Genomic DNA, 70290 nt, shown 5'->3' with positions numbered 1-70290 from the left:
GAGTTTTACCTTTTATGCATTCTTCCGTTGATTTGAGATTTGCATTCACTCATTGTGCTGACGACTTCATCAATTGCACTTACTTCATCGTTGAAGACCTGATACGCTGTTTGTTTGAGTATTTACACACTTAATGGGGAGTGTTGCAATCATATTAGATTATGAATGTGATTGTGTAAATCCTATCATATATTGGATATCCTTGTGGGATTCTACCATATCTCTTAAACTAGATATTATCCTATTAGAGTTGTAATTCTATTAGGGTAAGAATTTAATCTTCCCTACTACTATAAATAAAGACACAATGGGGTGAGATAATACACACCTCACAATTACACATCTATATCTTTCTCTATGTTGTGTCGCAGCCCCTCTCTATGTGTCCTTTATATGATTAAGTAAATTAGGCCTAAAAAAAATAGACATATTTTGAAAAAAAAATAATCATGCTTTCTTGACCTAACCAAGAAAAACAAAGAAAATTCAATTTTTTTTAGACAACAAAACTAAATAGCTACATGATTTGGACAAATTCACAAATATTGTAAAATTAAGTTTTCGAATAACATCATGTATAATTTTGAAAATTTCAATTGCATTCTCATTTTTATTTACATTTTTAATCCGAGAATACATCTAGGATTAATTTGAAAAAAAAAATTGAGCTTAAAAAAGGTGAGGTGCTAAAATGTGCATTAGTAGTAAGTCACATAAATAATAACATTCATCGTTATAGAAGGTTTACTCATATTTGTGGTCATTATAGTCGTTACTTTAATGTTTTTTGTCATTTTTTTAACAAACGATATTATCTACATTAAAGGAGTGCGAAAAAGGTTAAGCCTCATAATAAACTAGCAATAAGGTGCTTCAAATCTGCCTTTGGCGAGAATCGAACCTAAGACCTCTCACGTACAAGTGAAGAGGAATACTAATCTGCCTTGTCATTGAATTAATGAAATATTTATTTTTCAAATTGTATTATTTTGAGGGTTGTAATTATTTTTGTTTCAATTATTATATATCACTCTCACTCATTTAAAAAAAAAAGTAATGATGGTCAATTTAGAAAACAATTATTTTTACTAATTTATATTACAAATAGTTTACTTAAAAAAAAGTAAATTAATTTTTGTCTCAATTTTATCTGTCTCTGTAGTCTCTTTGATATATATATATATATATATATAAAAAACAAACCGGCCATGCACATTCCGTACACCCTATGCACAAAAGCGAAATGACAAAAATACCCACATATAAATTGTAAAAACTCATAGCTCATTGTTTTTTATTTTGAAGTTGGGGATGTCGAGAAAGAGAGATGTGAGTTGTGGCCTTTTGGGTTGAGCTCATATGTGTGAGCTTTGATTTCAAAGAGAAGGAAGTGGAGAGAGAGGTAAGAAGAGTAAGCTGTGTTTTAGGTTGAGCTCATAGTTCTGGTTTCAAATATAAGGATGTCGAGAGAGATGTGAGAAGAGTGAGGTTGGGGTTTTTGGGTTTGAGCTCATATCTGTGAGCTATGTGTGTTATTATTCCATACCCAAACACAACAAATTCTTCCATCCTTAAAGATGGGATGTTTGTACCATATTTTTCTGTTTTGGTAGGAAAGTTTCATTTTTTCGGGCGACAGAAGCTTCGGCAGTCATAGTAAGGTAGGGTGTTTAATTCCAAGTTCCTATATCAATGATTTATGGAATATATGGGCTATTTATAAGATGAATTAATATTTAGAAGTTCAATTAGGGTATGTGTTTCATGTTGGAGGCTATGGGTTGTGGAAAAAACTTTATTTTTTATGTGATAGAATACTGGGTGTGTTCTAATTTCTATTTCAAGTGATTCAATTGCAGAAATTTGTAAAAAAAAATTTCCGCTATGTGCATATGGTATGCAAGGCTATAACTTAATATGAGAAGCGGGAATGTTCATTAGTTATGATGCATGTATGTTGTGCTCCAGAATTTAGCTAGTATGACCACAACCTAGTTGTTGCCCAACCTCGGCAACAAACAAAATTAAAAAAGAAGGTTAGAGGACGTTAAGGGTCATGTGCGACCATAAAATAAGCGACAACGAGTTTCATGTTTTCCACGTGCATGGTTAAGAAATGGTTACGTAAGAAGACTTGCAAACTGTCATTGTAACCTTATTTATGTGATCATTGTGGATTCCAAGCCAATTGTATCCACTATATGTCAATGTAACGTTATATATGTGATCTTTATGGATTATATTTTAATTGTATCCACTATACCAACAGCATGTCATTAAAGTGTCTTATAAATGCGAAAAGCAACTGGCTACCCGATCTCCAATTTTGTGCATAACATGTGCATGTAATGTACATATCATGTACTTATAGTGTACATACTGCGTATTTATATATTTGATACTCTTCGCATTAAGGTAGTTTAGGACATGGTAGGCGCTGAAGATAACAAGGATAAATAGTCCTCATGTTTATTATCATATAATAGTTAGCAAATACATTGCACAACTATATTACATTACTTAACAAATAATTAAACATTACAAGTCAACCACAGGCTAGAGTACACCTTCAAATTTATTCTACTATAGTTATTAAGCATAACCCTCACCGAACATGATTCAACCTCCTTCACTGTTATAGAATCCTATTGTGGTTGATGTGGTTCATTTCCCTTCGATACCTAATGAAAATCCTCAAATGCCTTGTTCGTTCCTCCTTAATTTTGGCATTTCCCTCCTAAAATGCTCGTACAACTCAATATGGTCATGACACTTCTACGGCAATTCAAACTTTAAGAATGAGATCCTTTCTTGAGAAATGTTAGCCTTCTTTTTCTATTTGCTTGCACGGTATAACGCTTCATTAGATTTATCGTTGAGGTCCACAAGCTTTTTTTCTGCCTTCATGGATTGTGGTTTCAAGACTCGGCGACACTCATTTCATAATCGAGTCTCCCACAGACTTGATTTATATTTCCCAGTGGTGTCTCCGAGTCAACATAGCTTGGGTGACCCTGAAAATAGAGGAGGTTCTATGTTGTACCACCCGTGGAACTCAGCATTAAAACCCTAAGTTTCATGTCTGAACTTGGACATGTTTGTGTTGTGAATTGTTTTGGCTATTTGAGAAGTGGAATGCCTTTTCTCTATGGGGTTAATGGTTATTGCAAATAAGTGCGAGAAGCCTATTTATTCAAGTGTAGCATGATGTGGATGAAAACTCGTTGGGTAAAGGAGGGATTGTACTAAAAGGGTTTATGTGGTGAGGATTTTATGCATGTGACTTACAAAAGTTGTAGGAATCCCCACCAATTCTTTTTTTGTTACTCCTGCTACTTCATTTCCAACATATAGGCTAGTGTGTTGTTAAATCTCACACCCCCTACTTCATTTCCAACATATAGCTTATCAACTCATGCTACTTCATTTCCAACATATAGCTTATCAATCTTATATATGAGATCAGTGGCAGAGCCACATGGAGGCCAGAGTTGGTCCAGGCCTATCCTTGAATTTTTCTAATATATATCAGTTGTGTGCAAGTTTAAACAATATTAAGCATCATGTCAGTTGGTGAGTATAGTTTGATAGTTTCAACAAGGCATGAGTTCGAAACTTACTGGTTTTTACCTTATAGTTTGATAGTTTTAACAAGACATGGATTCGAACAATAATGAGTGTCAATTCCTTTTTTGTTCTATACAATTTAGAGGAAGATCTAATTTGTTAATTTTTGTTCAATGTTCTTGGTATATTAGCGTTTAAATTCCAACACAACCTTTTCTTTTCCTTTAGTTTTATCATGTGCTTTTTTCTTTCTAATTATATGGCCTTTCTATTTTCTATTTTTGTAAAAAAACCGTCAAGGACCCTAAAAAAAGGAGCCATCAAAGAGCCTAAAAATTTAGTCATAATTGCCGGCGCCCAATGTGTCATCATTGCCATGCAATCAAACTATTAATAGCCTACATCTACATTGTCTTATCACTAAATCCTATATCTACCTTGTCTCATCACTAAGTCTTATGGAGTTTGTTGATGCACAAAATCAGTAAGACTTTGGAACAACATGAAGTGTCGAGTTTGTGACCTTCACTCGGTTGCTCCGGTCACCTGGTGAGGATAATATGTAAATAGATAAAGATAAGGAAGCAAACACAAGATGTACATGGTTCACCCTAAGTCTGGCTACGTCCACGGAGTAGAGGAGTTCTCATTAATAGTGAAGGGTTTACACAATACATAGGTTCAAGCATAATCATCATTAGTTAGTTCTAATGACTAGTTTAAGTACAATAATGACATTAGGGATTCATTGTAGGGGAATGGTGTCTTTTTATAGTTAAGGAGAGTCTTCAACTTCTGTCTGCAGTCGATGTGGGACTCTATGAGCTTTATTCTAACGTTGACATATGTCGTGCTGTGATTGGCCTCTTAGTTTGAGGGAAACTTTTGTGCTTCGGTAGGGGTGCCTCATCATGAACTCCTCAATGGGTCCTTAAAGGTATAATGTTGACTGGTGCTCGGTAGTTTGGAGATTGGTCAAGTTTTTCAGTCACTTTTTTTCTAAATTTCTTGGTCTGATTCTTTCAATATTATGTAAATCAATTAGTTTTTGTTTTGGGCATGAAGTGATTTCAGTTGATATGTTGAGTATTAAAAGCATGAAGTCATCCTTCTTGTGAGTTTTTCCGGCTTCTTCAAGTTCTGTCTGATATTTGGGTTCAAGATTGTTACTCTGGATTGCTACTAAAATTCTGCTTAGTCTTTTTATTGGATTTGATTTTTTCTGCAAATCTAGATATGTTTGGAGAAATGGGTATGGATTCTTGGGTTCAAGATAGTTCTCTATTCTCTCTGGGTTATGCATCTTTGATGTTTTGCTGCTTATTTTCTTTCTTGGTTTTCACTTCGTTGAAATGGGTTTTTCTTGGCAAAGTGGTGACATATTTCTTACTTATGTTAATTAGAGTTTGGCACAAAGTTGTTCTATTTAAAGTTGGGCATGCACCATTTTCAAACTAGTTGTGGAATGAGAAAGAGTACAGTAAAGACATGAAGCCATTTTTTGTGATTAGGAGTTATGGTATATACTATTGTTCTTCTTGTTCTTCAATTTCTTGGGCAAGTGGTCATTTTCTTGATTAATGTTGGAAAGGAGTTGAAATTGGGATTAAGGCATGATGCCAATAGTTAAGGAGCATTGATTTAGATGGAAAAGTAGCTTTGACATGGAACGAACTAAAATTACAGTTAAAGAATGGAATGCATTGCCTTGCAATGTTGGTTATTTTCTTGTCCATAGCAAATAACTTGGCCCCAATTTCAGTTAAAGTGGTTGTTGCAAAGTAGCGAAGGCATCGATTATCATACATTGACAGATATTGCAACACTATTTGAGTTCTTTGCCTCAACCTATAATGTCGAGTCTAACCAGCTCAGTCGTTAACATGTATCTACAGTAAGTCCGGTTATACGTGTCTTAGAAAAAGATAAAGTTTGAAGAAGTTGTTGATGGTAAATCCCACGAAGGGTAATCCCATGTTAGAGTAAGTAAATCCCACGAAGGGTAATCCTACATAAATGTTGATTTTCTGTTGTTGAAATTTGTGAAGGCCGATGCCATTGTTAAGACAAGTTGATTTTGGTAAAATCCATAAAGGGCGATCTTGTGGTACTATAGTTAAGGCCGATGCCAACTATAGTTTGTTAATTTTCTATTTTTGTAAATATTAAAGGCCAAAGCCAATGTTGAATGAAATTGTTGACGGTAAATCCCATGAAGGGTAATCCTGTAAGAAATTGTTATAACTGGCATGAGGGTGTGCTATGACTTCTTCAAAGAAAGCTGTTATTTGATTGAAACTCATGTGAAAGGCAGTGAAATATTGGGTGGCATGACTTTTGGATATGTGCAACATAGTTCTTTTCAAAGATCTTGGTATGTATGTTGCAGTGATGAAATGAATATATATATATTTGGAGAAAAAAGGGAATCATATTTGGAGTGGAACACATCATTTCCACATGTTACTATACGATATTGGAGAACATTCTGTCTTTAGGAAGATTAATGTGTGATAACAATTGGATGAGTAACATGTTTTGGTTTTGGCAAGTTTGAAAAGATGATATAGGTTTTGTTTTGCAGTAGTTGGATTTGTACATTTATGTGGTTTAAGATTTTTTCAAGCTAATTGTGCAAATTTCCTTGTCTTCATCAATCTGATGTAGTGAATATCTTGTTAATGTGCATCATAATTGTTGGGAAGCATTTAGTTTTGGAAATTGAGAACCAAAGCCTGGGGAGATGTAAGGATAAGACAAAAACATTGCACTTTGATGATAAGGGATCATTCTGATGGACGGTGTTCTTATGAGGGGTTTGCTTCTTGTTGAGTTTTGTTTCTGATATGGTAAGGTATAATGGTATAGATATGGATGTGGACGGGACCTTTTCAACTCTATTCTCTTCTTCACGTGGGTTTAGTTTGAGCATTGGGGTATCCGCATTCTTTGCCATTTCTGAAGGAAATTAATTCCACTGAAAATGAAGAACGGATGAGAGGTTTACTATCTGAACTCAGATGGGAATGATTTTCATATGGAATAAAGTGATATAAATGATGATATTATGACATGGAATGCATCTGAGGTGGATGAAGAAAGATTGCAAGATTGCAGATGGTTCAACTATGTTCTGTTTTCTGGTTTCATAATGGTGATTGCAGATGTTCTTCCAATCTTAAATTGGGTTTCCCCAGTTGAGATTGAGGGAGAGTATTAAGGGTTCCACACCATTAGGTAGATGATTAGTTAAAATGAATGTACAAGTCAGTAATTTGTTAGTATTTGGTTAGAGTTGTTAGGATTTATGTTATAAAAACAGAGTTATGTAATCTTTCTCTTTAGTTAATATAAGTCTTATATTTCTTTCTCTAAACTCTCTATGTTCATCATTCTTGTGTTCATCTTTCTTCTGATTTTCTTTTGATTCTCTAATATTTCAATGTAGTTAACAGGGTTAACACCTAAAATGGTCACGTGGGTCGTCTGCTTCTTTAAGTAAGACACCCGACCAACGACCCAATGGCTAGTAGCCCTAGGCAATTTGTAAGTCGAGACTTACGCCTACTATGGCTATGTGAAACCATCTGCTTATTTAAAAACAGCACTTCCGGTCAACGGTCTATGGTTTAAGTTTTGCAAGACCCAAAGCCCAAATGTACAACTATAGTAGCTATACAGGCTCATCTGTTTTCTACAAAAGCCACGTGTCCGGCAGATGGCTTTATAAGTTAAAATTTTCGCAATCTGCCCTTAAGGGCCCAGGCTCGTGAAGCCACTAAAGCCGAAATGTACAACTATAGTAGCTACGCAGACTCGTCTGCTTTCTACTAAAGCCATGTGTCCAGCCAATAGCTCTATAAGTTTAAAGTTTCACAATTTGCCTATGGAGGGCCAAGGCTCATGAAGCCGTCAAAGTCGAAGTTCACGATTATAGCTGTTATGAGGACTTGTCTGCTTTCTATGAAAGCTAGAAGTCCGGCCGCTAGCTCTATAAGTTAGAAATTTCACATATTTCCTCATGCAGGTAAAGCTCATTAAGCATCAAAGGCAAGACTAAAGCCTAAAGTGACGACGTGGAATCGACTGCTTCATCGAAGTAGCCAACCCAGTTGCTCGTCCAACGGCAAAGTTTTGCAAGTCACCTCAAGCAGGCAAGGCTCCCGAAGCCCCGAAAACAAAACTAAAACCTAAGTGACGATGTAGGATCGATTGCTTCATCGAAATAGTTCACCCAGCTGCCCGTTCTACAATAAAGTTTTGCAAAAGACATGGCGAAATAGCAAGGAAAGTTGTTTATTAAATTTCTAGCAAATTGATAAACTCGCTCGAAGTCCGACAAAGTTCAGATAAAGCAGAATAAAAAGGAAAGGAAGAAAATTTCTAAGTCAAAGCAAAAATACAACTCATCGACAGCCTGTGCAACAACTGGTTCCTTAACTGCCACATCTTCAGCAGCCACACCGCTCTCAGCAGCCAAAGTTTCCATCAGCTCATCCTCAGCTGCCATTGCCTAGACAAAATGACCCTCAACGGCTCCACCAAAGGTAGCCTCAAACGAGAAATCAAGCAGATAAACTGGAGAAATGAAGTAAGTCTCGAAGTCCTTATTGGAAAACTCATAATCCGACGGCCTACCATGGAGATGGTTTACATAGCCAAGCTTGTAGAAATTGGCCTGACAAGAAGCAAGCGCCACTTCATGACCGACCCTCTCATTATTCAGCTGCACATTCTCCTTAACAAGCCAGTGTGTGTGAAATCCCGTTCCTGGATTTCACTATTATAATCTACGTATTTGTACTATTGAGATTTTATATTATTTTTCTAGAATTTATTTTAAATTGTTTAGATTTAGATTTTAATTAAACTAGTTACGAAGAGTGAAGTTTGGAAAATAATTATTTAAAATTCGTTGACCTTTTGAGGTCACAAGTAACATTTTCGAATAGGTCTCGAAGCCACAAGCGCATAGGCGAAAGCCGTTTGTGAATCCGAGTTATAACGGTATAGTTACGGACGTTTGAAGTTGTGAGCTATAGATTGTGGGAATTATTTAATTCCCACATGTGGGTTAAAGGTTAAGTGAGTTTAATAAAGAGGGAGACACCAATTAGAGAGGGGGAGGTTTCTGAAGAAAAAAAAAAAAAAAGCGGAATGGCTGATTTCAGCCCCTTTTTGGGCGATTTCGACCCATTAACCCGCCATGTTGACCCGCTCATATCTCCTTCATCCAAACTCCGTTTTGGGTGATCTTGGTGTCCATGGAAAGCTCTTGGCGAGCCCTACATCTCTGTATTTGTAGATTTACCATATTCTTATCCATTTTTCCAGTTCGAAGCAGCAAAGTTCCGTGGGTTTCCGGCGGTTTTATCATTTTTCCGGCGAATCTGGCAATCATTTCCTTCGAGTGAGGTATGAAACTTCATCTACTCTTCATAATCTTCAAGTTGGTATGCTTGGTTTGTGCTTTCGCATTCATTTTAGAGTTGGGTGTTTAGAACCCTAGAAACCCGGTTTTCTCCGGTGAATTTGGACGACTTCTGGTTAGAATTGGTCGCCGGCTTATTTGTGAAAAGTGTTTCCCTTGTTGAGCTCTAACTACCACGTAAATTTGAGCTCATCTAGTTAATGTTGAAAGTTTGGGTTTTCAAACTCTTCACCATGGCTAGCATCATGTGTGGCGGTGCGTGGGACCGTCCGCGAGTATTGTCTAAGTACCAAATACCTTTTAGTGACCCTATGAACCTATGTCTAGCTCAGTTTCCCGAAATTCAATTGTTTGGTGTGGTGATCAAATTGGACCACCACTTGTTTGCATGATTGATGACAATCCGATTGTTGGATCGTCGTACAATTTTGTGAGCATGATAAGATTAAAAGCACACCATAAAGTAGCACACAAATGTCCTATTGATTTTCCTTATTAACAATAAGATTTGTCAATTGTAGCATATGAAAATAAGGGTCTTTCCCGCAGAAGATTGTTTTATCTAACTACTTAAAATGTCACAAAAACTGGTTGCTGTCCCTACTGACCAGCCACCGAAAAATAATTATTAGACCGACTTACACTTATCTAAATTCTACGAAATTTTATATGCAGATACTAGACACAAAGAGCTACACTCACACAAAGTTTTGGGATTTTTGGAGTTGATTGCTATTTAAATTAAATCGAACAAAAACAGGATAGAAACAGATATTAAGTAGTTCACAAATTAAGAAAAACGAGTTAGGGTAAGAAAAATGAGTTAGGGGTATTGCTATCCACCACCAAATAATCATGCAAACATGTTATGTTTCATTCAAATTTCTTTTATTTCCGGATGAAGATGCTCAAGTTGGCTCAATGTTAGAACTCAACCTATTACTCTTTCTTACGTAGTATGTTAAGAGAATGGCGTTTTCAACTTAACTTAGTTCCTAGCATGCAATCTAGAATGGCGTGTTCATAGATTTAACAAGAAGAAATCATTAAGAACGAAAAGAGTTTGAGTCATCACAAGGCATCGTAAGTACTAGCGTTGTCTTACTTATCCTAGAAATTGGTTCACATGTTAATCGCAATTAACAAGTACTACTCTAGAACATATGTAGGTCCTCATTCGACAAGGGCAGGCACACACATATTCATAGCATTAGAATCCTAGATATGCTTACTAAGTATGCATCCATAGAAAACAAATAAAGAATTCATCAATGAGACAAGTAGTGAACCAATTTTCATCCATTCATAAAAGTAATTCAAACAAAATGTCATAACAAACTTGCAATCATATTCGGGGCTTCAAAACAGCCCCTAACTTCTAAAAATTTAGTTACACATAGTTCTCAAATTAAACCAAAAGAAAGACATGAGTTTGAGAAGATAAAACCGAAAGAAGAGAATGCCAAGATTTCCTCCTTTCTTTCCTTCCTTCCCCAACGCAGCTGTCTTGTCCTCTTTCTCCTTCCTTTCCTTCTTTTTTTTTTCTATCTATTTTTCCTCTAAAAAAAACCTCTTTTGCCGCTGTAACCTACAACCTTTATGCCCATGCTTGCTGCCCCATTTTTTCTCCATAACTCACCCCACTAACAGCCATTTAGTAATGACAATAAGTGAGATGAAATGGTAAAACAATTGTAACTCTTTGGGCAACCTTTATGCCAATTACTCCCACTTAATCCTCATCTTTAATTCCATTTCATCTGATATTTGAATAGGTGTCAGTTGGCTTGTTCTTGGCTGCATCAGTTTTGGCTGCTAGTTTTATTGGATTTATTGCCTTCGATGCAGTTACAAACTGCTCAGCGTCTTGGAAACCTTTCAGTGTTAAAACGGCCATAACTTCTTCTACAAAAATAATATTAACAATCTGCGAAATGCTCCAGAAAATAGACATCCGTAGGTTTCCAAGCATATAAGGTTCATTCTCTAATTCATTCTGAGCTATTCGCAACTTGCTTCCAAAGTCAGCTGATCTGCACAGGCAGTTTTGATGAATTTGTTACTTAAAATCACACTTGTGCTATTTTTCTTTTATTTGCTTGACAAATCCTACAAAACACAAAAACAAAGTAAATAGCTCAAAAATATAAGGAACTAACTAAGAAAAACAAGTGAATTTGATGTAAAATATATATAAATATGAGCTTATCAGAGCACCCTAGTTATCAGTTGTTGGACCTTAGGAACTTACTAGTGAAAATCTAGTGGTTGGATCTTACGGAGCAAGTGATGTAAGATCATAGACCATACATTTGATCGACGATTTGATTCTCATTAAATATTGTTATGGGAGACTTATGAGAGTTTTGGGTATGTGAATTTATTGAGAGAAATGTAAATGTGGACTTGTGCTTTGTTTTTGGCAGTGATAGAGCTTGATGCCTTGAATTCCATGCTAAAGTGCGTTAGTGTGGACCTCAGGTGAGTGACTTTAATATATGTGATATTGGTGATTACCCTGTTTTCGTAATTGTTATCCTATGTGGATATGACTTGGTTTTATAAATATGTTTTCTATTGAATTGTTATTTTTAATGTTTAGCCATTGATTTAAGTTTATGAAATGAGATTTGACATGTATATATTGAAATATGGTTTGATTGACATGTTGTGATGAAATGTGAGGACTAGTGGTAGACCGGTAACCCGTGGTGATGGAGATTTGTTGCTTCGATATGGTTTCATCTCTCGCTTCGTTGATTCATTCTAAATTTAGTATTTGTGCCTTATTTCCCTTGGTTGAGCTTTTGTAAATTAAGTAACTTGTGCTTGTCTCATTTCTTGGAGCCGTTGTATATATGGTTTTTGGCCTTCTGTGATTCCGTTAAGTGATAGTCCAGAATCGTATCTACTCGGATTCCGTTGAGAGATGGTCCGGAATCCTTCTTACTTCGCGATTCCGTTGAGTGATGGTCCGAAATCGTTTCCACTCGGATTCCGTTGAGAGATGGTCCGGAATCCTTCCTACTTCACGATTCCATTGAGTGATGGTCCGAGATCATATCCACCTCGGGTTTCATTGAGTTGGATTGGGATAGCTTCAAAATGTAGGCTTCGGCCGAACTGCGTCCCTCTAGCCCTAGTTTTTTAATGTACATATGAACGATGGATTTTGAGAATCTTGTGCTTTGAATTAGAAAAGTAGTTGGATGTATGGGTGACTCCTTCGAAGTTGTCAGTGACTTGATTATAATTTCATAAAGCATGATTATATACTTGATGTTTATGGATTGTGATCGATGACACTAATTTTACATGCGAGAAACCGATTGATAATTTTGGTTCTGTTAAGTGATCCGGAACCCGAGGTGATTTGGATTCCGTTAAGTGGTCCGGAATCCCTACTCTTGCTCATTTCCATAAGTTAGACTTGTTCCCTGGATTTGAGTGAATGAGATTTACCCACAATAGATCTTATGAATATAAATTAGAATTATCAAGTTATTACTTGAAATCCAGGCAGGGAATTATGTAGAAGTCCTTTATTAATTTTATGCATTGAGGGTGATCTGATTAACTGATTAACATAATTAAATGTTAATATCGTGCCTCCTTGATATCATGGAATGGGTTACTTGAGATGATTGTGGAAGGATGTTGAATATGATTGTTATTAACATGATTAGATCAGTGATCATGCGACTAGAGGATACTATTATGCTGTGTTGATTCTTTGATATATTACATGATATGAATAGCGATTTTATGTTGAAACATAATGATTTATATGATGGATGAAATAGAAACATTGATTGTCATGCGGGTGGTTATGTAGTTTGAATTATAATAATTCATGTTTGTCAAGTCCAAATGTTTGATTAAGGAATGTTATGCATTTTGGCTTGAACAGACTGTGTTATATGTCGAGTTATATCGAAGTTGAACTACGAATGGCTTGATCCCTATTGAGGGTACGTAGACAGTATAATGAAGAGGTTAGATGCAGCCATGAAGTGTACGAAAAATTATTATACATCTAGATCTTGAATTATACTTTGTACATATTCTGGAGGCGGGGTACGTTGAGTTACGGGTATTTGATGACGTTACGTGTCGAACCTGGAAGTATGTCGGGATCGGGGCGTGACAGTGTGAGCATCATGCAACTTATCCAATTCCTTTTACAAGTTCTTGCTAGCAGACAGTGCACTTTGCATATCCACTTCCTTAGACTCAAGCATACTGGCAACATCCTTAAGACGAGACATTTCACCATCCACGAAGACAAAATCATCATCCTTGGCAAAACAAACAAATCGTAACTCTGAATTGACATGTTCAAGGTCCTGGACCACTGGTGCAACACAACCGACTTCCTTTTCTGCAGCTTCCAACATCGTCTGAGTCGCACTAAGCTTAGTTTTCAAACCGACTACCTTTTGATGAATGGTCTCCAGCTGCATAGAAGAGAAGTTGAGGTATAGACATTAGACCCCTTCAAAACGGCAAGTTCAAATTTGAGCTTATCGATCCTAAGATCAAAGTTTTCTGCATTGTAGCAAGCAATAAGGACCTCTTCGAGTAGGCAGAACGCTTCGCAAAAGAATCAGAGCGGATGACCTTCCTGATACTATTAATGAACTTGGCGTATGCATCGACGTCCTCAAGCAGGCCAGCCTTCAACATCGCACAAACCCTAGGAAACTCCTCAGAACTAGACTCGGTGAACTTCTCACAACTGCCTAGGGGCCAATTTAGCAGCAGAATCCACCTTCCTGCTTTTCATATCGACAAGTCTCTCAAAAGCCGAACTAGACTTAGCTCAGACGCGCGCTTTAATACAAACCCAGACACTAGGGGCATCACTGAACCTTTTCGCTAAGCAATCTTCTCAGCAATGGTTGTGGCCATTTTCGGAGCAGCATGTTTCACAGGCTCAAATTTTCTTCCCCTTGGGAAAAGTCAGATCAACGACAAGCTTTTCAGCAGCATACGCTAGACTCTGTGACCTGATCTCTTTTTATCTTTAACTGACGCCTGACCCATACGGGCCTCAGCCTACATCTCTCCCTCTAGGCTCGGCATGTGCCTGAGCTTAGCCTACTAAGCATAGAAAGCCTAGCCCACGGCCTAAGTCACAAGCAAGAGAGATGGCACCCTACAACTCTTTCTCTCTCTTCCTCCACATTATAGCAGGCCTGAGCCCAGCATGTTATTCGCCTCTTCCACTCATAATCACCTTTGCTTGAGGCGTTGAGCAACCTATGATAAGATCTCAGCTGCTTCATACCATCTTATATACCTGACTAACCCATATTAGATTCAGGCATCCAGAATGAGCTCGAGCCCCATGGTTCCCTCCGCACTACACCCTAGCGCCTTAAGCCGATGACCCAGCTATGCAGCCGCCTTTTGCTTCAATCAAGCCGAGTAGCCTAAGTTGTGCCTCTGCCATGCTTCCTCATCGGCTTACACCGAGCCAACTCTTGGCCCCTGCCAGCCGATGTGCCACACCACCTCGACAACTGCCCCGTAGTAGCACCACCCGAGACGAATGAGAAGAAAAAATAAATTTCTTTTTACTTTGGTGCGGCACGAAGAAAAGAACGACAACGAGAAACGACTATTTGTAAAGGCAAAAAAAGAAGAGAGCTAAGGGAGGGGGAACAAATTTCATCTATTATCTCTCTTCATTGTTGGAATGAAGATTGTTCTCCAAATTTATTTAATTCTCTGCTTAAGGCAGGATTAAATAGGTGTTGGGGCAATTGGTTTCCTTTTCCTATAAGAGTCTATCTCCAAGTCAAAGAGCGAGATCTACATCAAATTAGGAAATAACTCTACACACCTATATAGCTTGGGACTTTTACACCTACTGCCTTTTTCCTACATGCAGCCCAACAGGTGTGGGGGCATTTGTGAAGCCTAAAATAATCCCAAAAATCCTAGAGGCGACACGTGGACTTTGCTTAAGAAAGACAAGATTTAGCTACTCCTAAAAGCCCTAAACACTTACTCTTTTTCAGAGAAACTAATTTAGGCATCAGAGATCCATTAGTCTAACCCCTCCCCAACCTTGTGGGCGCGTGAGGCTTAGGTCTTTAATCAAATGTGTTGATTGTTTTGCAGGTGCATTTTTGTAAAAGCTAGAGACATCGGAAAATTGCATCGACAACACTGATGCTGCACAAAATGCTAATAAAAAGTTAATAAAAACTGATGCTGCACAAAATGCTAATAAAAAGTATTTTGCACAAATGATAATCAAAAGTATTCTGCACATAAGGTTTATAGAGCTGAAATTCTTTAACACTATGTTTGGATGAAGAAATTTAAAATTACTAAGGAATTTTAAAATGACGGAAATTGAAATGACTAGATTTGTTTTCCAGAATTTGTGAATTTTTTTGTTTGGTTAACACTAGAACAAGAATGGCCTTTGGGCATAAAATTATGGACACAATTGAGGGATTTGTGTGTCTTTCAACACAAAAAGATTAAAATAGTGCCCATTCAATAAAGGACACTACATATTGTGCCCAATATAAAAAAAATGGACACAAACACATTTTCTGACAACTTTGTTTAAAAAAATGAACTCAAATATATTATTGTGCCTATATTTTACATCTAAGGGCACAATTATTTGTTTTTTATTATTTGTCATAAACTTATGGCCCCCACACCCCATTTTCTCTCTTTCCCCTTAACCCACCCACACCGCACCCCCTCCTTCCCGTTCTCTCATCTCTCTCTGCCTCCCTTAGACTCTCTCTCTCTCCAACCCCCTACTACCTTCTCTAGATCAAATCGTGGAGGCTATTGAGTTCCATCGTCACCAGAAAACCTTGGTAGGAACCCTCCGCACACGATCTCCACAAGAAATGATCTCGGAGCGGCGGGGGGTTGGGATAGGCGAAGAGTTTGGAATTGGAATCAGAGGAGGTAATCGCAGTTTTGGTAACTGCAGGGTCATCGAGGGGCAATTTCTAGGGTTGGAGTGGGAGGCATTCGAACTCATCTTCATCCCAATACACGAAGCTGGTAAAGGAAGGTTTGGGAAGATGGATGCATGGTGAGTCCGAATCAGGAATCGAGTTGGGAATCGGGTCCGGTAGAGAGAGATCAGAAGGTGAGTCGGGTTGGGAGGCGGTGGTGAGGAAAAGGCAGGTGCGAGTCAGAAGAGGGAGTGAGGAGTAGTTGTCGTTGTCCTCATTTATTTCGTCGTCGTAGTCTTCGAATTGGGAGTCGGTGACTTGGAGGGAGAAAGGGAGAGAATGAGAGGTAAGAGAAGAGGAAGAGGATGATTAGTGCTTTCATCTTTATCTCCTTTCATTTTTTAAAGTACGATTGTATACTTGTAAACGTGTGTTGGTTGTTCAGGTGCCATGGATATATAATATTATTTCTTTTAGTAATCGCGTGTTTTTAAGAGAAGCTGTTTTCTCATAGGATTTGATGTTATTTTGAATTGTTTTGATTAGTTCTGAAAGCTTTTAAATATCTGTGGAGTTGTAGATTAGATATCCCTTCATTTGTGGAGTTCTACGATCAAGGTCCTACATGGTGTATACAACTAGACAATCTGTAATCAAGTTTAATTTTCCATGGGTGCAAAATTTCTTTGTAAAAGCAGACTTTAGTGTAATTTAATTGGCCAATTTAATCTCGCTTTCTATTCTTTTTCAGCTTCGAAAAAGTAAATGATGAACAGAAGAATGGAATTCGAAAAATTGAACATGATTTTCAAGTTGCAGAGGTTTGTTGTCCGTTTATTTGCTACCAGAAACTATCAATTGATATATGGTATTAATTTTTTTGATATCTCAGGAAGAAATGGTGAAGGAGAAGTTTGGGATTTCTTCGATATTTGAAGATTTGATTGAGGTAAGGAAATGGTAATGCTATAATTTTCTAATGCCTGATGTTGTTGTTATCACTTTAGGTTTAATTCGTGTGTCTTTACCTCTTTTAGTGAGACTAGTCAATTAGTAAATTTATCAATTGCCTAAAAGTGGATTCTGTTATAGCCCCATCTCTTATTAATCATATGCAAACTTTTAAGCTTGAATAACACTGAAGTGTATCATGTTCTTATTACCATTTTACAAGTACTTTAAAATTAAGTTCACCATACTGCCAATAGTTAAATCCTGCTGTGACCCATGATCAAGTCCATGGAGGATGGCTTCCACATACATTTGGAGTTCATGTAGACTATTTTCAGGTAAATCCACGCAGATTAGTTGGATAACAATGTCAGTCTAATTTCATGACAAAGTATTTATGTGCAGACGTACATTATGACTTACTGGAATGAGCTTGGAAGACCAGCCTTCAATCTGGGAATTGAAAATGTGTGTCTGTGATATTCCAAACTTTATTCGTTAAACTTCTCCAATAAAGATGTTCACTTGCCAGGTGAATAAACTGGAATAGCCAAGTATTCATTTATTTGTCTGTCCTCAGGCCTTAAAAATGAAAGCTCGTGGTGAGGGTTGGACTGGGATCATCGTTGAAAGAATTACAACAATATGTTATCCCCAACTCTTCTTCATATAATACAAAATACACAGTGAGACACGAGTTGCGTTTTATGGGATTAAGTGGCAAAATTTGAGTTTCAAAACTCGAGTTCTGAAGAGGAGCATAAAACAGCAAGAGCCTATCTTACTAATAAATTCTGAAGTCATTAGACTCAGCTTTGGTGTTTGACATCTTCCTCTTTTCTGAACAATTAGTGTACATTCAACTTTTCTATTTGAGATATTGAACCAAGTTGGCAGCCTTTCTAATTCTTCCTCTTTTAATTTGAAGAACTGGATCCCAATGTTGAAAAAACAGTCTTTGGAATTTAAAGCCTATCTTGAACCAAACATTTGATTAGTTACTACAAAAACTGTTGATGTATATCGTTCATCAAAGAGTTCTATATGACCACTTGTTTTCAAGGCACAAAATATGGCAAATCCTTACATTCAGGTGAGCCCCTCAAGAGAACTTTTTAAATATATGGATTTGGTGGATGGAATTCTTTCTTATGGCATTTCTGTGTTATGGTAGGAAGCTAAGATATATATTAAGCCATACATTGATCGGGTTGCAATGGTGACAAAAACACATTTAGATAAATTACAACAAAGAAAATGCCAATGCAGTTTTCCTTGTTGCAAGCCAGGTGAGACATATGTACATCTATCCTCTCAAAACCTTGCACATTTCTTTTTTCTTTCTGAAGTTTACTTTCTCTGACTATGAAATATGTTTGCCCTCCAACTCATGAACTTCCCATCCTTGGTGAAAATGTGACTTGGTCTACGATCTCTTGTAGGCCAAAATGACATTATTTAGGATAATTATCAACTTTTGTTGTTGTAAGTAGCAACTTACTACAAAGAAGTATCAACTTTTGTCTTGCTTATCCACTTATTGATGTCCAGAATTTCAAGGTACGGTGATGTTCTTATAGTGGAAAAACTTATATTTCAATTGCATATTGTTGGAGGTTCTATTCTTATGTATTAAGATTATCTTGTTTTACATTACTATAATCATTAAATTATTGAGTTTATTAATGTTGTTGTGTAGGATGATAGGGAAAAACTATTTGAATGAATACTTAAACAGAAATGGAAGATCTTCTCTTGATGATCATCAACATTAATTCGTTTATGGAGCAGCAGAGATTCGATGAGGTGCAAGGCTTACTGGGGAAGATGCATCTGTCCAAAAATGTCTGCTTTCAAGTTCTTTTTGCATTAAAGATGAAATGTGTAACATTACAATATATGTTTGTGAGATTGAGAATGTATTGTAGGCTTTCTACATTTTATGAAAAAAAAAAAAAAAAAAACCTCAATTTCAATTTCAATTTTTCAAATTGTGATTTTTTTTAATATTTAATTCATGCAGGCACAATTACATTTTAAGTGCCAACATGGCTGGAATGGTAGTCTGACAACTTTGTCAGAACGTAGGCACAAAACACCCTTTATTTGTGCTGACATCATGAGCACAGAACTCAGTATTATGCCCTCTGAGCAATGGTGACGCCCATAGAGGGCACAAACACAAAGATAGTAGCTGCACTGTTGCTATTGATCTATGAGCACAATTGTTGGTGCTTTTTGGCCTTAAAGGGCACAAATAATTTATTGTGTGCAGTGCTCATTTTTTTTGTAGTGTAACCTAAATGAACAATGGAATTGAATATGAAATTTGTTATTTTTAAACTCTCAATCATAAAAATTGAGAAATGACACTTATTTACATAAAATTTAAATTTGGAAATTTGAGGTTCCAAATTCTTTTTCCACGCGGAAATTCTAAAATTTCTATGTTTATGAATCCAAACAAGGGAATTGATGCAAGTCAATTTATATATTCTAACTTTAATCCAAATTCCAAGTTTATCTCCCTCATCCAAACATAGTGTAAAGATTCTATAAAACTGATGTTGCACAAATGCCAAGTGATTAATAATCCATTAACTAATTGCTAATCCATTATCCTTTTAATAAACTCATGCCAAGTGATTCTGCATGATTGTGTAAAATTGATGATGCACAAATTTTAATCAAACGTTAAAAATTATTAAATGTTTATAGCGGGTTCCCCCATCCCCCAAACTTATGTCAACTGATTCTCCATGATTTTATAAACTGATGTTGCACAAATTTTAATCAAATGTTCAAAATTATTAAACGTTTGTAGGGAGAGTTCCCTCCAATCCTCCCAAATCTTATGTCAACTGATTCTGCATGATTTTAGAAACTGATGTTGCACAAATATTAATAAAAAAAAAGTTTACATTCTAAATAAAACTAATTCATAATCCATTATCATTCTAACAAATATACATGACAACAATACTGCAAAAAAACAAAAGGAACTCAATGAAAACAAAGCGGCACAATGAAAAATGACCTTTGCCAACACTCGATCACAAAAACTGAATCAAAATCTTCAAAAACTAAAAAGCATGCCTGCAAAAGGCAAAATCAATAAAAAGAAACTCAATGCGTACAATAAAAAACTGAAAAATCAGATACTCGTTTCAAAATCTAAATTGAAATAAATTAAAAAACACACAACTCGTTCAAAAATCTAAATCGGATCAAAAACTTGAGAAAAGAAAAATTAAATATAAAACCAGAAGAACAACTTATCTTCCAATAAACTTCAGAGATAAACTTTAGAGATGAAGAAAAATAGCAGAGAAACGAAAAAGAAATTGAATGATTCGAATAGAAGAGAGTAAATCTGAAGCTATATTTCCGTCAATCTCAGCCGACCACGTTTTAACAAGAAATGAAGAGTAAATATGTAAATTTGTTTTTAACGCAAGAACAAGACATGATGTCATCTTACACAGGTTTAAAAATATCCCTCCTTAAAATGTTTAAAAAATGTAATTTCAATCTATAATTAAGTATTGAAAGTATACGTGTAATTTTTCCTAAAAATAAGATTTTCAAATTTCATGTAATAGAACTTCCTAAAGCACAACAAATATCGTAAAATATTGTTTGAAAAAATTGTAAATATTTACTTTTTATGAAACCAAAAATCCAGAAATAAGAAAAAAACCACGAGGCGAGACCTTGAGAGCGAGAGCAACCAAGAAAGAAAAGAACGAGGAGAGAGAAAAAAGAAAGAAAAGAAGAGAGAGAGAGAGAGACACAGAGAGTATTAGCAGAAGCGATCGAGCTACACAGAGCGGAAGTTCGAATATAAATCAGCAAACACCCAAAAAAAAGAAAGCAGTCAAGAAATTTCAAAAAATAAAATTACAGAAAAAAAGCCCCGGAGAGAGAGAAAGCGAAAGGCAAAGCTCCGAAGTCACTGAGGTTCGATTTTTCTCTGCAATTCGTCGAAACTCGATAAGGTCAGAGTCCAATCAATCTCCCAAAAGCCCTCTCTCATACACATTCTCCGAGCTTGTCACTATTTAATTTCTCTGTGTTTTTTTTGGCGCTTCATCGCGCTTTATTGTTTCCGTTCGAATTCGATTTTCCTGCAATTCGAGCTCCGTTTCTTCGACTTCAATCCGCCCAAGTTACTGATCTCGTTCCCCCGACTTCAAATTTCGCGTCTTGAAGTTGAAGCTTGCGAATTGGGGGAAATTAAATTCTGGGTTCGGATTGGCGGGGTGGTGTAATTCAAGTTTGCGAGGAGTTCGAACCGCTTTTTTTGGTGATTCGAAGTTAGGGTTTTTTATTTGTGATGGTTTTTGATTAATTAAGCTTGATTGTGTATAGTTTTGTTGGGATTTAGAGAGCTTTGGTACTTGGTTTGATCTCTAGGGTTTTGGGATTGAGAAGATGGGATTTGGGTTTGCATTGTATTGTTTGTGGGCTGGGCAATTTGGGGTCGTTTGGAAACAGGGTTAACCGAATTTGGATTCGAGTTTGGGGGTTTTGGGTTTTTTTGACTTGGTGGATGGTTTGCCTTTGTTTGTCGGGATATGCAGAGTTTGGAGGATTGATTTGCAATGAATGATATGAAGGAATGCAAATTCTGGGTTTTCTGGAAACAGTAATAACGGTAATTTGTCTTCTGGTGCAGTTTCGGGGGGATTACTTGTTTGTTGTGGATGGTGTATGAATCTGTTTGTTGAGAAATGCAACCTCAGCAGTTCTCTAGAATTGATTTGGGTGATCTGAAAGCACAGATAGTGAAGAGAATTGGGGCCGATAGGTCAAAGCGGTATTTTTATTACTTGAATAGGTTGTTGAGTCAGAAGCTGAGCAAGAAAGAATTTGACAAGTTGTGTCACCGGGTGCTCGGGAGTGAGAACTTGCCACTGCATAATCATTTTATACGGTCAGTCTTGAAGAATGCATGCCACGCAAAGACCCCACCACCAGTCTTTTCATCGGTTCCTGCAAAACCTGGGATACAAGCTGCAAACAGTTCTCCAAGTAGAGAAGATGGGCAGGAACAAAGCCTCTTTCCGCATCAAAATCAAAATGTACCTGGTTGGTCGAATGGGGTATTGCCGGTGTCCCCACGAAAGGGTAGGTCCGGGATACGCGAACGGAAGCTAAGGGATAGGCCAAGCCCACTTGGACCAAATGGGAAGGTAGATAGTGCATCACATCATTCCACGGGTTTAGAGGATAATGGTGGTAAGGTTATTGTGGAAAACGGGGATGTGCATCCATTTGATTATCAGAGACCAATGCGACATCTTCAACCTGTTGCTGAGCTACCTGAGAGTGAAAGAGATGGTGCAGTTGGGGAAAGACCACGGATACACAGCAAAGACCAGGCTGACTTAGCTGTTATTGATCACGAGGAAGAGGGAGAACAATCAAACTGCTTGAGTTTCCCAAGAAGTCCTCTACTTGCGCCACTGGGGATCCCGCTCTACCCAGCCAGCGTAGGTGGGGCCCACAAAGCTTTTCCAGTTGGTAGCAGCTGTGATATTGTTAGCTATTATGACAGTGGGGGATTGTCCGATACGGAAACACTTAGAAAACGCATGGAGCAGATTGCTGCAGCACAGGGTCTTGGTGGAGTTTCTACAGAATGTGCCAATATGCTGAATAATGTGTTGGATATATACTTAAAGCGATTGATTAGATCCTGCGTTGAGTTGGTGGGAGCAAGGTCTACACCAGAGCCAAAAAAGAATGCTGCACCAAAGCAGCAGCAGATTCAAGGAAAGATTATCAATGGCATGTGGCCAAGCAATCACATGCATATGCAGAGCAGCAGTGGGCCTGTGGAAGAGCAAAGACCTCAGTGTTCAATATCTTTCCTTGATTTTAAGGTTGCAATGGAGCTAAATCCACAGCAACTTGGAGAGGATTGGCCATTGCTGCTGGAGAAGATTTGTATGCAAGCATTCGAGGAATGAAAGATCCTTGTGAAGATAAATTTATCCCAAAGTTGTGGTTGGGTCGGTCTGTTCTGGTTCAAAGGTCCTGAGATCACCAGTTATTGGAGATTATGGGTTCAAATAATTGTAATCTCATTGCCAGGACGCACCAGATGGTTCCTATGTGGGTAAAGTTCCGGGTATTGCATGGGGAAATCATCTGTTTGAGCATCAAATGTCTGTAATTGCTGGCTGCGGAGCCAGGACTGATCCACAATTATCTAACTGCAACCGTTCAAGGGCGTTTCAAACTGAATCCCCATGTTTGGTTGTTCTGTTGTATGTGTAACATAGATGCTGCTGTATTTGCTACCGCTCCAGACCTCACGCTTTTGTGTAATTGCAGCCAGTGGAGAAAATATAAGAAAATTTTGCAGGGGTACTGTTCTGTTGCTCGGTGAGAGGTATAATTGCTTGTGTAAGAGCTGCAGTATCCTCTGTATGTACTTTAGAATCTTAAAATTGATTTAAATTTCAATATCAATAACACATCGACATCAATTGAGTTGTCCTTGATTGCATGAGTTTAACTTTAGTGTTCATAAATGACACTCAAAGTAATTATCTGCCAAATTATCGTTCTCTGCTCATCTGTTCTAGTTGACATCTGCATGCACACACCGAAACACAATATTTCTAATTACTGTAATTTTTTTAGGTAAGCAGCTTAATTTTTTTTTCCTGTTAATTCTGATGTCTGATTCAAATTTGACAATATAAGTGGAAGCTTGTTAAATTTAAAGTGGAAGCTTGAGCTTCATCATGAGGAATATAAGCAAAAAATTAGAAGTACAAGGAGAAACAAAATGAGTGAAATCTATATAAATATAACTAAATCAAATGAAAAGAGGAACAGTTGTTAATATGCAAATCTTTGGCATGATTCAAAACTTATCTGATTCGGGTTGTTTCGAGTAAACCCGCTAGTATATTGATTTACGTTGCAGTATCATGCTGCAGATGAAAATAATTCTATGAAATGTATGAGATATGTAATATAGCATCGGGCGTGTACTCAATGATGAAGAAATGGCACATATTTGGATACATTTTTGGTATGAATTCTGGAATTATGCACTCCTCTCACAGGTATGGAAATTGATTCCTGGATTATTGCTTTGTATGTCCCATGCGTTCTCATTCTTTTCCATTTTATCAGTCATATAATCCTTGCTTGTCAACATGCATTTGTCTCATCACCATTTCTGCCTTCTTTTCTCGTACTATTTTTGGACCAGGTTTCTTAAGCACTGTTGTTTTCCAAGCCTGAATTTGAAATTCCGATCCATCGTTGTAAATTAATTTTGGTATTTCCAGTTCTGGTGGGTCAGTTCAGATTTGTATTTTCTGGCGAAACGGATTACAAATTTGATGAGTCAGTTTCACAAATTGCTTGAATCTGAGGGTTACTTTTCTGCATCTTTCTTATTTTTTGGTAAACTAGTTTTCCGCATCTTCATTAAACAACTGTTCTGCTATTCCTCGGAAGCTTCAGATTCATACGAAGCAGAACCTAGTTCTTGGTTATTAACCGTCTATCTTGGTTATCGTATCTTTGACCTCTGTTCTAATGGCTAAAACACACGGAGTATAATTCGTCAGTTATAAACAATGAAAATCCAATCATTTGTGCTTTTGGGAAAATGGAGCAAAAGCAGAATCCCTAGGTTTCTTCAACAGATTTGATGTGGCTGTTGGGATCATGTTCATAGGTCACTTGTCTTCCGAACTGTTGTCGTTGGTTGTTTTTTATGGGCCCCGACACATCCTCGGACTTACGTCACAACAGCTGCTAGGTTTTCAGTGGAATGGAAAAAACCAGTGTGAGATATTTGTGGCTTCATTTGACATAACCGGATCCCCTCCGGATCCAAAGGAACTTAGCCCACTCATCAAATGATCTAGACTATTGAAATTTAATCCAACGGTTACAAACGGGGAGTTCTCTAAAAGTTATAATAATTGTAACCGTTGGATCAAATTTCAATGGTCCGAATCATTTTATCTTTGGACTTAGTTCCTTTAGATCCGGAGGGGATTGGGTTCCTCATTTGACGTCAGAGACCATGGTTATCTGGGAACTTGGAAGCTCATGGAAACCTTCAGTTATTGCATTTCCACAGTGGATAAAAAGGTTGTGGAAATTTTTTTCTGAAATGGCATCATTTGATTTGCATACTCCTTTTGACTTTTGGGCTGTTTCCTGGTTTTGCATTATTCATCTTATGTTGTTTTTTCTTATGTAACGTGTCGCACACCTCTCTATTTGTTTCTCTCTTCGCATGACTGCAAACGTTTTAAGGTGCTTGGGATACTTTGAGATTTTTAACTATAGGTGTTAATTTTTGTATTTTTGATCAAAGTTTTAACCGTTAAAACTTTCCGAGTATGCAATACTATGGAGTATCATAGAAAATCACCACATGACTAACCATGCGATGAAAGAGAGAGAGAAGAGGGTATACAACATGGGATAGGTAAGTCGGGTCTCCATTACTGCGACTTAGGTTTTCTTCTCCGTTTAATTTATTGGTTATGAGTAATTTATGTGGATCTATTCTAATAAAGAATTAAAAAATTCTAGAGTACAATAATTTCGAGTTATATTAAATTTAGCTAGTGGACATGCACTTAAGAATTTGAGAGAATTTAACGGGTCGACCCGAGTCACATAAAAGGACAAGCATGAGCATGTACTTAAACATACAAACAAGTACAATATGGGACCAGTGAAGTGCCGGCAGCAGTTTGGATTTTGGAACATCAAATGTTGGCTTTATTTACATGCGACATTTCTGGGCAGTACCAAAGTCGACTGATCCTTCCCATGCTTGCAGCTGTGTCATCCCTAATTTTGGGAACAACGGAAACCGAATTTTAGGATCCAACTCTTTCCCATGTCACTTGAGCAAACACTCGACAGTACCAAAATTGTTCTGTCGGACAAATACCGTAATTTAACTGTTTGGTCGAAATCGGAGTTTTATAGCCCTGTTTTTGCAGCCTCAATTTCAAAATTTTGTTCAAGATCAATTTCCGACGACGCTCGAAGGCCACGAGGCATCAGTGTATTTGAAGCAAGTTCGAAAACCGATCATTGCCAGAAACAGTTGGGAAAACTAAAAATTCCAACACTTCGAGCATCGAAATGATGGCAACTAAACTGAAAACCGAAAAAGAAACACGTTTGTAGAAACAGCACCACTTTGTATGTATTCACAGTTCCACAAGTGAATGCGGATTCTAAGACCAACAGCTTGGATTTATTCGTTGAATGGGACAAGATGAAAGAGAATCGATATGTACATCGAAACAGTAAAATTCAAAAAGAAGAAAGATGAGGAAGTTTCTCCTCCAAATGATTTAATGACTGAATTATGTGGAGGGTGGCGAGGGAGAGGGCGAGGGTGCTGGAGCTGCTGCTGCTGCTGCTCCTTTGCATATAGGGCACCAATTCTTAAGCCGCAGCCACTGGTTTACGCAGACAACGTGAAATCTATGCTCGCACCGCAATCTTCCAACTTCATCTCCAGCCACGTACTCTTCCTGTAAAAAAGATAGACCGATAAGCATTACTCTGCATCTATAGAGAGTTAGATTCAACTAGTATTTCCCGAAAACAAGTTTTAAGTATATCTGATTAGATCCACTATGAGCTTTATGATATGTGAAACAACATTTGGAAGCAAGCTGAGCTAGTTCTAACTTCCAACTTAACCAAGGAACTGACTTGCCCTAGTGCAGGTTCAGGCTGAAAACTTCCCAGGGGCAACCCCTCTACGGTAGCGTTAAATAGTCATCGGGTGCTCAATTATCTTAAACTCAGAGGTGCTGGTACACATATTACACTCGGATTTAAAAGAGCAAAAGAAGATCAGAGCTATTCGACAAGGACCTGGCAGATACTGCATTTGTCATCCGCCTTCTTCCCATCACAGCTTACGGATGCATCTTCTTGGGGTGTAAACTGATAGATGCTTTTCTTAAGGCAATCGGACAATGCTTCTTCTGGCAATGCTGTGCTGACGGTACCCATCCTCTCTTCTAGAGCTAATAATTCCTGACATCCAAGCAGGCAAAAAGCGTAAATGAAACAGATGAAGGTAAAAAGTTGCACCAATTATAGTATTTTAAACCGAGCATTAGTTGATTATTCGAATTGATTCATTACAGAGGCCCTGATGATAAAAAAAGGTTCAGATGCACCCTGACCAGGCGGAATATTGTTCAAACATAAAGGAACAACAAGAGATACTACGGATTATATCTATGAGAAATGAATAGCAGTGCTAGCAAACCTCATATGTCATGTTGTCGATATCCAGTCTCATGTCTCTGTGCTGATCGTAGAAGTTTAGGCCATTCAGGAACAAATTGGTCTCAAGAACAAGTATTTGCTGAAATATGGAAAAAGAACAGTTAAAGAACAAAAATTTAAAAATGCGAACACAAAAGTCTATAATAAGCTAATAACAACCTCAAATGTTAACTCTTCATCGTGTTCAATTCTCTCAAGTGCTAGCAATACCTGCAAAATTGTTTGAAATAAACAGATTAAGAATGACGGCACAACTATGTCAATTCTTTTGTGCTCTCTCAGATACAAGGCAACATGTTGTAAGACCACACAAATGTTCATCAAAATTTCATACAATACCTCTGCTATCCCATCCATGTTGTAGCGTCGCAGTCCATCCTGGTTCCTTAGAGAGCGGGAAAACCCAACATCTGAAGCACCAGCTCGCAGAATGCCATGTAAAGTCCCACTGCTACTGCCTGGCCGGCTATAAGAATTCGGCCGAATTAAAGGAACTTCATCAGATGACTGTTGTGATGAACTAGAAGCATTCGAGTTGATAGACATTTCAGGTTCAGACGTATGTGGACCTGCAGAAGATCCACTGGATGACGAATTGTTTCCACTTCCTTGATTAGGAAGCAGCTTTCCCCTCGAGTGACCAGTGACAGTTCTCCGAGTCCTAACTGATGCAACACCATTGTTATCCCTGTTAGAAGGCATATTTCTAGCTCTTCTTGAATCAGAAGTTGAGATGCCATGGCTAGAACTGGGATTTTGTGCTGACGATGACCCATTCATTTTCTTCCCCTTAGCAGCAGAACTACTTTCTCCTTCAAAAGTTCTTCGCTTTATGGTCTCTCTCTGACCAAGGCTTGAATCTGATGATGAACAACCGGAAGGGACAACGTCAGATACTGAATTACATCTTAGATTTCTTAAACCATTCCTGGCCGTGCTAGCCCGTGTCTGGATGATGTTTTTAGATCCTGTAGAAACATTAGAACCCACGATGGAATCTTGGCTGCGCAATCCAGATCTCTGATTGAAACTCCTTCGAGATCTTGTATTTGATGCGACACCAGAGCTTCCAACTTCCATCAAAGTGACTTCACTAGACACAGAATTTTGAAATTCAGGGTGAAGCCCTCTTTGAATCTTTCCAGGTGGCGGAGCGATTTCTGAAACTTCTGGATCATCCTGAACACTACTGGTTTCAGATGAATCAGTTTCCAAATTAGAACATAGCTTTTTGCAAGGTTCTGCAATGGACTTGCTTGTGTTGCCAACACCAACGCAAGACCTCGAGGAACTTCCAATTATCTCTTTCCCACTTGACGAAGAGCGAAATATTGGCCTTGAAGGTTTGGCCTTTTCAATTTGAGCACTTTTTACAGAGTTCAATCTTCCACTACATCCCAACCGGCTACAGAGCTGAGCATTGCGGTCTCTATTGGGGGTTTCCCTTAAAACAAGACCAGATCCCTTTTTAGAGACGAGCCCATCAACAGCTCTTTTACCAAAATACTCATCCATGTATGTCGATCGCATGTTTCAATTCTGTAAGAACAGTAACAAAAAAAAATTTAAGATCTTTGATGCCATTTTCAAAGTAAAATGACAAAAATTTCCAAGTTCCATGAAGAATGTTAGTGAGAGACAATCTAGATCTAGAAGGTGAAGTATCATATAAGAGTCAAAGAATCCTTGGTACTCATAATTGGCAATTTCTTCGGAAGGGGGAAAAACAAGGAAACAAGAGTGCAGACATTGCATAACTAATAGTCCTGAGAACAACTGCAACGGACAGGTTTAAACAAAACAAAATATGTTTCCTATGCAGACAGTATGTTTCATGCAAGCACTATGTCTCATATGTAGGTAAAGCTAAACACAAAAATGTTCACAGAGAAATGAGTCACTAGTTTGTCATCGCTCATGGAAAATAACAAGAATCCAATGTAAAACAAAAAGCTACAAATAATCCGCCAAAAACTCATCGCATAAATGAGCAAAACTTGGAATCTGATTGAGGTTGTAATTTCAACAATCTTACTAAGGTCAGATTTCAAGATTTTTTCATGACAACAAAAATTGGAGGCCAGATATATTGATGCATTTCCTCTGCTGGAAGTAATAGCCCCCCCCCCCCCACAAACAAGTTTCCTAGCCAGAGACATGGAATCCTTATTCAACTATAATCTGCTGCGATGAAACATTATAAGAGAATTTTGTTACTTTACCATAGCCACTTGTTGATCATTCCATCATACACGATTAACTGCACTCGATAACTATTTCGAAATTCATCATCTGTACTAATGTCCACACTACAAGTATGTCCATTATCAACAATTTTGTATCGTAAGTCAAAACCATATCACACAAATTCCAGAACTCAGAGCACTAGCAATACGCGAAACATCGAAACGAGCATAATTTCTATGCAGAAGACAACATAATAATTAAGAAAAAACACAAAACATGCACACAAAAAAAAAAGATGATTAGAGGCTCAAAAATGCAGGATTAAGCACTAAAAAACAAGAATTAGCAAATTAAGACCTCTGTCGGCATTAGTTGAGTCATTGATGATACAAAGAGAAACCCAACAACCCAAAATTTTAATTGTGTCAAAACATAAAAAGGAAGAAAAGCAAGGGTTAAAAAAAGGACTCCAGATGGCCACATGCCCCATAAAATCATCCCAAAAAAGTGGCCACAAACCCCTTTTTTCTTGAATTATTCTCCACACAATGATCCTATTTTCTATTTTCACCAAAGACTCTCTCCCCGTGATTTAAGGACTTGAAAGAAAGAAAGAAAGAAAAAGCTGAATTTCCTGAAAAATAAAAACCAGTGAAAAGGAGGGAAACAAATGTTTATCATGATTTCTCCTCCATATATTCCCACAAACCAAACAGAAATCTTCGCTTTTGGACTTGAAAAGTGCTTATTTTTATTGATAAGGAAGAAAACCAAGCTGGAAAAATTGATCAGAATTCCTCACCAAAAATTATAATTTTGAAAAAAAAATTAAAAAGTTTGGAGGCAGAAGGAAGCAGATGATGATGAAGCAAACCCAGCAGCTATCCAATACCAAAAACGATAATCAGAGATAAAACCCAGATGGAGAAATTTGAAAAATTTAGAAGAAAACCCAATACAAAACGATAATCATTGAATTTAGATCAGAGTTAAAGAAGTAAACTTGATCATCCGATGTTCTAATTCTACCTATTTCTTCCTCCTCTTCCTTCTTCTTCTTCCTTTGAATACCCAGAAGCCGAAAGTTTAAGCTTTTTAAGGATCTAGAGAGAGAAAGGAAAAGGCTTTTCCTTTTAGAGAGAGAAGGAGGTAAAAACGCCTGTGTGAAGAGAGAAGTCCCTTGTAATATTGGACTTCCATTTTTTTTTATATATATAATTTTTAATTTTTTGGAGTTAATTTCTTTCCAGCTTTGGAAGGTTAACTGGAACAAACAAGTTACAACAGCCAAAGTGTAGTGCCGTCCGGATGAGAAAGTGAGTTCGGAGATATGTGAGTCGTTGGATCATATAAAAGGTCAACGATCGACGGCTGCAGGGGATCAGCTGCCGGCCAACCTCATACTATTTTTTCTTCTGTGGCCATTTTTTAATTGTTGTGATTAAGATTGTTTTATTTCTTTAATTATTTTTCAGGTCCAAGTAAATTAGAATCCACCTTGAGGTTGAAGACTTGAAATGGGTCTCTGTCACTTTGCTTATCAGATTGATTGTTTTTTATGTATGTGTGAATAAGTGAGTCGACTTATGTGGATGAAAACTACATATTCGTATAAAAATACACTATCTATCCATATAATAATTTTACTAACTCGTTACCGTGTTAATGTACATATAACTTTATGTTATGTCAAATTAAATACAAAAATTATGTTGAAAGGAATTTGAAAATCTAACATATTCTTTTACATGAAAAATATTCTTACGAGTCAAAGCAATAGCGCAACTAAAAATAAGTATAAGCGATTTAGATTAAAATTTGCACAAAAAATAGTAGGAGTACCATAAACTAACAATTGAGAGAAAAGTTGAGGTCTTAGTTGATCACGAGGTTTGTAATAGGTTGGACATTTTAGAAAAAAAAAAAAAAAACCAAATGAAGCTATTTGGTTTGGTTTGGTTTTTTTTTTTTTTTAATTTTTGATGGTTAAGCCGAATCGCACCGATCTTAATTGGTTTGGCAATCGATTTCCAAAATTCTTAAGGTACGGTTAACCAAACCAATATGCATATATTTAATTTTATTTCTTATCACAATTATTATGTGTAGTAATATAAATGGTTATTTATTTGCAAGTTACCGTGTTTCCATCACCTAAAAACAAAACATGATTAGTTTGAGAGTCCGTAGAATAGGGGGACCATTTGGAGAAGGCAGCAATTGCTGCTTTGGTTTCTTCTTGGGCTGCTTCTTTTGAGCAATCACTCATATTAGTGCTACGTTCTGTAGCTTTTCTAAGAGAAATTTGTTATGTATTTTCTTCTTCACACAAACCGAGAACCGACTCAAACCAAACAACCACCGTCAGTTAATCGACCTGATCGGTTTTAGACCCAGCTTGGTCAATTTTGATTTGCAATTTTGGCCCAACCAACCAAATCGGTTTGGTTTCGATTTTGACCAAAACAGACCCAAACCAACTCACGCACACCCCAAATTTTTGTATAGAATTCTACTAGAAATTGAAAATCCTAATTGGCTAAGAAGACATAGAGATAAATATTAATCCGATAGGAAAAACGAACTTGAAACCTTATTGGACAAGAAAACACGTAATTATCAAAAAAATTAAACCCTTTTTTTAAAGCAACATGGGAGAAAAACTTGAAATGTCTTTGACAACGAATTGTGTTCAACATCTACCATTATTCTTATTAGGAGGGTTAATAACGATAGTAGTACCTTTCCTCTTTTTTGGTTGTTTCATGTATATCTAAAATATATTTTCCTTTTACATAAGAGTAGGTCTTCAATACTAATTTGACTTTATATTCATTAGACTAAAAAGTGAGTAAAAATCTTGAAAAAAAAATTAGTAAAAATAGTATTTTCTCAAATCAGTTCTGATTGTTTATCACGCGTAATGCTGAGTAGTTTGGACTCTTGAAGAAAAATTGTTAAATCAGACAAGTCAAAGCCTCCGTACCAATTACCATACCAAATGTTTGTTTTGACAAAATCCATTATCATTACCGTGCCAAACTTTCAGTATGCAAAATACTTTGGTTAGCATGGTATGGTAATGGTAATTGTCACTTTGTTAAACATATATATGTATAGCACATTAAACTTAGTTATGGCATGGTAAGTGACAAAATCATCTTGTTTGAAGACATGGTTATGGCGCTTGGCAATGGTGAACCCAACTATTTTTTACTTACAACATCCAGATCGCACCTACTCCTTCCGTATTACAAGAAGGTTCATAAACCCAATTAATCTTAAAACAAAACCAATTACAAAATCAATTAACAGAGATGGATGAGTGTGGAGTCGACGGTAGAATGGGAAAGTGTTCAAAGAGAAAGAACCTGAGTTACTGAAGGGTTTCTTTTCTTTGCCTTTTTCTTTTGTCATTAGTTAGGTCAGGCGGGGGATCGAACCAAACAAATATTATAGATAATATTATACGCATATATGTTATATAAGTTATAAATCTACATTATTATATTTTTCGATACGGTACGATAATCCTTTGGTAATGGTATTGAATACCAAAACTGTACCATAAATTTTGGTTCGGTCCAATACCATGCCATTACCAATTGACACAAAATTGGTATTGTACAATTGGTAATTCAGTTAGCATGGTAATTTGGTAATAAAATATGTTGGTACCATATATTGGGCCTTGTCCTTAGACCTCATTACTAAGCACATAACCCATGTAAGAGGGAAAAAACCCTTATTCTATAAAAGGATCATCTTCACCTTCACAAAGGAGAGCCTCACAACAATAGAGGGCAATACCCTCTCAGCCAAACAGAGAGCAAAATGGCAAGGGCTGCATCCATAGAGAGCTCAATTGCCGATCTATTGTAATCCATACATTCATACAGTGAAATGGAATCAACATCAGTTGGGATGAACCACGATACATCTTTATGTTCTTGTTCGTTTGTGTGATTCACGATCGGATTTACGTTGGTCCAAGATCCTCCGGATTTTGTGCATCAACAAAATCCATCCCTAATTTTTCCTAGTAACTAAATTATTTTAACCCAAAATATTTAATAAACAAGTTTTTTTTTTATTAAATACGATACTACTACTTTAAGCTACAATTAATAAGCCATTTAGTAAGTGTGAGGCTGTGCTCGAATCAAGCTTGATTCTCGTTAACGGTTTGTACTATATCAAATTAATATAGGATGCTCATTGTAAAGATGAGCTCAAACCATCACATTTTACTAAAATATATCGTTATATATAATCTACATTAAAAAGAGAAAAATTATTGGAACACAAACACAGTGACTTGAAGCGAAAAACTCTAACCACTAATTTATTCACAAAATTTATTCACAAGTTAATTGGATTGGAAGTGTTGTGCATTTTATTTGCGACTCACTCATTCATTAGATAATTGTTTTTTATAAGGAGATGAGGATAATCGAACTGATCCCCAGATTCCAGGGTCAGAGATTTGCTTGGTAAGGACAAAATAGACGTCCATTTAAAATTTTAAATTGAGTTTAATGAATCAAAATTCATCAAAAAGAAAAAATAAATAAAAAGAAAAGAGAATTTGAGTACGCAAGTTTTTTATCTACAAAAACAAAACCCGTGAATTTGTCAAGGATCGAATCCACAGAGTCTTGAAACTTGAAAGGATAATTTGGTGAGCACGACGTTCTTTATATTTGTGGATCCACACACTCATCACTTTTATTACCCCCAATAATATATTTGTTTTACTTTTTTTTTACTACATTTTAAAGGATATCTGCCATTTCCACGAAAATACTTTTTTATGGGGTAAAAACGAAAATACTTTTTCAAAGAAACTATTTTCATGTAATTTTGGATTTTTCTTTTGACAAATGATAAGATAATTGGCCAATGAGGGTTGACTTAGTTAGTAAGGTCTCTGCCATGTGATCCCCATCAAGGTTCAAGTCTCGCCATTTGTAGTTCTCATTGATACATGATTTGTAAATTCCTAAGCATATCAGTGGGGCAATGGCACATTCTTACGTAAATCTATACTAGTGACACATATTGTAAGTCATTCCGGCTTAAGGTTGTAGGTGTATCCAACGGCTAGTGGTCAAAGTAAATAATCTCCTCATAAACTTTTTGTTACAAACAAATGTAAACTAAATTCATCTGAACAGTGATAGGAATTCAAACTTGACAACTTGGCTAAGCTTCGAATGCAATTTCAAATTTTGATTCAAGTCTTTTAGTTATTTTGGAGAGATTTTTCAAACCTGACATGTGTCCTAATTTAGGTGAAATAGTAACATTATATGGTCGTGTTCTTAGTATATTGAAAAATTACTTTTAAAAATATAACATATCAATCATATTATTCATCCACATTATAATACGTGATAAATTCATGTTGTTACACTTAAGAATTTCTCCCAATATCGGTACTAAATCTATGACATCACTCCATGCAATTATTTTGAAAAATCACAGCACATAAATTGAAGCAACTTGTTTGTATATGATTTTGACGTTTTGCTTGCACATCTTTCATGCGTTCAATTTCTATTTGCATCTTTCCCTCATCCATCGTAATAATAACAATAATAAAATACACAATGAAAAAGATGAAGGTAGCTTGCCCTAAATAAATACACGTACTGTCTCTCCACCTTAATTTTTTATTTTAGCAGATCTGTTCTTTTAACTTACGTCTTTGCTGCAACATTACGCTTGTAACTTGTTCATGGATAATTTTATGCAGGGCCATGAAATGAGTTAAATTAACAGACCTTTTTTTTTAAATTTATTTTAAAAGAAGAATTTAAATAAAGGTAAATTTACGTGACATTGCAGTCATTAACTTTAAAAATGTGTTTACTTGTTATTAAATCTGAAGTTTTCTTCTTTATTTTATTTATAAAAAAAATTAATTTACTTTTGAGTTAGGAGACGAAACGATAATTATTTTATTGTTAATTTTTATTTTATGTTTTATATTAAGATTATATTGTATTTGGTATTAGTAGACAACTTTTTTTCATTAGTGTCTCAACAATTTTGGTAACTTCAAAGACGATGTTATATGCTTTTGGAACAAGGTATGTTCGTAAGTAGTTTCCACATGCTCAGTTTCCTTCTAAAAATATGTTAATAAACATCAATTTTATCAATACAAAAATATTGGTTAAATTCTAATTAAATCACTACTTAATCATTAGTTGGTGGTCTAGTGGTAAAAAACGGATTGCAAGACTTTCTTTAAATTAAAAATTGAAGGTCTTGGTTTCGAAACCTGATGTTGGTGTAAATGCCAGACTTGTGGCCATGAAGAGGTTGAAATGCCCTTATGAGTCTTTCCAGCCCCTGAAATGGATGAATAACCTTGACGTATCACCGGTTGTCCCTCTTTTTTAAAAAGAAATTAAATTAAATTACTACTTGTGTCTTTAGTTTAGTGGTAAGAATTCCACGTTGTGGTCGTGGAGAGATTTTTCAATGTTCATTTCACACAAAGTGGTACACCACGTGTCCCTATATAAATGGTGGATTATGTGTGTTAAAAAGTTAATAACTTAAAATTAAAAATTTCCACCACTTGCATAAAAACACGTGGTGTACCATCCGTATTCCTGTCACAACTAAAAGTTAGACTTGAGGCTCGAATCCCAGCAGCCACATCCACATTATTTTTTAAATTTTATTTCTTGGTCCTTATAAGAAATCATAAATAATAATAAATTATTATTATTAGTTTATATACCAAACGAACCTCAAATTCTGGTAGTTATTTATTTATTAAATTGCCATGTGTAGCATGGAAAGGTAAACATCATCTCCTACCACACCACTACTTTGTGTTCCTCTTCTTAGTTAAATTAATTAAATTAAAAATGCTTAAAACCATAACATTACGAGTTAATGAAATTTCTTTTTCTTGTCGGAACGAGTTGATTAATTATTTATTTAGTTAATTTTAGTAATTGACTGCAGAATGAGAAGCAGGATGTGCCACAAATGGACTACATAAGAGCAATTGCACTATATTATATTTAAAGTAATAAGAAGGCTTATTTATACTTATGCCCCGTAAAACTCAATATGAGTCTCTTCATGTAACTCAAAATGCATAACTTAACCCCGTAAAATTCAACTTAATTCTCACTTTGGCCCATGCCGTCAAAATCCGGTAACGATGGTTCTAAAGGAGAGGGAGAGGGGGTAAGGGGATTTATTCTTATTTTAAATAATTAAAACTTGAGTTTTAAATTAATTGTTATTATTTTTAACTTTCTTTTTCCAAATGGCACCCACATAGTATACTGTTCTGCAAAAAGTGAGTCTCATTTATGCCACATCACCAATTTTAACGGAATAGACATTACACTATGGACAAAGTGAAAATAAGTTGAGTTTATAGAAAATTAAGTGACATAACACGAGTTATATTAAGAAAAATAAGACTCGTATTGAGTTTAAGAGCGTAGACATAAGTAGGCCTAATACGAAAAAGCATTAGGGTTTAAACTTTAAGTTTAAAACATAATGAACACAGCAGGGATTAAAGCTTTATTCCACAACATATATAGGGCCACATCGATATTTTTTATATGATATGTTATTGGCAAAATCTCCCAGTTGAGAAAATTATGTTGCTTTTTTCTTGTTGGGGTTTTATTTTTAATTTATTAACATTTTGCTAGGTGGTGATCTGATTAATTATTTAATTAATTGCTGGCGTATGGACCTAATATTCTTTGGTTAAATTTTTTGAATACTTGTGCACGTACGTAATCAACTTTTAATTAGGTTTGGAACCAATAATGATCCACCAGCACACTATTGTCCAAACCATAAGTAGATCAAATTACATTTAAGGAAACCACTTTTCTACGTTCAAACTACTTTCGACTTCTCATCCAAACCCACACACAAACAAACGATATAAAAAGAAACTGCTATCAACTCACGCAATTATATAATGGTAATGATCATGGGAAGGTAAGTAATTTTGTAGTGAAAAATAGATAAAAATTGCTCCTAGGATAATGTATTGTAGGGACGGATCGTGACATCACTTTTTTACACAACTTTTGACATATGTTTTTGTAGAGCTCACTTCGTAATGTATTCAACGATCTGAACCGTTTATCTTTTAGGTCTTCCCTAAAAAATTATGTCTACCAAAAATCATCAACTCTAAAACCATATGATCATTGGATTAAGATGTATGGTTTCTTTGTAGAACCGTATTCGTCAATTTTTTTCACTACATATAAATGTCTTAATGATATTGGATTTGTCTAACTTTTTGTAAGGACGATCTATTAATGATGTTCTAAAAAATAATCAGTTCAGATCATTAAAATACAATACAGAGTGGACCTCATAAAAATGTGTGTCAAAAGTTATATAAAAAAGTGGTGAACGGATTCTTCCCCATATATCATATGATGAGGTTTACGGTTTTCTCCAACGAAATAGATTTTGTGGGATTAGGTGCATGGTTTAAATGACCGGTTAATGATCACAATATAGTCAGTTAACTGGACATTCGCATCCCACAACTACACGCAAGATTTGTCTATATTGAAAAACTCTTACTGATAGATCAGTTTAATATAAATTGATTTTATAGAACGATAATCAAAATTGAACTCTAACTAACTTCTAATTTACTTGCAAATTTTTTTCTAATGTTATAAAGAACTTGGATGTTAGAGAAATCTCAAGTTCGATTTTCCATCCTCAGTTTAGAAAACCATTGAAAGGATGATCCAAATATAAAAAAAATGTTGTTGTATTGAGTTTGTTGTCATCCACTGATGATGAAGGTGGCCTTTACACATGTTTTATAAACGATGAGTTTGGTGGAGATATCATCACGTTTAGATTCCGGTTGATCAAGTCCTTATAGCATCCACTCATTATTTCAGATTATGTCAGATTATGAGCAAAATAATGTGGGCACACAGATCGTTCAGACATTGTTTTATTTTTCCCTGTGATTCTTACATCACAATATATGTAATTGCTTTTAAGGATTTTTTGGTGTTTAAATTATATTTGACTCTTTAATTTTAAATTAATACTCGATGAAATTTAAGAAGCTGATTGATTGTAAATTAAAATTATTTTGATTGATTTTGACCAAGATTTGTAAACTTAATTTGACCTGATACTGACTCTGAGTGTTTTATATCTTTGACAGTACTGTGTTGTATACATATTTCTCATTTAAAATTATGAAGGATTATGATTCTCTCTTATCCTCTTTTCATTCATTTTCATCTTCTCCTCTCACATTTTCTATACTGTGCATATAATGGATACATATTTCTCATTTAAAATTATGAAGGACTAAGATTCTCTCTCATCCTCTTTTTATTCATTTCCATTTCCTCTTCTCACATTTTATATTTTGTCTTTCTCTTTCTATAAAAAATTAATATAAGATGTGGACGTGACTTAATCGTGACCATTCAAATAGGAGGGGAGGGATGGAGAGGAAAAAAAAAGAGGGGAGAGAATCATACTCCAATTATGAAAGTCCTAACTCTTGATCAATCCAACATCACGATCAAGCTAGTTAGCTATTAGAATATGAGCATCGAACACAATATTAATGTTGATATCAATGCCAATGCACATTCAATTTTGTGTTTAAGAACTGTTGGCTTGATTCATAGTCGAGAATTTAGATAACGAACATGATTTGGATCCTCTATCTTTTTTCTTTATTATTATTATTATTATTATTATTATCATCATCATCATCAATAGAGAAAGTTTAGAGAGAAATTTGAACCCGAAACTTCTTTCTTGACCAAGAGCTAGCTAGTAAATCAACATGACCATGTACTAACATCTAAAGATCATCACATATAAGAGAGAGATTTTGTTGTTTGAAACAACACAAGAATCTTCCACCGACAAAAGTTGAACTCATGACCTTCACTAACAAAACAAAAACTAAACGCTTTTAAAACGAAATGATCGTTGATAAAGCGAGGTTTTGTTTTGCCGGACACTTTTATTTTCAGCTAGAACCCTTGTATAAGTGTTTTTAGAGACACTAAACTAATGTCCACAATTAATTAACGTCTTCTGTTAAAGTTAATACAAATATCAGTTTGCAATTAAATTATTAATTATGAAACAAAGAATGGGTCAACCTTTGCCACATGTCTCGAATAATATTGTTCCATACTAATTAAACAAAATAAATTAGAATTATTAGATGATTTGATTTCATGGCCTCCAACTAAGCTTGATTACCACACCATCACCACCACCCACACCCAGTTTTGGGCGCACGTAATTTTCGCTTGTTTTTATTTATCTTCCAACCAATCTCTTTCTCTTCCTTCATATATTCATCACCTTCCACACCATTCTCTCTTGTTCTATGAATGATTTTCTTATAACTCTTCCTTCAACTTTGGCTTCAATCAAGGTACGTTTTTCTTTTTGTTCCTACAAATTTACTCTTTCTTACGCCATATGCTTTTGCTTTTGTTTTTGCTTGCAATTTGGGTTTTTAGATTGTGGAAGAAACTTTGTGAATGTTGACTCTATAATATGTTTTCAATTATCGATATTGTATTTGTTTGGTAACTAGGGTTGAGCAAGATGAATCAAAAGTCGCACCTGTTTTATAAACAAGCTAATTTGTTTGGTTTTAGGAACGGACCCAGAATTTCGAAGTCGACTGAGCTAAATTTATCTTACCGACATTGTCGTGGGTTAGAATTTAGAAGGGCTTAGTTGATTAGGGTGAGACCGGCTATTTTCAATTGATGACTGGGCTATTAGAAGATGGGATCATGATTTGGTTCTTAGAACTTAGAAGCCCCTACTTGCTAATTTTAGAAGGAAAAAAAAAAAAAACCTCGTCGGGGTTATAGCCCATATAAGTTTCTAATGGATCCGTGCATGTTTGGTAGTCAGAGTTGATCATTATTTTGATAGATCTCATGTGTTTGTATTAGTGTTTGGGGCAATATTTTCAATTAGTTTACCATTTATAAGATCCAAGGTCCTAAAACAAACCAACCAAAACCCACTTAGGATTTGCTTAGGTAACCGAATTAGGTATGGTTTCTACATGAAATGATAATACATGTGCCGGATACACAAGACATGTGATTGCTTTAACAAACAAAAGAAGGAAAAGAAGTCATTTATAAGAAAAGAATATGGACCTAAGAAAAATGGATGACAAACAAGAATGGAAGAATCTAGAAAGACTCGTTAGCCCCCTCACTTAGCCCGTTCTCTCTTAACAAATGAATACATTATTATTGTGATATCTTATGTTAAGGATGCATCATCATCGTAATTTCTTATATCGTGCTAATAATATAACGTTATATAATCATCAATATTGAACACGGTGACAATGTACTAGTGCAAATAATTGCTCTCCAGTAGAAGATGGGAGTGGGACCCACCTAAATTTATCCCATTGGTAAGGTTTACATATGGACCCGGCCTTAGTCAAGCCTTCCTCCCCATGAAAGGTCAAGTGCTTAGATTCGTATTGCTGCATTAGGATTTGGTGCAGACTTAGGTGAGCCTGAATTGCAGGTTTATTTGCTGTGTGGATCACAACAATAAATCACATTAAACTTGGAAGGGGGTGATGGGCCACTCAGGCCCACTTCTATCTTGATTTTATTCGTATGTTTTAATTCAATCTGACATACCTAGTCTGTATCTGGTTTACGATTTTTTTTATAGAAAAACTACCGAAAACTTCATATAAATAAATAATAATAATAATAATTTTAATGAAAAAATGACAAATAAATGTGTAGTGAATAGTACTAAAAAAAAGGTAAAATATGATTTTTCGTTAAAAATGAACCGTATAAAAAATGTTCGGTCAAAAACTTCCTCTCTTTTTTTCCTGTTATTTCTGGACCGTGATTTGATATGAATGGTTTTAGGATCCGACGTGTATCTTCTTTGTAATGTTTATCGTCTTAATACTCATTTCTAACTTGTGTTTTCTTTAGATGATGCAGGGATATAGTAGGCATCTGAAACTTCTCATCTCTTTCGATATATCTGTAAATTGAACTGTCGATCTTTAAATTCTTGTATATATGGCAACAAGATCTAAAGATAGCAGCCCTGCTCCAGGGAGGGAGAATAAGATTACATCACCATCATCAACCACCAAAAGGCTCACCAAGTCCCAAACGACAATCACTGAAAAATTCTCTTCAACCTCATCAGCAAAACAAGTCCCAAACTATCTCAGGCCGACGTTAAGCGCCTCGAGGCACGAAAACTCGCTGAGGTCATTGTCCGCTGGAGCCAAAAAACATGGCTCTGAAGATCATGCAGCGTCTCAAAAACCTACATTGAATAGAAGAAGATCTTTTGACAAGCCAGCATCACCTTCTAGGCTTCGGAAGGCATTGGTCTCCCCGGGAAGGGAAGCGTCACTGCGATCGTCGTCAATTTCAGCAAAAACCTCATCTAATGCTCCGAGGCCAAGAATAGAGAGGACAAAATCGAGCACTTCTGGGGCTGGAAGGCCGCAGCTTTTGCATGCAAAGAGTGTGAAGAAGAGCAGCGGAAGCAGTTCGGTTAAGAAGGAGAGTTCATCAGGTTCAACAAGAGCTCCGAAAAGTGAGGACATAAAACATACAATTAATCTCGAAGCTCATTTAGATGCTATAGAGTCTTTCGAACATCATGAGGTTGAAGAGGTATGTAAGATCTCGAGTGAGGAGCATGATAAAGTGATTCTTCCGGATCCGAAAGGCGAGGAGATTGAACACGCTGGTGATCACGACGCTGGCGTTTCTGATGCTGAAGGGAATAGCGGCGAGGATGAGAAGGTGAAGGCTAGTGAGGGTGTAAATTCTAATGCGGAGGAATTGAAGGAAAATGTGGAGGAAAGAAGCGAAGAAAGCAGAAGTGTATTGACCGAAAAAGAGGAGAAGCAGGCAGATAATGACCAACAAGATGGGGAAGAGAAGGAGAAAAAAATTGATGAAAGCGGCGAGGCAAAGGCGGAAGAGGGTTTGAGAAGTGAAGATCAGGAAACAAAAGTTGAGGTGAAAGAAGAAAAGGAGAAGGAGAGTGAAAGTAAAGAAGAAAATACAAGGGAGGAAAGCAAAAATGTTGAGGAAAAGGCATTGGATGAGAAGGAAAGGGGAGAAGTTGTGGACGGCGGAGTTGAAGAAGCAAAGCCGCAAAAGGCTGCTGAGGTGGAGTCAGAGGAAGCGCCGAAGCAGCGGCAAGCGAGCGAGGGATCATCACAAGGAGGAGGGAGGAAGGACACAGTTCCTGCATACAATGATGTGATTGAGGAGACTACAAACAAGTTGATGGAGAAAAGGAAGAACAAGGTGAAGGCATTAGTTGGGGCATTTGAGACTGTCATAGATTACGAATCCAAATGATAAACCCTAATTCATAAATTTTGTGCTGTAAAAATCTGTGTATATTTGGCACATACATTGACATATTCTGTGGTGAAGTGAGCCTAAAAGATTTGAGAGAAAAAAAAAAGTTGGATTGGACTGAAACGCAGAAAGATGGGGAGGGTGTAATTGGGACATTTTTATTTTCCCTGCAGGAATTTGTTCATATTACCAGTGTAAGATGTACCATACATTTGTAAATAAATTATGCTCTATTTTTAGTCGTTTACCTGATTTTTCTGTGTCCGTTTTCACTCCCCTAAATATTGGTGTAACGTTACGCTTCTTCTGAAAGCATATTTAAAAGTGTAACTATGATTAGAATCTATGCATTTTAATATCTACACCTTTGATGTAAAACTTATTTCATTTCCAAAATTGTTGCACAAAACACTTTGAATAACTAGTGAGTGCCGGCAAGGTGTCGTTCGGAAAATGGAATGTATACATCGATCATGATTAATATGAAATGATCAACAAAATTGTAAGAAAGAATGTGCAAATTATTCACAGATAAGTAATTGTATATATGATTTGTAAATATATGATATCAACAACGTCAATATTCAAATTAAGAACAAAAAAAATCCCAACAAGAACAAATAAATGAATGAATGAGAAAAGAATTTTTCTATATATAAATATATTTTCTTGGTGCCTAATATAGGCCAGGTCACCCTTCTGTCTCAAACTAGCTAATACCCTCTAAAAACTCTCTTCTCTGCAGTACCTTAGCTGCAAAGAAACCTGCCTCTCAAACATCAGCTGCCGGCGAAAATTTGCTATAAAAACATCAGCCCTGCGATTGACATCATCGTCATCGTGATCATCCGAATCCTGATCCCTCGGACGATCATGGGTCCTCGTGCTTTGAACCCTTCTCAAACCGCGCTGATTCCCATGAGTATTTTCGTCTTCAATGTAGCTGTAAAGCCCCAACCGGTCATTGAAGCTCAAACAATGCCGAGTAGAAGCTCGAGAAGCGCAACCAAGGATCGAAGCTAACCGCAATCGGTTTAATTTGAAGCTGAGTAAAATCAGGTTGATTTTCTTCACCGCCCTCTTGAGGTGGTGGCTTACGAGTGACAAGGTTTCCCTAGCCATTGCTAGCTAATGCTGTTGAAGTGAGAAACTGAAGAGAAATGCGAGCTTGGTTTTATAGGCAAGTGAGGGAATATTCTTGAGCAAGCTAACTGCTAAGGTGGTCACTTTAAAGCGTGTTGGGAAACTTCTTCGGCGCGTTTAAACGAGCTTACAGCTATTTTTTTATTTATTTATTTTTTGTTTGAATTTTCAGTGGGGAATTACAGCTATGTAATTTGTGCGTGAGTTACGTGGGAAGTGTGACAGAGCTTGTGTTGTTCTTTTTGGTTGCTTGCTAATTAAGCAGAAGAAAATGATTGTCGTGGGGCCCACAACTTTGCTAATTAGGTCTTGCACTACAAGAAATCGAAGGTTTATGTTGGCTAAAGCCCAACTCGCCATCACTTAACGGCTCTTATTCTGAAGCTTTTAATACAAAAATATATTTACATTGAGGTGGTAATGGAATAAGTTGGCATTGAATTTGCTATATACATGATTCGAATTTAAAACTTATAAGCTCTTATTTTAACGTTAAAACAAGAAGATTGAATTGCACTTGAAATCTGAAATAATTAACTCTTCAAATTGGGGACTAAGAGTGGTATAGAGTTAATAAACAAAATAGCCAGGTTAGATGAGTCTGTTTTTGCTCACCCCTTTAATCTACTGTGGCTTTGAGTTTTTCACTCACAATAACGTTTTACACTAGCAATAACATTTTTTTTTTAACAAAACAATAACGTTATTTATACACACTTTTTGATATACTCCCTAATACAAATGTATTTCAAATACAATGCACTTGCATTAGAGTGTCAATTTTGTGTCAAAATAACGTTGGTCCGTCTCGAAATCAATTCATATCTTCTCTAGGTTTTTAAAGTTTAAATGAGCCCCTTACTCCACCTCTACCAAGTTTTGTGCAAATCCCCTTTTAACTTTGCAAGACTCGTGCTTTTCAGGTTTGTTAAAAAGGCATTCGTGTCCTGTTTTTCTTTTAGTCATGTTTCCTTTTGTTTTCGCGTTTCTTGTGTTTACCAAAAAAAAGATAAAAACCAAACACGAGCACTTCCTTGAGCTGAAAGAAACACGAAAACATGAAGACATAAAAACAGAGCAGAAGAAAGACAAGTTCTAAGGTGCATCATAACTCAAGTTAATTGAATTGTACTTTAATGACAGAAACATTGCTACCGATTCTGGGGGCAATCTACAGCAGATTACGGAAATTATTCAGTACAAAACTGTATTGAAACCAAAGTGAATGTCATATGAATTTCCGTGATGAGTAAAGATGAACAAACTTCTGCTTATCAGGCTTTGCTACTACTGCTACAATTTCTCTCTAAAAAACCTGAAGAGAAACAAAACTCTGAAACACGGGGAGTAGCTGACCAAAACCGAGAACATCCCACGAGCTGGTTTAAGAGTTCTAAACTCAGGAGTTTGCGACCAATTGCTCGGGAACATCAACATGAGAGCTTCCTGCATCGACCTTTGCATCTACGACATCAGCTACTTGTTTGTCAGTTCCTTCCTCGATCTGTTTTAGTTTCTTCGACCAACCATACATCTGTCTCTTGACTTCCCTTTCGTCTATTTTTAGGCTTTTGAATCCTTGTTCCAAGTTGGCTTCGGCTTCAGCTTCAGGTTTATTAAAAGCAACCTGCTTGTGCCCAACATCTTCATATAATTTTTCAATTCTGGCTTTCCAGACAAATCCCATTTCCGTATCCATCTTCTGGTAAGGTGTTTTCAGAAAATACTCATCAATCCCACCTGCCTTGTCTATGCAACGGAGAGCATGGGTGGTGACTTTGACACGTATGTGGCGGTCTAGGATGTAACTGAAGAGCCGCTTCTCCTGCACATTTGGCTTCCATGTCCTCCTTGATCTGTCACCACCAACAAGAGAAAGTTCCCGTGGTTAATATAACCCATTCCCACAACTTGTTAAAAGAACCAAATCATTCAAAACTGCAGTCACATAAGTAAACCCTGTTCTCTAAATTGCAAAAATACACTTGGTTATGGTGGTTAATATAACCCATTCCCACAAATTATTAAAAGATTACACAACCAAATCGTTCAAAACTACATTGATCTACGTCAGTCCTGTTCTAATAACTCGAATACACTCAAAGAACCTGTATAGTAGGAAATGCTATGGCAAAATTCTTAAAGAAAACCCATGTAGACCCGGTGACAGCTGACCAATACGAAACTTTTACACTACTAATACTTGTCTGTCACTTGTCCAAATTATGCAAAATCCTTTATGAGAATGCACGATTTGCTCTTTCAACGGTCGAGCCAGATTGATCTCTAGCTACAATAGCTTTGAGAATACAACTTACGCAGCGAAAATGGTAACACAAACCCGCAAGTTCCATACTTTCAGCTTGATTATATATAATACCCACCTCAACCATTCTTTACTTCAAAGAAAATGTTTGAAACAACCCAGCTAAGAAAAATGAAATAAAATCAAAGTCACTGATCAAATCCAAAATTATAATTAACCAAACTTCATATAATTTTTACCATTTTATTTGTCATTGTAAAAAATTAGGGCATAATTTCAACATCAGAGCTAAAGCTTTAAATCTTTGGCATCAAAATTTTAAAAAATGAAAGAGATACTGAGGGAAAAAATATACGAACTTGTTGCCGCCGTCTTCGCTGATTTGGTTGCCGAACTGGATGTGGCGGCCGGCGTAGATGCCGCGCTTGGCCCGACCCATGATGATATTCGAATCGGGCATGCCTTTCTTCTTGAGCTCCTCTCTCAATCGGGTGGGTAGGGTTTTCCCTCCCATGGTGCCCTTCTTCTTCAGCTCCTCCTTCAGCCGCGGCGTTAGGGTTTTGTCGCCGAACTTCTTCATCACGCTCTTGATTGTCTCCTTCCCCCTCACCATCGCCATTTCTGATCTCACTGTGTCTTCGATTCCTAATTCCTAGGGTTTTGCAGTGACGATTGAGGGTTCAGTTCATCAACTTCATTTCCTATGTTTTCTGATATATCCAATGCGCTGCGTTTTGTGAAGATGGTTTCCAACTTTCCATCAACGGCTCTGATTATTTGTTTATTCCTTATTTATTAATTGAGAACGAATTACACGTGGCTCCACAACAATTTCTTCTCGAAACTTTTCGGGACAAATTCAAAACTTTATGCTTATGATCTGATGAGTTCATATTAAGAGACAAACAGTTTCGATTATAAGCATAAGATTATTTCATAATTTTGTGGAGCCAAGTATTGTCATTATACACAACGAGATTTGGAGACGTTCCTCGAAATGGGCCAAGATCTTTTCAATTCTGTCATTTTTCACTCTAAAATTTTATAATTGCATAAATTTAAACCATGCGCTATTTGAGGATCAAGTCATTTGTTAAATTAGTGATGTGGCTGTTATGAGATTCATTGGTGGTGATGTATAAAATCCGACCACCAAGTTTATGCCTAGTCTGATTCGCTTAATTCTTCATTTTCCACCCGATGTCGATTAGCTCCAGTTTTTTTTCCTCATCCTTACATATTTACTCATTTGAATGAATGCTACATTGATCACTACGATCATATATATATAACAAAAATTGAATTTACAAGGAGGAGGATACATATAGTTTCATGGTCTAACAGATTGTTACATGAGATTTCTACGTAAAGAAAGTCGACTCAGACCTGGCGTTTCGGATTCCGGTGACACTAGTTTACACAGTTGTTCGGCTGTAAAAACACCAGCAGCTCTCAAACTGGAAGCACTACCACCATATACTGAGCTATGGTTTATTACAATCACCATTTTATATCTATACTTCATGATCAGATCCACCACATGCCCGATTGACGTTCGAGTAGCAACACAAGGAGGCGGGCTTCTCATCATTGACGATAGAGGGGCGTTCATCTACACGATAGTATGCAAACTTGGATTAGCTCATAAAACATACAGCATGCAAACTTCGATACCAACCACCACGAGTTGATCTTGAAAATTTGGCAATTTAGCAGAACATAATCTATCAGATAATGGATTGTACGCTGCAGTATAGGATAGAAAACACTTTGGTTTTACCATCAATAAATACCTCTCGACAGTCTTCACGGTGCAATACACCAATGCAGCTACCCCAGTCATCTATGATGGGCACCACTGAATCCTTAAAGAAACGCATCACCACTTTGTTCAAGTCCAGGGTCCCATTAAGTGGCTGAGCTGCTTCAAAGGGCATCATGACACTTTCAATTGGTTCACTTGCCAATACCTAAATAGGAAAGGTGTAGGAAGATCAATCAGAAGTGACCAAAGATGTTGAACATAGACTACTAATAAGTCAGCCATTTGTTTCGATCAAGTTACACAAAATCCTCGTTCAGTAAGTCAACTAGCAATTCTTTGTCAGTCCAATCAAAAATTAAAAAAAGTATTGAATAAATAAATGATTATATCCAGTCACACTTCTTTCTACATAATTTGATCTTATACATTAAAGCCACTAACCATAGGTCCACTATCAAGCATCTTACAGCACTGATACCATACCCGACCATACATTTATGAAGGCATTAGGTTAGTACCTGAAGCGGTTATTTTTTTTACTATTTGAAAGGCCATAAGTATGTATGAAAACCTGAGGAAGTAGATAAGGACTCAATATCGATTTGGTGAATCCCAGCAAGGCCTCTATGCGGAGAGCCACCTGCAGTACAAAGGCATATTAAGGGGCTTTGACTCAGAACCAGAAAAATCAGAATGTAGTGGTAAGTATTGAAACCTAATACATGGCCTACTTAGCCATCTCACTTCAAACTGAAGTTTGTGAAATTAAAAGAAAGAAGTCCAAACAATCAAAATGACAATGTAGAGTATCCATCACAAATGAATGTCCATGTTAAACTTTTTTACTTCAGAAGTATTAATAGTTGTAGAAGTAAAGGGATTACCATGCCTCCTCGACTTGTCCATGATATCCTCTTCCACCTTGTAATAGTACTTGCGAGGTATTTTACAGCCAAATCTACCTGACAAAACAAAAGGATAGTTTATAACATTAAAATTGTCAAGACTAGTCAGTTTCCTTTGGCAAATCAAATGAAAAAGAATAGAGTTACATAGAAATTGAACTAGCGCATTACTTGATAAGTGTCATTCAGAGGGAAATAACTAAATGCAATTCTAATATCTCTGTGCAGTACCTGGATACTGAAGACAGCATCCAAATGCATCAAACACTATGAAGGTATATATTAATCAGCGATGGAAAGAGATGTATGCAGTAACACACCCCGTGCAGATGCCTGGAATGAGTTGATATAGTACCTGACCATCATTTAAAGCTGCCTCCATGAGTAGATGATCAGCTTCCTCTTGAACCATTGGGGAGATAGTTCCAGAAGTATCTCGCCACATGTGCTCATTTAGATTTTCAACGGTACTGTAATCTCCACTAACAGAAAATGCGCGCATGAAGGAAAGATAGAGGTGAGGTTTTGGTCGTAAATTTGGCTTTCCCCCAGCCCGCTTTAATATTTCTCCCAATATGCATAAAGCACCTAATTATCACAAACAAGAAATTAATCAGTAAAAGAGTGAGAATTGGTTTCAATTCCTAGCCCTTCAAACTCCAGCATCCTTCCAAAGTGGATAAACAAAAGGAACGTCCAGGCAATATGCAGCATACGTGGTGCAGTTGACTTATAATGAGAGTTCTACAACAACAACAACAACAAAGCCTTTTCCCACTAAGTGGGGTCGGCTATATAATGAGAGTTCTAATAGAGAAAATACAATGCAGTTACTTTCATGTCAACATAAGCATGCAAATATACAACTCAATTCAAACGGTATCTTTGGCACATTTTTTTTGTCACCATGATACCTTGTAGCCTTGACATTTGGCAGAAGGAAGGCATAATTTTTAGTTCGTGCTCATTTTTTTTGGTCAATTTTTCGTGCTTGTTATATGATTGAAAATTATGCAGCTTTTCTATGTGCAAGTGCGATTGAACTTTAAAATCATTAGGAAAATGCATAGATATGAACATCAACAATTTCGGATAACTGAAACTCCTTGTATTGCAAACTATTTTTCATGCACAACATACCTTTTATTGAGCCACAATTTAGCAAAGCATCAGCTGCTGCAGTGTATGCTGTTCGATCAATGAACAAACCAATATATGTTTTCATTTCCAATATGATCTTCTGAACTGAATTGATATCTTTGGAATCCCCAAATCCCTGCCAAAGGAAGACACAACAGACAAAACAAAGATCAAAATCTAAGGAGCAGACACGTTTAGACTTTAGAGGATATAGATGATATAAAAGAAAGTTTGGATTCATTGTGGCAGTAAAAATGCGAATACTTTAAACATGTCCTTAAATTCCATTAAAAAGTTACTGAAACAAAAATAACGGACCTTAAGTAATGTAGTGTAAGTGACCACATCTGGGAAAAGGTCACCATGGCTAAATTTCTGTGCTCCATCCTGAAAAAAGAACAGCATTTAGAACCTTAATATAGGCAACCAGCTAATACAATTAAAAATAATATACAGGCTCTAAACTAGCCTTTCATATAGCTTGGGACCTTCATTTCCTCAAAAAACTGCATTGCAATGTCCAACTTTCCAGCTTTTACACATGCAGATATCAGAGTATTATAGGTGAGCCTATCAGGCTTTAATCCTAGACGTAATATCTCGTTGTGCATGGTTATTGCACCCTGAGGAAGGCCTGCATTGATATATCCCTGAAAATTAGGAGCAGAAACCACTTAAGAAACAACATTGATTAACTAAAACAACAAAGTTTAGGATCGTACATACACACAACACTGTCTGTAGCTTAACTGTAAAGCTCAGTCTTTGAAAAGCAAAAGAAAATTCATACTTTAATTTGTCAAATCTCTTAAAGAACTATACATAGGTCAGTGCGGAACCTTCATTAGTAAGTTGTAGATTCTGACTGTAAGACTGCCACCTTCGCGAAGGAGAAAACCATAGTGATGAAGAAGCCCATTAGAGCGGCGTAAATCTCCTGCGCTACACCAATAAGCAAACGGCGGATGCATCTCTATGATCAACTAATATTGTGTAGTATAACAACACTATAATAGTAATAAAAATGTATGCAGAATTACGGATCATCTTCCAACTGGGTACTAGGGTTATAAAGCATTAGAAAACACTGTGAACATACAATAACACATAGTAAAGCACTAGCTTTATAAAGCATTGGAAAACATTTTGTTATTCTTCGAAATCGTAATTCAGACCTGCTTCAACTAGAGCATTGAGCAGACCAAGAACAAGAGGTGCTGACAATTTCGGACTTCCCACTGCAGTGCCTCGCTCCACAGATTCAAGTACATAAAATGCTTCATCAATTCTCCGTGCCGCGCCCAAACCCTGTACAACAAAACCCCCAAACTCTCTCATACCTATATCTCTAAAACAAAATTTGAAAAGAACCCAAAAGAGTACCTTTAAGATGGTTCCATATGTGATAGTATCAACGCCACAGCTTCCTGGCTCAGCCATTTCGTCGAACAACATGAGTGCAGAGTCAATATCGCCGCAATGTACACAAGCCTCCACGACCGCATTCATCACAACCGTGTTCAGCTTCCCGAATCGTTCTTTAGCGACCTCTATCTCCTCCATTATCTGGTGAAGCTGTCTCCGGCGGGTGAGCTGGACAACGCGGGAGGTGAGTCGCCGGAGATTGGGTTTGCGGGGAGGGGAGGTGCTGATTCGACGACGTCGTAATGGGTAGGAAGAACAGACGGCGAAGGAGGCCGAGAAGGTTTGCATTGTTTTTGGTGGTGGTGGGGAGGCTCAGAGCCAGCCATCGGCCATGGATGCCTCTCTCTTCTATCTCTACAGATAATGTCAGTCGGACTCAGAGACGGAAAGTGTTGGGGAGGTGTTAGATTATTGGCGGGTAAATTAATTGTGGACTGTTTTGGGCTTTTACAGGTCCAAGGCCCACCATGGCCCAAAATATATATTGGAGAGAATTGATGTTTGTTTTTCTTTTATCGATTAAATATTAAACGCAACACTTCGTTTCCATTTTAATATTGAACATATTTTTACACTTAGGTTGTAAACTTGTAATACAGGTGAAGAATCGAATCAATATTATAAAAGGAATGTAGCCCAACTTGTATCAAAAGAAAAAAAAAATCAATTTTCTACAAAGGCATTAAAACGATAAATCTAGCTAATAAGTTGTGATCTAATCTAAATTTTTTTGTGACTGACTGGTATTACAGTTTAGTGGTATCATTTTCTACACATATAAGTGAGAGGTTTCTATTGTACTAAAAAACAATTACGTAAGTGGTATTATTTCACGTGTTATAATGAGTATGACATTGTCCAATTTTTATACTATATTAAGAAAAACAAATATGTCTATCATAATTCTTTGATATATGTTTTGAATACATACATACATATATATATACATACATATATATATATACATACATATATATATATATATATATATATATATATATATATATATATATTTAGCACGTAAATCTCCTTCCATAAACACCAAGAGGCAAGGACTCACCTTGGTTCTCCTTCTTCTTCTTTATTTATTTTATACCTTCTATTTATTTAATATGTTTGTAGGATTGGTTTATGCATGTTTTATATATTGTTGCATATAATATAGGTACAAAGAATTCCACATATATTCAATTACGTACTTGAGAAATTGGTAGCTTACTTCCTGGACAGAGGTTTGTATGTTTTGTTCATATTTACATTTATTGAAATTGAACTCAAATGAATTTGGTTGCGTGTTTTTTTCTGTTTGAAGTTGAACTGAATCAAATTTGGTGGCGTCCTGTTATCCCTGTAATCGTATAAGTTGTGGAAGGCGTAGTAATCACTTGCAAGTGTTGCTCCTGGGTTCCTATGCTTCAGATTCCTCCTGACATTTTCTTTGATTGGATTCCCATATCTATTTTACCGACGGGTTATATGGAGTTGTAAAACATTCGTCGCTAGTATCTAATGTTCTTATTCCCGTACGTATTTCGATCCCGAAAAGCACTTTCGAATTTGCAGAGATAACTAAAGTGCTTTGTTTTTTGTTTTTGACATAGGCTCTCAATATATAGTACTAGCAGCGGGCTGCGGTTGCAGCGCTGTTAATTTTATGGCCAACGTTGGGAATGCTGGACCATCACAAAAACGTGTATGTGGATCACAACCCTTGCAGTAGCAGCACAAGTAGTTGCCCTAATTTTGGTATTCATTTTCTTCTTGGTTCCGTCATGGAACTTCCATGCGTCTCCTCTTTTCATCCTTCTTCTGGAGCTTCTCAATCAAAGACTTTGAAGAAGATTCAAATCATAAAAAATTCACAAGCAAAGTAGTACCTGCATCTCTTGTAACAAGCAAAGTAGTACCGATCATTTTGAGCTTTTTAATGCGTATTTTACCCCTATAAGAAAAGGTGACACATTAGTTAAAGTAATTAATCCGATCCCCACAGCTACTCAGCCATTCAGGGAACGTGTGAATATGATTATTTGCATGAGTATGAGATGGATATGGAGAAACTCAAATTTTCTATCGTGGTTATGAATATGATTTTTATCAAACGGGACCTACAGTGACGTGGTTATGAATGATTTTTACCAATAGGGGCTTTGCCCTATTGTATATTGATCTCTCTAATCAATCAGACAGCCAGTGGAGGTCTTGCCAGCCATCGTCCATGGAATATGAATCTCTCTATTCAGTCAGAGACTGAAGCTGAAGCTTGTGAGCTGTTAGCTTATTGGTTGGTTAAATTAATGGTGTCTGTTATGGGCATATAGATTACTGGAGTCCCAAATTATTCGGTTAGACAACATACACACTTTTTTCGGATAATCCTTATTTTTACCTTTCACATATTGTTCATTGATTTTTTTCAGTTCCTTTGATCCGATAGTTAGAAGTTGAGAATGATGTGTGAGAAGTAAAAGTAAGTATGTGGATAGCATCACCTTTTTTATTTTATTCGAGCAATGTTGTAACCTAGTCTAAGTATTCGAATTTAAGTACTAAGAGGGAGCAGAAAAAGTTGAAATTACTTATCGGTAGAACATCACCTTTGGATTCTTCTAAGAATATATTTTAGGACGCATATGGATCTTTTTATTAAATCACCGTGCTTCTATGTTACGCTTCCAGTAAAAGTGATAATAATTAAGTAGAAGCTCTTCTATAGTGAAAGCTTAACTATTTAAATCGTGATTTTTTGCTCTTATTAGACTGTATGATATATTACATTGTAAAGATTATAAATCTTCAAATATAGACCACTCGTTTAGATAATTTACACACATGATCGATGATTCAGATTGACAAACATGATATCGTCATTCAGAATAGATAAGTGTAAAGAAAATGCAAATGGGTTGAAACACAATATAAATGTGTATTGTGTGTGTACATAAGGAGTTGAAAAAGTGGACTAATTAAGCTTGTGAAACAAAAAGCTACCTTTTAGCTGAAAACATGTATATATAAAGGTAGGCATGCATATCTTCATTTTCTTTATTGCTAAAGTGATATTCTCATTTGCATAAACTACGCCTTTAACCGTTTTTTTTTCAACACTGTTTCGATTCATAGGCGCCATCCAACTTTTTTTTGTTTATAGTACATACCTAGAAAAAACTGCACATCATAATTTACTTTTTGAGTTTCATGCTCATCCCACCATTTAAGGTAAAAGCAACTTTTCTACTTTCCACACGAGAAAGGGCAACATGAAATGGGCGATGTTGGGGAAAGATTTAGTGTGACATTTCAGACTAATAATTTAACGTTATTTTAAAAGTTATAAGATGGATATTAGTTTAACTTAGAGGGGTAAGTGCGAATAAATTTCAACTTTAAAATTCAATGTTAGTTATAATTCTCAAATTAATTTTCATATTCTATTCAAATCACATTCAAAACTATCCTCCACATATGCAATTAAGCAAAGAAATAAAATGTGCACATTGGATGTAGGATCTAATGAGGCAAAATTCAACACTAAGAAAATCCTCGAGCTCTCAAGTAAGGACAAACACTAAAGGAAATGATTACACAAAGACTTCAAAACTCATCAACTAGACACATATACTAGTAGGCAATTTTATCTCCACACTTTGCTACTCGATCTCTCTTCAGCATTCAAGTAGAAGTGGCATGACACTAACACCATTGTCAATCACCTTTTTCTTGAACTTTGCAAGATATTAACGAGATCATGCATAAATGTATGAAATGAAATGATTTTTTGAAAATTGACCAATTACGAGTTTCACAAGGCAAATTTTCATAACCAATGTCTAATTAATGGCTAGTTTAGTATTGTTGTTAACTAAGATCTTGAACCGGCTCGACCAGGTCCGAGTCCTCTGCTTTAAAAGAACTCCCTCTGGGACCAAATTCCCGACCTCAAATCCCTCTCCTTAAACGACAACAACTTCTTCAGTGTTTTCCCCTCTTCCATTTTTGACCTCCACCACCTCAAACGTATTTGTTTATTTGGAGGATCTGGAAGGAGGAGAGGGATGATCGTTAATGCAGTGGTGGTGACGGTGTTGCGCCGGAGTGGGGGGAGAATGAGAGTACGAGAGGTCCTTCCAGATTGAGTGCTAAGGACAAAGTCTGTCATTTTGTGGACTTTAGAAAGTTTCATTAAAGATGCCCTGTTGCTCCGCATGCTTTGGAAAAAATCTAGTTTTTCAAAGCAGCAATTAGCTACTTTTGCTTTTATGCTGTTAATAACTGCTTTTTTTTTTTTTTTCAAAGCACGGTCTCAAACCAGTACTAAAGCGCATGAAAAAAAAACAGTGATCAAACACTAAAAATTTCTCTTTAGAAACACTTGGCAATAACACTGATTTTTCTGGATCGAAAATAGTTCTTTGTGCACTTGAAGCTGCTTGCAAACGTGTGCTCTCAAATGATTGCATGCAGTAAAAGCAACCAAAACCAAACTCTGATTCACGCGGCAATAAAGATGAAAAATACATATAAAGCCACTTTACCCTTGGGCATGCGGGCACTTGAATTTCCTCTCTTTTTAATGTATTGCTGCTAGTGTTCTATCTCATACGGCAACAACCTAATTGCGTATGCGACATCATCAACATAAAATGAATAAACTTATTTGGAAGTGTTTTTAAAATGATTGAAAGCGATTTTAATGAAGAAAAAAAATTTCGATTCCAAAAGCAACAGTTATGTGCTTTTTGCAAGAAACACTTTAAGTGTTTTTTCAAGATTCACTTGCATTTTAACTAAGAATTGGTTTAAAAAATAATTATATCAAAAAAGTTTTCAGTTATTTTAAAAACACTTTCAGATGAGTTGTATCTAAGCAGGAAAGGATAGGCGGCGCCGTTATTCACGTGTTTTGTAGAAGCAAAATCACTTCTTGCATCTCGAAAGACCGGAAAGTTTATTGTGTTATTAAATTATGATTCGACCTTTTATATAAGTGATCAATAACATTGATTGAAATTACAAGTTACAAGAGTGTGATAAGAGAACATTTTTCATAAGATACGTGTACGCTAAGCAAAATTATCACAACATTAGGGTATCTAATCAAACCATAAAGAGGAGGCCCTACAACAATTACTATAGCCACACTCATTAAAGTAATGGGATTATTAGTCTCTCCATCAACTTCATCTTCCCACCTATATATACATACCCCACAAAAATTGATTTTTTATTTATTTTATAAAGTAGTGCTATTCACATTCTCTTTTTATCTCTTACATATTTTTGTTATTTTTTGTTAGTTTATCTTTTTCAGCTTATTAGATCTGACAATCATAAAAAAATAAATGTGTATGAAATATAAAATTAAATGTGTAGATAACACTACTTTTTTTATATTCCAATCAATCATCATGCAGCACCACTATGCATCTTAATTGGATCTATCTTAACCAAAATCTAAAATATCGATATTATGCCGATATTTCCATCGAAATTTTCGTGTTTTTGGACTACCGATATTTCCGATATCATCGATATTTTAGACCTTGATAGGAACTCTATGTGGTACTAAATCACTCATGTATCTTACCATGCAATGTATAAAGTGTAAAATATTGTACTAATTCATTATATATAAATGATTATGGTGTGTTTAAACTTCTTTAATTAATTACTACATATTTTCTACACTCACAATGTTTGCCAGCTCGCTATATAATTAACTTAAATCAGTTAAATCTATCATGCAATGCATTTCATTCCAATGTTTTGTGATAAACTAATAGATAATTGACTAAATAAACATCCTGCAAAGTTTCAATAAAAATTTCCAAGTTTTTCTTATAATTTTCGTGGTTTTTATTCAATTTTTATTGATATCGATAATATCCCGATATTTCCATCGAAATTTCCGTATTTTTAGACTACCGATATTTTCGATATCATCAACATTTTAGACCTTGATCTTAACCCAACTCCATTCTTACCCTCCCCAAAACCAAAACAAGTCTTTATACATCCACTTCCCCATTTCTTTATTCTTTAAATCCCTCCAAAATTCCATTATTTTCAAAAACCAACCACTTCCCCTCTATTCTTTCCAAATCTTGTTATCTTGTTTGTCAATTTATCGTATATCGATGTGGTCAATTTTCATTAGGTTCTATTTATATTCTATTTTAAATTTTAAATTTAAAATGATTTCTAACCGTACGATATACGATGAACGAACAAAATTGATTGATCCTTGAATCCCCACAAAGAGGATCCTTGTTCATTCTTTCCGGCTTTAGAATCCCATTTGGTCACTGGATTTATCCTTTTTCGGATTAAAAATCATTTTGATCATTCTATTTACACCCGGTTCCACTCAAACTTTTGATTCGTTTCTCATTTCTTTAATCCCGCAGAAGTCTCCGTCTTTCGGATCTGCCAGTGTGTGTGTTCTCAAGTTTTGTGGCGTCACTTTTTGCCTTATATTCCGGTTTCTAGATGCACACCCACAAAACTACAAATGCCACCCAATCACAAACCCAAAATTCTTCAACCAAATTTAATCCCCATTTAATTAAGACACCCTTTTGACCACCCACTATTTCTTCCACAAAAGTAAAATCTTTGCTTCGTCATCACACTCCTGAATTTGATCTCCATGATCTCTCTTTCCTCACTATAAATACTCATATATAGAATATGCTCTGCAACTACAATCCTTCAGCTAGACCAAGTGTCGAACACCTTGCAAACTCACTTTTCGATCCATGCATTCTTCAAGAAACTCAAAATTTTCGATCATTTCTTCATCTGGGTAGTTTTATTTTACGTGTTTGTATTCGAATGTCGAAAATGGCGGCTCCGAGATCATCATCTGGATCAAACCCAGGTTCTGATCAGTGTTCTAACCAAGAAATCAGCATGAACAAATCTGAGCCGTTGATTCCCGGATTGCCGGACGAGGTTGCCGAGCTCTGCCTGCTCTATCTTCCCTATCCGTACCAAGCTTTGGTGCGTTCGGTTTCTGCTTCATGGAACAGAGCCATTACAGGCCCTAGCTTTGTTCTTTGCAAGAAGTCTTTGTCTTTGCCTTTGCCTTATCTTTTCGTTTTGGCCTTCAACAAATCAACGGCCAGGATCCAGTGGCAAGCGCTGGACCCACGATCTGGCCGTTGGTTTGTTTTGCCTCCCATGCCGTGTCCCAAGGCCGCTTGCCCGCCGGGGTTTGCTTGTGCTTCCCTGCCACGTGAGGGGACGCTCGTTGTAGCGGGCGGCGTGCGGTCGGACACAGAATGTTCTATGGAAACAACCTTTGTGTATCGAACATCTACAAATCAATGGTTGACAGCCGCTCCAATGCGGACCCCACGGTCATTTTTCGACGCTGGAAATATCAACGGAAAGATCTTGGCCGTCGGAGGCGGCAAGGATCACTATGGCAGCTCGATCACGGCCGTGGACTGTTACGACCCTAAAAAAGACACGTGGGAGGCATATGCCCCTCTGCCTGGTGGACTGGCCAAGTATGATTCCAATGTGGTGGGCAACAAGATGTACGTGACCGAGGGGTGGACGTGGCCGTTTATGTACTCGCCACGTGGCGTGGTCTACGACCCTGACGATAACACGTGGCAAGAGATGAGGCCGGGAATGAGGGACGGGTGGACGGGCGTGAGCGTGGTCGTGGGTGGCAGGCTGTTGGTGATATCGGAGTACGGGGATTGTCCGATGAAGGCGTACGACCCTGATAAGGACACGTGGCGGTACGTGGGTGGGGACAGGTTCCCATGTGAGGCACTGAGACGCCCCTTCGCTGCGAGCGGGGTGGAAGGGAACATATATGTGGTGGCATGCGGGTTGAATGTGGGCGTAGGAAGGCTGTCCGAGTGTGAAGCAGAGCTAAAAGTTGAGTGGCAGCTCCTGCCAGCTCCAAGTGCTTTTAGGGGTTTTTCTCCTTCTAGTTGTCAAGTGCTTTTTGCCTAAATTATTGAGTTGTTCAATTATATCTGCTTTTGGCTTTGTTAGGCAATTTCTCAATTAAACTTGTGGGCAAATCCAACTTTTCTAAAATTGTTTGGTTAGAATATTGTTCTACAGCTAGGCCTAATATTTGCTTTGCTCTTCCACATAGACATGGAAGCACTTTCGTAGCTTTGTTTTAACACTTTCATTGACCCAAATTACTATAATCTAACCAATTATTAACTTAGTAACCCTCTTGGTGGGCTATGAAATCAGTCATATCTTATCCAAATCTTTGTACAATATTTTTCCTTGGTTCGAGATTAAAGTTTTTGGACCGATGCCGTACTTTTTAGTAAAGAAAGAAAAAAGTAATGGACGGTCATTTTTTTCGACAAAGATAAATTTTTTGACTACAATCAACTAAGGAAAATGACTTGTGGTTTATCGTTTTAACCCAAACCGAGGCTTTTTGTTTGAATTTTCTTTCTCCAATTTGCTGGTTTGAATTTGATGCTAAGCTGATTATTCAATCATGTTGTTATTGAATCTGATGCTAAGCTGATTATTCAAATGATCAGAAAGGAAGTGACGGTCGACTGTAATTTGGATTGTGTTCTTGGCGATATTGAGATTCTAGCGCAAAAGTTGACGTCGGTGACGTTCGCGTTTGTGCCTAGGGAGAGCAATCATGCTGCTCACTTGGTGGCTAAGCACGTGTTCAAGGAAGGTCGAGACATTACCTGAGATTGTATTGGCCCAGAGTTTTTGTTTAATGCACTTGCTAAAGATGTAAACCTTTTGATTCGTCTTTAATTTATTCTATCCTTTGACAAAAAAAAAAAAAGATGAAAAGTTGAATCAACTAATAATTTGGTTAGTTGCTGTGTTTTGAGCGGTTTCAGATTGTCCCAGGCGCTTTGAGAGCTGCAACATCTTTTTCATGCTTTTAATTATTGGGTGGAAAATTTACAGCAATCCAATTAAAGCCAAAAATCTTTAAAAAGATTGTGAAGGACCCACTTGAATTGATTCATAGTTGACAAGCATCATGCTGTTTTGAAAAAGCAGTGTGACCACAATATCCCGTCGCTTTATGTGCACAAGAATATTAAATTAGTGGGATCGACGAAGGTGATGAAGGTATATGAATCTGTTTCTCTAAAAATCATACATTCCTTTGACGTAACAAAGGGACCCTAATGGGACGAGTGCTACAATCAGTCGAGTTTAGCCATGCGCGACCAATTCTAGCATTTTCTGATGCTTTATTTTCTTTTTCGCTCATGTCAGAAAAGGGAAGTCACAATTGTTGACACGCATTGAGGAAAATAAGGGATGCAGAAGAAGGAAAGAATCAACTCATATATATCTAGATAGATAGATATAACATAAAGTTCTTATCGTATGTAAATTGTTCGTAACCTCTGGGGTTTGGAATCTTCTAGATACGCGGTTTTTGCATAACCATTTGGACCTGCATTCCAAGCTTCCAGATTAAGCTACGTTTTCCAGGAAAGTTCCCTATCTCTCTGTATAAATAGGAATTGCCTTGCACCTCGCATGCCAGCAAACAACAGTTTCAGTTTCCGACCACTGCGAACAAATCACGAAGCAGAAACCCAAGATAGGAAAGAAAGGAAGGCAGACAGGCAGAGGAGCAAGCGAAGCCGGAAGCCTTGAGGTTAAAGGAAGAAGGATATTCCATAATGTGTTTGGTGTTCGTGTGTGATGAAGAAGAGAGGGTGCTATCAAGGCAACCGGCACCGGGGGCATGCCCTTACTGTGGAGGAATGGTGCAAGCCATGGATGTTGAGAGCAACTGGAGGTTTTGCTTCCTTCCGCTGTATTGGAGGACCAAGCGCAAGTTCTACTGCAGCTTGTGCACTAGAAAATTGGTCGTGCAATGATAAACTCACATGATATGTAGAGAGATTGCAGTTTGAGATTTTGTATATATAACAAAATATATAGTGTGACATTTTATTGTTACTGAAACAACAAAATGACAGACTCTGTTTACATATACATGCTTCGTTCTTGTGTTCTTTCTAAATTTCCGAACTGAATTGAACCGCCCCTCTAGATTTTACCTCTTAACCAATTAAGAATGGTATGTGTCTTAGTTATCTACAACCCCAGTTTCATGGTTTCTCTTCCGGACATTCCTTCCAACTAAAACCGGCAGAGAGAAGTCTGTCTAAAGTCTTCAAATCGTTGAATCTTATGGACCAAAGAGGATATCCAAGCTCATAAGGGAGAAATCTGTTCTTCCTAAGTTCATTCCTCTAAAGTTTCAAATTGCTAAATCATAAGGGCAAACACGAAACAGAGTCCCATGGTATAGCCCTGCATTAGGATTATATCGAAATGCATAGGCCAAATTTACTTTCTTTGTATAAAACAAAAATCTTGGGTACTTCTTGCGCTAAATAACACAAAGGAACACTGTGACATGCTAATCAACTGTATTCCAACACATTTAACATAAAGGGGAAGCAAAACCGAAAAGGATTAAGATCCAATTCATAAACGAACACATTATGCTTGAAAGTCGTATACAAATCAATTCATGGCTGTGCACTAATGAGGATGACAATAACATCACTTACAGAGTTTCAACTTTTTAAAATATGCGGATACCACGGATTTCGGGTATGGCTTTGTTGCGAGACAAGTTGGGAAGTTTTCGGGTTGTTCAATCCAGAGCTTGTGTGCTATGCCACCTGCTTTGAGCTTCTCTGACAAATTCACTATCTGGGGTTCTCCCTTCACCTCAAGGGTAACCTGCAAAAGTTCACAAGGACATTGTAATCAAATTTTCAACAATCAGTACCAAGTAAAAACAACAGTAAATAAGTAAATTCTCAAAACCCAGTTAACTGATTCACAAGAAAACTCCCAGTAAAACTAACAACACAAATTTGGCAGAAATCTCAGTGACCCAATTGAACGAACATTAACTTTAAACTATGCAACCTCATATTATCTACAGTTTCCTACATATTTAACTCTGTAAAGACTGTAACTTTATGCTGTAGCACAAAGAATTTCATACATTTTGTGGGCCCAAGTGGACAAAATTCATGGTATAGGCTTAAAACCCTTCTAAAAAATGAAGACATGTAACATTAACCTCAAAGTTCGAACCCCTTCTGCTTAGTTTATATTAGATTAGAATACGGCTTCGAGCTAGTTTAGATTAAATTAGAATATCGCTTTGATAAAATAACAATCAGAACTACTAAGAATCACACCTTCATTCCACATTCGTAACCAAAACCCAGAAATCTAAAACTGTTAAGCCCTACAAAACTCCAATTTTTTTCAAAAATTCAAGCTTTTGGATTTACCTTATGCATAGAATCGATGTTTTCTGGGCTGCAGTACTGGAGGGTGATGGGATCGTCTTTGTGGGACCAAATGGCGGATACGGAGGCATGGCAGCCCTGTGTGACCACGCTGCCCGTCGGCCACGTGTCGATTATGTCTCGCCGGAGCACGACGTACTGAACCAGGACGTCCGTGGTGTCGGATTTTGGGATGTCCGGATTGGCCTCGGCGGCTGGTTGACTCATCGAATTTCGGATGAGTCGAATCGGGGCGGGGGCCGCGTTGGATGGAGGTTTGGCCCCAAATCTGATTCGAGGGACTGAAAGTGAAAGTGAGGTGGGACGAAGTGGCGCGAGTATACACGCCATGATATAATTACACGTTGGAGCATCCTTCCACACTGTCCTACTTTATGCAATTTTTTTTATTTTTTTATTTTTTTTAAATTACCAATTAAATTTCTTTTTTCTAAAATTTAAATTAAGGCTTTTTTTCCCTCTTTTTTTCCAGAATTGCTATTGACACCAGTGGCGGATCCACAGTGGGGTCGTCGGGGTCGCACGACCCCTTGGAAACCATGGAAACAACCTTGAAGCTCCCATATGCGACCTCTTGGAGCTGGGGTCGTCGGGGTCGGAGGCACGCCAACTGTTCGACAAAAGCCCTGAACGAAAACTGGGCAGGAAGAGGAAGAAGAAGCAGCCCACTCAAATGAGCTTGGTTGTGTGCTTGGTTGCATGCCTGTTTTTGTCAAGTGAATGATATTTATACATGCTACTTTTTATAACTCTATCCAGTTTAATTGGTCTTTCTGATAAAGAAATGATAGGGGTTGGAGGAGTGCTATATGAGAACAAGAACATTAAGAAGATACGGAAATTAATTTGAAACATCAAGCTGTCAGGGAAAGCAAAAATTTGGATACGCCAGTAACAAGACAATAAAAGAGGAAGTTTAAGTGAAACTTACTTGCATGAATCCACATAAACGAATTATGATGTGATTTATGCCAGAATCTTGGGTCAGTCCCTATACTTTATTATTGTTCCATGCACAAATTAATTCGACACTGCACCAAACGCCCGACTAATGGAGTTAGTACTATCCGACGACTATTTATCTTATCCGACTGAAATAGTCAATACAGTCCGAAGTACCAAACGAGGCTAAAAAAAAATTTCGCGTTGCGCGCGCTATGACCCCATAAACATTTTTTCCTGGATCCGCCACTGATTGACACTGAAATTTTTTAGAACAAAGTGAGAAATATATGACGACATTTAGTGCTAATAGCAGTTCCAAGGGCAAAGCGAAGTTACTAGCTCTATAAAATGAGAAAATCTTCGGTTAAACTACATGAATCACATGGATGGTCTAGTTAATATCACAAAAATATGAACCTCTTGTGCTAATTATATTTGGCCTCACTCAATCTCACGTTAATCTCATCCCTGTGAGAGAGTTGTGGTATGTCACACCCTGCTAAAGATTCACCGCTACAAGATTGGGTTGGGATATAAATTGTAACAGTCCGTACCTGGAAGTTATGGTTTTATAATTTTAATACATGAAATTACGGAAATACCCTAGGGGCAAAGTGTGATTTTTCGAGGACGTATGTGATTCTCGTATATTTTGTCATGTTTCTTGACATATTTGGATAGAGCTCGATCTTATGGACGTGAAGGTACGAGTAGAAGTGAATTTGGAGTTACGGTTAAAGTTTTGTTGAGTTACAAACCCGAAAGTATTTGGAACACATCACTATTTTAATTATCTTACACTATATTTTATTAGTATTACGAAAATGATTTTTTATGATATATGTGGGTGTAGCTGGTGAAATAGGAGGGGGAGAAAAAGGGATTGGGCAGAGCTGCCCAATCGGAGGACAGAAGTGGAAAAGGCTGCTGCCCTATCAGGAAGAAGAAAGGAGGGAAACTGACCAATAGGAGGGGAAAAGAGGGAGGAAGAAGAGGAGGAAATTGGGCCGACCCGTATAACCGTCGGACCCGACCCGGATCTTTCTATTTCTGGCGATTTTCTACCATTTTTTCGACAATCTAAACCACCTAACCACCTGGGAAACAATCTAGGACCCTCCCTCTACCTATTCCACCCCAAATTTGAGAGAATTTAGCCTTGAAATAGTATACACCCTTATGGGGGGGTGCGCAGTTCGTGGTGGCGATCCACCCAAATTCAAATGTAATTTTGATCACCACACCACCACTAGGCTTCTCTCCACCCCAAGATCAAAGGCCAAGCTATGTTTGAGGCGTTGGAGTGAATTTGGAGGTCGAATCAAATCACACCCAAAACAAGGGTTTCCGGCGGTTCGTGGCCAGTTTGAGGTGTTTTTCGGCCAAATTGACCTTGGCCGCAAGAATAAAGGTTGCTCTACTTTTTGAGATCTTCATTTCTGTAATTTTTGAGAATTTTTAGAAATAATTGAATTTTCCGGCGAGCCGGGGCTGCCGACTGCCACCCGCAGCAGCTGGTGCGGCGGCACATGGCCAAGGAGCCGACATTGTGTTTTATGCGAATTTCGTTAATCTAATTATACTTTTGAGACTTAACTGTTGTGGTTTGAACATTGATACGATTGTAGTATATGTTGGATTAAATGAAGATATTTGGATTTGGGTTGAATTTTAGAAATACGAACTACGAATGGTTTGATCCTTGTTTAGGCACGCAGGCAGTCTAACGAGATGTTAGATGCAATCATACAATAAGTGAAATTAAATAATTGAGACAAAAGCCTTGTTTGGGGAATTGAACAAGGTGAAGGACATTGGTGAAAAGTGTGATATTTAACCTTATGTTTTAGTGGTTAAATGTTGGTCATAAATCAATTTGTGAGGAATCGAGGAATTGAAGTGAAAAATAGTAAGTAATGACAGTTAATTAAACTAGTGTTTAGTTGGTCTTATTCCCGAAAGTAATAGTTCGAAGTGGGGCGTTACAGCTTATACGTTTTATGCCAACAAGGTGAAGGACATTGGTGGAAAGTGTGATATTTAACCTTATGTTTTAGTGGTTAAATGTTGGTCATAAATCAATTTGTGAGGAATCGAGGAATTGAAGTGAAAAATAGTAAGTAATGACAGTTAATTAAACTAGTGTTTAGTTTGTCTTATTCCCGAAAGTAATAGTTCGAAGTGGGGCGTTACAGCTTATATGTTTTATGCCATATTATATATACATACATATATATATATATATGTATAGATATTTGGAAATACTATGACATGGTTGAATTTCAGATTTCATTATGGCATATCCATATGTATATTACTTATGCATAATTATTGTGAATGCATTGAAATGCAAAGGTGAACGCATGACGCACAGGTAAGTTCAGGTGAGTTCATGGTATTAGTTGAAATGATTGAGTTATGGCATGACTACATTTATGTTTTAAGCAACTCCGACACCGTCGTACAAGTTGCCTATGAGTCGTTCATGCCAAGTTAGATGCATTGAGAGCTCATAAACCTACACCCCGGTGTTAGTGCTCCCGCCTATGGTTAGGGCACAGTCCTTCACGTGATGTTCACCTCCCGCACCATACGCTCACCTTGGATCCAAGTAAGGTACATAGTCTTGTCGTACAGACCACTATAAGTGGTTCCAACTCACAGGTGATCCATGATTATATGCACAGCCTTCACTTGATCATAGCACTTGAGCGTACTTATTTACACCCAGCCTGTCGTATAGACCACTAGAAGTGGTTCTGACTCATGTGCAGAGATATTTGATAAGCTATAGGTGAGCCGTACAGGCCACAAGAGGTAGATTCGGCTGACATGTTACTCTTCATGGATTTATTTCAACTAGTGTACTTATTTCATTATGTTGAGATATTAAGCATAGCATACATATGGATGTTACTATTCCGAGCATGGTTTTGTTATAGATATGTGTTCGATTTTCTGGGAACTTATATAGGTTTTATGACGAGGGGTTATTACTTTTGATAAGTGAATGATTTATGAAAATCTTTGTTTTCGCCCACTCACATTTTCTATTTTGCACCCCTCCAGGTTCTAGTAGCAAAATTTCTGTATCGACGAGGATTCATAGCACTCCCCAGTACAGGTGGCTTCTTATGTTGGTATAATCATTATCCTACCTTACTGTACCTTACTTATGCTCTGTATCACGTGTGAATGGGTTCATGCCCGCTTACCAGCGCACTCTGGTATTTAGGCACTCTTAGGTTCAAATTTATTCATATTTTCATCATCATCACACTTTATGGTTTCGTCATCTTTTTAGTGTCGGCCAACACAACTCGATTCGAAGTCCTAATGGACATTCCAGGTCGGGGTGTGTCATAAATGGGAAAAAGAAATCCAATGTATGAGATTGGTTTTTGATATCATGCATGAATAATGAGCAAATATTTAGGGTGCATTTTTGCTCATAAACTTTAAGTGGTGGTAACACTTACTATCTTATACATCATTGTTAGAATGATCATTGATATTCTCTTTACCAATATAAAAAGAAGAGAAATGCTAAGGGAACTTTCTCAAAAGTGTGACTTTACATGGGTTCTCAGCCACCTCATGCTTTTGGCACAAAATTTTATAATGTTAACATAGATATTAACGTTAAACTGTGAGACGATCAAAAGCTCATAAAGAGTCCCATTTTTAGATGATCCCTTAGCATTCCTCGAAAAAGAAAGGTTGATAATAATAGGCCTATAAAAAGTGCTTAGACTTGATGGACATACTATAGTCCATTAGATCGACCCTATATTTCAATCAGGATAGGAACAATGCTAAGGTGCAAACAGAGCTTTGTAGACAGTACGTGTAGACGAAATGGGGTTCGTATGATTAAATTTAAGCGGTTGAAAACGAATCCATCATAAATGACTTAGTGTCAAACTGGGTTGAGAAAGGCCCATAAGTTAATGAAAACGGTACCTGCGAGAATTTAAAAAATAGGGAATTAAACTTTCCCCCTCCCTCCCATGAAAACAACAGTTCAAATCAGAAGCAACAATTGAAACCAGAAAAATTTCTTCTCCTCTTAAAAATCTCCTTCTAACCTCGTAATCGTGTTCATTCAAAAACTTTGGTAGCATTAAAAAAAAATTTCATTTTGAAATCCAGTCAGAGTATTGGTGTGGTTGTTGTCTCCGGGCTCAATGCAGTTCGACATTCAGCCATATTTGGTTTGAGGGTTAGCAATTGTTTACACGGGAAAAATCCGGTGGTTCCTTGATTGGAGTAGGTTCAGAGTGGTTGTTTCTGCAAAACTTGACAACAAACTTGATTCCGAATACTAAATTTGAAATTTGGTGAGTTTGGAAATTTGGAACCCCAGAAAATAATTTTATGTATGTAAAATTGTATATATTTTTTAGGGTTTATGGTTAATTATGCAACTGGGTTGATGAAATTAGTTGATGTGAAAGTTATCGAAAAATTTAGTGAGATGTAAGTTTATGAACTGTGGTTGACAGGTTGTGTGCAAGATATATGTGCTTCAATATGTTTGGTTGAATATATATTGTTCACTTGGGAATGATTTTTGTCAAAGAGTCTTTGTTAATTTTATGAATTAATTTTTTATTTCTTAACTCATGAAAGTAAGTTCATAGTAGATGTATAGCTATGATAATTTGTTTACAAGATGTGTCAAGTAAATGCATAGATATGATAATTTGTTGACAGGTTGTGTCAAGGATAAACATTGTTGTATTTGGTTGTTATTAGGGTATATGTTGTTCAATTTGGTTGTGATGAATGGTTGTATTGTTCTGTGTATAGGAGATGGAAAATCAGAGGGTTGAACTCGCAACAAAACATGAAGAATCTTATAGAGGAAGGGTTAACAACCTTTCTCAAGCTAGTCATGTCCTAGAAGTGTTGCGTCACAAGTTTAATGATGCACATCTTTCTGAATTTAGGGCCTCACACTTTGGACACTTAGAGAGTGTGTGCATGAATTGTCGATTTGTAGAGAGGCAAATCAAGAGGTGAAGGACATAGACAGACTCACATATTTAATAGGCTGAGGTCACCAGGTTCACGAAGAAGGACTTTTGCCTCATTAAGGGGCTTTGTTGTGATGAACCCTATGATGTAAAGGTTGAGCCTTCCAACATTAGGCTATTGATTAAGTATTTTCCTCAGAAGTTTGGTTTTCTTGGAGAGAGTAGCAAGGGTAAGGGTAGAGATAAAGGTAAAGGTAAGGTTGTGAAGAGGAAAGGTAGAGTGAAGACTGGCCCCAAGAAAGCTACAAAAAAGGTTTCAATGACATATGCCGAGCTTAAAACGGCGTTTAAACAATGCGAGGATGAGGATGCTGCATTGAAGATGGGGTTGGTTTACTTTGCCGATGGTGTGTTGATAAGGGCAAAGAGTACTGTGAGTATGAACCTAGAGTACTTGGACCTTGTACATGACATGGATAGGTTCAACACTTATTCTTGGGGTGTGATATTGTTCGAATAGCTACAAGACAACCTTTATTTTACTACTGCTAGGAGAGGGAGAGGAATAGGGGATGGTGATGCAAAATGACATGAGGAGGATGAAGAGGAATAAGCGAAGGGAAGTAAGCGGGGGCAGAGATCTGGATGGGGCTGCAAAGGGTTTAGTTATGCCTTTCAGTTATAACTTATTGGTTTGATTGAGTACTAATAAGGGTCTAATTGTTGTGATTGTGATGAGCACTAATTTAGTGTACGTGCATGTGTGGGCATACTAAAAAATTGCTCAACTGGAGAAGCCACTACGCTATTGCAAGATGATTGATCCGGTAGCCATCCCAAGAATTCTTCGGTGGTTGACAGTGAATAAGCAACCGATCCATGAACAGGTCCAAATGTACATAACTAAGAGCCGATAGATATGCTCTTATTTCAAAAGTTATGAACTTATGAAGTATTATGGAGCTATTTTAATATCTGTTCGAAGTCTAATGAACGTTTACGAGTGTTTATGAATACATGTTTTGAGAAATGTACATAACTGAGAGTAAAGATGTATGACCTTATTTGAAAAGTTATTAACTTATGAGGACTTGTGAAGATATTTGAATATCTGTTTGAAGAATGATGAACTATTTTGTATATTTATGAAAGCTTGTTTAGAGAAATGTAATTTTGATGACTGGTGAAAAATGGCAGACCGTGGAGATTCAGGATATAGTGCCCAGTGAAGCGAAGAAGAACTCATGATATTGGACATGGGGCGATGATGCTAATGTCTTGATGCCGGAAACCCTAACTTTGAATACAAATGATGTCGGTCAGCTTAAAGTCACAAATTAAGGAGTTGAAGGTGGTAGTCGGGCGTTTGGCCCACGAGAAAGATACTTTTCAGAGGAATGTGTTGAAGAGTGGAAAAGTTGACAAATGAGGTGAAGGCATTCAGGAGGGAAGTTAAGGGAAAAGAAGAAGAAGAACATAAAGTTAAGGATAAGGAAGAAGAAGAAAATGATGATGAGGAAGAGCAAGAAAAACAAAAAGTAAATAAAGAAGAAGAAAAACAAGAAAAACAAGAAGAAGAAGAAGAAGAAAAT

The 70290-nt window shown here is 36.9% G+C and overlaps 9 protein-coding genes across 13 annotated transcripts; 4 read left to right on the top strand and 5 right to left on the bottom strand.

Moving 5' to 3' along the window:
* The first annotated feature begins 20570 nt into the window (after window positions 1-20570).
* On the top strand, window positions 20571-23399 carry LOC103428789 (uncharacterized). Its single transcript, XM_008366906.4, has 2 exons — window positions 20571-20885; window positions 21566-23399. Exon 2 carries the CDS (start codon window positions 21621-21623, stop codon window positions 22860-22862), a length of 1242 nt encoding a protein of 413 aa, XP_008365128.3. The 5' UTR covers window positions 20571-20885; window positions 21566-21620; the 3' UTR covers window positions 22863-23399.
* A 2670-nt stretch (window positions 23400-26069) lies between these two features.
* On the bottom strand, window positions 26070-30575 carry LOC103428787 (uncharacterized). Of its 4 annotated transcripts, XM_070826847.1 has the most exons (7): window positions 30418-30542; window positions 29424-29510; window positions 27541-28740; window positions 27361-27411; window positions 27182-27280; window positions 26779-26943; window positions 26070-26429 (listed from the first exon to the last, which is right to left on the bottom strand). In XM_070826847.1, exons 3-7 carry the CDS (start codon window positions 28729-28731, stop codon window positions 26259-26261), a joined length of 1677 nt encoding a protein of 558 aa, XP_070682948.1. In that variant the 5' UTR covers window positions 28732-28740; window positions 29424-29510; window positions 30418-30542; the 3' UTR covers window positions 26070-26258. The 4 variants fall into 4 exon arrangements, with proteins under 4 accessions (XP_070682948.1, XP_017185999.3, XP_028962829.2 ...); XM_017330510.3 differs by lacking the exon at window positions 29424-29510 and having other exon boundaries at window positions 30418-30575; XM_029106996.2 differs by lacking the exons at window positions 29424-29510; window positions 30418-30542 and adding an exon at window positions 29746-29880.
* Window positions 30576-39699: 9124 nt separating this feature from the next.
* LOC103410765 (uncharacterized) lies at window positions 39700-43058 on the top strand. Of its 2 annotated transcripts, none has more exons than XM_008349433.4 (2): window positions 39700-39838; window positions 41403-43058. In XM_008349433.4, exon 2 carries the CDS (start codon window positions 41493-41495, stop codon window positions 42801-42803), a length of 1311 nt encoding a protein of 436 aa, XP_008347655.3. In that variant the 5' UTR covers window positions 39700-39838; window positions 41403-41492; the 3' UTR covers window positions 42804-43058. The 2 variants fall into 2 exon arrangements, with proteins under 2 accessions (XP_008347655.3, XP_008347656.3); XM_008349434.4 differs by having other exon boundaries at window positions 39725-39838; window positions 41412-43058.
* Window positions 43059-43529: 471 nt separating this feature from the next.
* Window positions 43530-43928, bottom strand: LOC103410803 (uncharacterized). Its single transcript, XM_008349467.3, has one exon. The coding sequence runs from the start codon at window positions 43926-43928 to the stop codon at window positions 43530-43532; it is 399 nt and encodes a 132-aa protein (XP_008347689.3).
* A 1122-nt stretch (window positions 43929-45050) lies between these two features.
* On the bottom strand, window positions 45051-46983 carry LOC103410763 (large ribosomal subunit protein bL28m-like). The gene is made up of 2 exons (XM_008349431.4): window positions 46575-46983; window positions 45051-45805 (listed from the first exon to the last, which is right to left on the bottom strand). Exons 1-2 carry the CDS (start codon window positions 46832-46834, stop codon window positions 45349-45351), a joined length of 717 nt encoding a protein of 238 aa, XP_008347653.3. The 5' UTR covers window positions 46835-46983; the 3' UTR covers window positions 45051-45348.
* Window positions 46984-47469: 486 nt separating this feature from the next.
* Window positions 47470-51854, bottom strand: LOC103410762 (pentatricopeptide repeat-containing protein At5g10690). Its single transcript, XM_008349430.4, has 11 exons — window positions 51409-51854; window positions 51201-51333; window positions 50865-50962; window positions 50514-50675; window positions 50344-50412; window positions 50026-50161; window positions 49241-49473; window positions 48865-48942; window positions 48552-48620; window positions 48009-48185; window positions 47470-47827 (listed from the first exon to the last, which is right to left on the bottom strand). The coding sequence occupies exons 1-11, from the start codon at window positions 51736-51738 to the stop codon at window positions 47564-47566; spliced, it is 1749 nt and encodes a 582-aa protein (XP_008347652.3). The 5' UTR covers window positions 51739-51854; the 3' UTR covers window positions 47470-47563.
* A 5957-nt stretch (window positions 51855-57811) lies between these two features.
* Window positions 57812-59511, top strand: LOC139198322 (F-box protein AFR-like). The gene has a single exon (XM_070826845.1). It carries the CDS (start codon window positions 58141-58143, stop codon window positions 59422-59424), a length of 1284 nt encoding a protein of 427 aa, XP_070682946.1. The 5' UTR covers window positions 57812-58140; the 3' UTR covers window positions 59425-59511.
* Window positions 59512-60607: 1096 nt separating this feature from the next.
* LOC139198321 (uncharacterized) lies at window positions 60608-61431 on the top strand. The gene has a single exon (XM_070826844.1). The coding sequence runs from the start codon at window positions 61113-61115 to the stop codon at window positions 61311-61313; it is 201 nt and encodes a 66-aa protein (XP_070682945.1). The 5' UTR covers window positions 60608-61112; the 3' UTR covers window positions 61314-61431.
* Window positions 61432-61915: 484 nt separating this feature from the next.
* On the bottom strand, window positions 61916-63127 carry LOC139198320 (uncharacterized). The gene is made up of 2 exons (XM_070826843.1): window positions 62757-63127; window positions 61916-62190 (listed from the first exon to the last, which is right to left on the bottom strand). The coding sequence occupies exons 1-2, from the start codon at window positions 63102-63104 to the stop codon at window positions 62008-62010; spliced, it is 531 nt and encodes a 176-aa protein (XP_070682944.1). The 5' UTR covers window positions 63105-63127; the 3' UTR covers window positions 61916-62007.
* Between the last annotated feature and the right edge of the window lie 7163 nt (window positions 63128-70290).

This window comes from Malus domestica, chromosome 08 (genome assembly GCF_042453785.1).
Source record: "Malus domestica chromosome 08, GDT2T_hap1".
Taxonomy (NCBI): domain Eukaryota; kingdom Viridiplantae; phylum Streptophyta; class Magnoliopsida; order Rosales; family Rosaceae; genus Malus; species Malus domestica.
Note: the sequence above shows the minus strand (reverse complement) of the source record. Positions and strands in the feature narration are given on the sequence as shown.

What these genes read in the sequence shown, in the direction of transcription:
- LOC103410763 (XM_008349431.4), bottom strand. Translation starts at nt 46,834, where the DNA reads ATGGCGATGGTGAGGGGGAAGGAGACAATCAAGAGCGTGATGAAGAAG. An exon ending in AGCGAAGACGGCGGCAACAA is followed by an intron (nt 45,806 to 46,574) that starts GTTCGTATATTT and finishes TGGTGGTGACAG; the next exon opens with ATCAAGGAGGACATGGAAGC.
- LOC103410765 (XM_008349433.4), top strand. Translation starts at nt 41,493, where the DNA reads ATGGCAACAAGATCTAAAGATAGCAGCCCTGCTCCAGGGAGGGAGAAT.
- LOC139198320 (XM_070826843.1), bottom strand. Translation starts at nt 63,104, where the DNA reads ATGGCGTGTATACTCGCGCCACTTCGTCCCACCTCACTTTCACTTTCA. An exon ending in ACATCGATTCTATGCATAAG is followed by an intron (nt 62,191 to 62,756) that starts GTAAATCCAAAA and finishes GAACTTTTGCAG; the next exon opens with GTTACCCTTGAGGTGAAGGG.
- LOC103410762 (XM_008349430.4), bottom strand. Translation starts at nt 51,738, where the DNA reads ATGCAAACCTTCTCGGCCTCCTTCGCCGTCTGTTCTTCCTACCCATTA. An exon ending in CAGCTTTAAATGATGGTCAG is followed by an intron (nt 48,943 to 49,240) that starts GTACTATATCAA and finishes TTGTTTTGTCAG; the next exon opens with GTAGATTTGGCTGTAAAATA. An exon ending in ACCGTGAAGACTGTCGAGAG is followed by an intron (nt 47,828 to 48,008) that starts GTATTTATTGAT and finishes ACTATCGTGTAG; the next exon opens with ATGAACGCCCCTCTATCGTC.
- LOC139198321 (XM_070826844.1), top strand. Translation starts at nt 61,113, where the DNA reads ATGTGTTTGGTGTTCGTGTGTGATGAAGAAGAGAGGGTGCTATCAAGG.
- LOC103428789 (XM_008366906.4), top strand. Translation starts at nt 21,621, where the DNA reads ATGCAACCTCAGCAGTTCTCTAGAATTGATTTGGGTGATCTGAAAGCA.
- LOC103428787 (XM_017330510.3), bottom strand. Translation starts at nt 28,731, where the DNA reads ATGCGATCGACATACATGGATGAGTATTTTGGTAAAAGAGCTGTTGAT. An exon ending in ACATGGATGGGATAGCAGAG is followed by an intron (nt 27,412 to 27,540) that starts GTATTGTATGAA and finishes ACAATTTTGCAG; the next exon opens with GTATTGCTAGCACTTGAGAG. An exon ending in ATGAAGAGTTAACATTTGAG is followed by an intron (nt 27,281 to 27,360) that starts GTTGTTATTAGC and finishes TCCATATTTCAG; the next exon opens with CAAATACTTGTTCTTGAGAC.
- LOC139198322 (XM_070826845.1), top strand. Translation starts at nt 58,141, where the DNA reads ATGCTCTGCAACTACAATCCTTCAGCTAGACCAAGTGTCGAACACCTT.
- LOC103410803 (XM_008349467.3), bottom strand. Translation starts at nt 43,928, where the DNA reads ATGGCTAGGGAAACCTTGTCACTCGTAAGCCACCACCTCAAGAGGGCG.